We start from the raw sequence: 67,639 nt of genomic DNA, 5'->3' as shown, positions 1-67,639 counted from the left end.
ATCGATTTGCTTGCTGGGAAGGAGGGGGTGAATGAAAGGAATCAGAGCTCCGCTTAGTAGGGAATGGGGGGGGGGCTCTGGCTCTCTCCTCACCATCCTTTTTTTAATGCCCCCTAACTTAAATGACCCATACCTTTCTGTATTACTTCTCCCAAGGAATCCCGGGAACTGTAGTTTGTTCAAGGTGCTGGGAGTTGTAACGACTCGCGTTCATCAGTTTAAATAGATCTACTCTGAGTACCTTAATTAACTTAAATCAACTTCCGTCCGAATACTTTGCCTGAAAGGTTTTAGGCTTTGCATACTCATTGCATGCAGAGAGGGACCCATGTGGCTATGTGAAACTAGAATGAACCACGTACGTGGGGGGCGAGTGGGGATTTGAACGCTGGTCTCCCAGGTCCCAGTACTCATTTAATCCCCAAAACAACTCTGTGAGATAGGCTATAGGCAGAAAGGCAGGGATTTGAACCCTAGCCTCTCCCAGATCCTAGATCAACACTCTAATCGCTATGCCTGAGTTCTTAGGGGTTTGGCTCCAGTAGGAGCCCTACTCAGAGTAGGCCCATTGAAATGAATGGGCGTGACTAACATAGGCCCATTAATTGATTCCTTTTTAAAAAATAAAAATTTGTCCTTATGCGTTTTCAGCAGTAAATACAGATAAACTGTGTAATCCAAAAGAATACCCTATTCTTTCCCTCATTTCATTACACCTGTATACATTATGCTAAACTGCTTCTGACGTTACTTTTCAATGTTGTAACCTGCCCTGAAGCCTCAGGGTGGAAGGATAGGTAAAAAATAATAATCCTTCTATATCCTTGTCTGTCTGTCTGTCTGTCTGTCTGTCTATCTGCATCTATATAATTCTCAAGTTCATTAATTTCACAGCCACATGTGGCTCAGCTACCAACTAGCCACAGAAAGGCCACCCAGTATGATTTGGGGTGGATTTCTTTCAAAATAAAAAAGATGGGGGGGAAGAAGAGGTGTTTGTATACATGGGGTGAAAAGAGGTGTGTGTGGATATGGGGTGACATGGAGGACAAACTCAAGGGAGGGAAACTCAACCCTATTCTTTTCCCCCATTCACAAATTGGTAATTGTAGCCACAGAGAGGCCTTCAAGAGCTATTGAGGACTCTTTCTCTTCCCTCCTCCTTCCCTCCCCCCCTTTTTTTGAGGGAAAATGGAAAATCTGCCTCCCCCCCCCAATAGTTAGTTATCAGCTGCAGAACCAACCCCGTTCTCTCACATCGCCACCCCGAAAAAAGAACCAGGGAGATCAGCGCGCGATAAAAGAATCCGTATCACACATATACACCCCCCCCCCTCGCCAATCAAATTCCCATCAGTCCCTGTAGATGAGCTCCCCGCTCTTCATTCGATCCCCTTTCCTACAAAAGGCCTCCTTCTTTCCATGGGGGGTCCCCCTTTTCTCTTTACTTTCCCCTGCACACTTTAAGAGCAATAAATGTTGACGCTCAAGAACCATAAATCAATCTTGCCTCTTCTCTTTCTCCGCCCCGCACCCCACAACACACATAACATCCCTATTCATGCACTAGGGGGGCTGAAAGAGGCTTGGAAAAGACCCCTCCCAGCTAACCCCACCCCACCCCAAAGCAGCTGTTGGGGGCTAATCTTTTTTTTTTATCGCATTGACATCTCTGCTCATTTTCCTTCTCTCACCCACCCCCTCGAATCACTCCATCCTTGGGCTCTTTCTAGTTTCTCTCCCTCCCAAAATACCCCTCCTTCTTTTGCACGTCTTTCTTCATCACCCCTCCTCTGTTTTTTTAAAAAAAAAAGCTAGCGAAAAGAGACCACGACTCCATGGATGTCAAATTGGTCTCCAAAAGACCATGCAAGATTGATTTGATGCACTGTTCTTGCTCCTGACATTATTTCGGAGGCCTTCTGAATAGGAAACCAGAAAGTCTAAAGCTGGAATAAAGATGTTTCCTTTTCTAAAGGAGAAAAGGACTTGGGGGAGGGAGGGGGGAGGGTCCCATCACAATCTGGAGTGCAGGAAAAAAAATGGAAGAAAGGGAGGGGGAAAGGAGGGGGGCAGAAGAAAGAGAAAAGGGAAACAGTGGCTATTGAGTCCTTTGCAATATGTACACCTCCGAACAATGCCCCAATATACTAGGGGTTCTCTATTAACACCCATGAATATTAAAGTCCTTCTGAATCACTGTGGGAGTACAGAGAAGGAAATACCAGGGCAACAATGAGTCTGGAAGAAAAGGGGTCTGCTCTATTAACAGTCATGAATATTAAACTGGCTTCCTCCAAAATCTTTCTTTTTGGATAGATTGAGAAAGGGGCGGGGGAGGAAAGGTAATAAAATAAAGGCATGATAAGAAGGTGCAGGAGAGCCTGAGGTTTAGAACCTTGCACGGATGTGCAGGGGGCAGTTATTTATTCCAGGGAGGGGGCTCCCCATAGGCACCATTGAGGTTGCTTCAAAGTTAAGAGCCGATCCACATGGCTGTCATTTTCCCAACCCATACTCAGAAAGGGGCCGTCACAATTTGGGAGTTTGTGAGCGCAAACCAAAATTTGGTACATCTGTATTGATAAAGACTGATTGAGGCTGATTTGGATTGTTGCCCACAGATAAAGGCTGATCGAGGCTGATCAACCCTCTGTTGGTGGCAGCAGAAGGGTTCTGGTTTCAAGGCTGTGACATACCCTCCCTCTCCAATAAAGGAAGGAGGGCTGACTGGAAGAGCTGGGGACTGTGATGCTAAAGAGGAGATTTTGAATTATCTCTCCTGAGATGGAAGTTAAAAATGGTTCCAGAAAGCATGCAGACTGGGATAAAGTATTTCATCCGAGGCTCCAATTGAACATAAGAGTCCTGATGGACTGCTCCTGCACCCTGTTGTCACAGTGGCCAACCAGATGCCCCAATGGTAAGCCCAGAAGCAGGACCACAGACTAACCCAGAATCAAAGAATTGTAAAGTTGGAAGGAAACCCCAAGGGTCATCTAGTCCAACCCCCTGCAATGCAGGGACCTCAGCTGATGCACCCATAACAGATGGCCATTAAACTTCTGCTTAAAAACCTCCAAGGAAGGAGACCCCACCACCTTCCAAGGGAGTCTGTTCCACTGCTGAACACTGCTTACATTCAGACCCCCCCATGTTTAGTTGGAATCTCTTTTATTGTGACTTGAAGCCATGGGTTCAAGTCCTACCTTCCAGAGCAGGAGAAAACCAGCTTGCTCCATCTTCCATGTGACAGCCATTTAGATATTGGAAGATTGCTGTCATATCTCCTCTTAGTCTCCTCTTATCCAGCCAAAACATGACCAACTTCATCAACTCTTCTTCTTTCTTTCCCCCCCAATAGATTTTATTAAAGTTTGGGAAATGATATACAATAGCTAATATCAAACACCCAATTTTCTTTTACAAGATCAAAGATAAAATAAACTAATTTTAAAAAACCCACAAACTAAAAATGGGGGGGGGAGAGAGAAATAGAAAGAAGAAAGGGAAGGGGGGGACAAAAAAGAGAAAGGAAAACTTCCCATTCTTCATCTGACAGATATATATAGAAAATTATTCAAAACATTCACTCCAAGGTAATATCCAACTATTCCCCTTTCTAAAATCCAATATTTTATTCAATCCCCAAACCCAGATATCACAATTTTTTTTTCTTTTCTTTTACACAAGAGGAATACCTGATCTTTAGTAAATATCAACAATAGTTCCCCCCCCCCGCCCCAATTAAACATGTCAACTTCACCATCTCAGCTAGGTCCAATAATTTTAGCAACCATTCCTCCATGGTAGGTAATTATGAATCTTTCCAACTTTGTGCATATAAAAAACTCACCACTGAGATCATATATTGAAATAATGTTCCATGGTCCTTTTCTAATTGTATATTCATTATTCCTAGAAGGAAAAGTTCTGACTTCAATTAAATGTTAACCTATAACCACAGCTCCCAATTCTGTTTCTTCAGTTTCATCCACTTGTATTTCTTCCATTTCCAGTTTGGATTTCTCCATAAAGTATGTTGCTAATTTTGCAAAATGTGTATTAATTCTGTATTAATTGAAAATGTGTATTTTTTTTCTTTCTGCCTCCACATTGCCCACATCTTTTTCCAAAATGCATGCCAAGGAATTAATAACTTTATCCCTAATATCATAGGAGCAGATGAGGCTCATCAACCTGAGAAGATAACCCATCTAGGAGATGGAAAACTCTGATCCTAAACCTCCACTGCCTGTGGGACATCTTCAGGAGAAGGAAAGGCCAAGGAGTAAACCCTGCGCAAATCTGGAGTTGAGTCCCTAAGACAGTTGGATGGTGTCTTGTATTCCTCCTTCCGGCAACTTCTGCAGCTAAGATGGTGCAAGATGCATTGCTTTCCTTTCCTTTGAAGCACATCAGTGAGTCTTGTCATCTGGGCAGCCCAGGACCTCCATACCCAAAGCCCAGGAAGGTCACTTTGGTGCTGGTAATGCAGTGGTTTGGCTTCACCCCCAGAGGTGCACTCCATTGTCTCTTGAGGCAGACAGATGCCAACAAAAATATACTCACCCTCCTCTTCTGCAATCACTCTCAATCTTAGGTAGAACTCCTTTCCCCTTAGCTTCATTAGTGCCAAGAGTCGGTCACGACTGGACCTAATGGTCAGGGGTCCCTTTACCTTTTTATCCAACTATCTGCCCATCTCTGTTTAGAACTTCACTTTTACTTTCCAAAGTCTCCACTTTATCAATCAGTTGCCTCATTTCTATAGATGCTTGTGTATAAGATTATTCTATTTTTATTAACTGTTCCTTCTAGTCTTGCCAATTTGTTTTGTCTATTTTTAATCCAAATTGTCCATATCATTTTTAATTTCCTTCATCTCTAATTTAATAAATTTTGTTTTTGTTCTATCGTCATCTGCTGTAAATTGCCAACAGTGAGTGGGGTACAGGAAACTCCCAATTTACACAGGGTGTAAAGTTCCAAGGCACCGTGTGTTTAAATGAAATTTTATATATTTGAAATGCCATTGAAAAAGAACTTAGTCCATTCCAGAAGTCTGTTCTTAAACCAAAACCTTTCTTAAACCGAGGCACACTTTCCCTAATAAGGTCTCCCGCTGCCGGTGCCCTTCAACCGTTCGGATTCCGTTCTTAGGCCAAGGTAAAGTTCGCAAACTGGGACACTATTTTTGGTTTTGCAGAGTTCGTAAACCAAATCGTTCTTAAACCGGACTGTTCTTAAACCTTGGGTTACATATGCTTCAGGTTAGATACGCTTCAGGTTACAGACTCCGCTAACCCAGAAATAGTACCTCGGGTTAAGAACTTTGCTTCAGGATGAGAACAGAAATCGTGCTCCAGCAGCGCAGTGGCAGTGGGAGGCCCCATAGCTAAAGTGGTGCTTCAGGTTAAGAACAGTTTCAGGTTAACGACAGACCTCCGGAATGAATTAAGTACTTAACCCGAGGTACCACTGTACTAGTTGCTGCAAATCATAGGACAGGGGAGTGCTCTTGAGCTTGGATCCTGCTTGTTGCATCTAGTTGGCCACAGTGAGAACGGGTTACTAGACTAGATGGGCCACTGGCCTGATCCAGCAGCTGCAGAGGCAGCCTGTGCATTAGGCTAAGTGGAGCCATTTGCTTCAGGCAGTGGAACCCCCCCCCCTTCTGTTGCACTGCTGCCAGACTCACTGTGACTTCACCCAGGCCACCAACACAGCCCCACTGCTCTCACCAAGGCACCCTAACTGCTGCTGCAGCAGCAGCAGCATCATGCTGGCAGCGTGGGTGCAGCTGCAGCTTAGAATCATAGAATCAGATAATTGTAGAATTGCAAGTGACCCCAGGGGTCATCTAGACCAACCCCTTGCAGTGTTGGTGTGCCAGTGTGGTGCAGTGGTTAAGAGCGGTACTGTAGTCTCGTAATCTGGGGAACCGGGTTCGCGTCCCCGCTCCTCCACATGCAGCTGCTGGGTGACCTTGGGCCAGTCACACTTCTCTGATGTCTCTCAGCCCCACTCACCTCACAGAGTGTTTGTTGTGGGGGAGGAAGGGAAAGGAGAATGTTAGCCGCTTTGAGGCTCCTTCAGGTAGTGATAAAGTGGGATAAAGTGATAAAGCACCATGCTCTAACCATGAAGATACAGTTGTGACGATGGGGCTGAAAGCAGCAGTGGCGCAATGTAATGTGCAAAGAGAGGGAGGGGACCTGGATCTGTTGGGTGGGGCTGGTGGGCATCAGGGCATTTTGCCTACAGTGGCAAAATGTCTTGGGCCGTCTCTGTCTTGCACACTCTTCTGATGTTCAACAGAATTTGGGGCTGAGATTAGCATTCTCCAAAAGGAACTTCAAGCTTTAATATTTTGGTGGTGGAGAAGGACTCAGATGCTGGCCCATGTTCAAGGGGCTTCTTCTAAACTTTTTTTTTACAAAGCCCTGAATCAGATGTTTGCCAACCACAGGTGGCCCATATGGAGGTTGTGGAACCATCAAGAATATCTGTATGTGGCAGCGAACCTGACTTTAATCATGTTTTTCTGAAGATGGAGATCAGGGCTAGATTCTTGAGCAGTCCCTAGGCTATGTCTCATGAATTTCATAATATTACATTACTGCAGCCTGCTCATTTCTCCCTTTAAGAGACGAAATTCAAGGTGCCCTAATCAGTAGCTCATCTTAAGTCCAAATATGGGATGAAAGAAACTAACCCAAATCTGAGGTTCAACATAACCTTGCCTTGGTAATGGACTGGATGAGAGCCAACAAACTGATGCTCAATCCAGATAAAGCAGAGACACTATTTGTGCATTCTGAAGGAATGGGTACACCGTTTGGGGCTCCTTCTGCATCCTTTGCTGTTGCTCGAGGCTCAGGTGGCCTTGATGGTGCAGAGTGCCTTCCATCAGCTTCTGCTGGTGCCCCAGCTGCGCCCCTATTTGGAAAGGGATTGCCAAACTTTGTCCTCTGTGCTCTGTTAACCTGCAAGTTTGATTACCGCAATGGTTTATACGTGGGGCTGCCTCTTAAGACACTTTGAAAACTTAAACTGGTGCAGAATTCAGCAGCCAAGGAGTTCACCAAAGCAAGATGTATTGAGAGTATTATACTGATCCTGGCCTGACTGCATTGGCTGCCAATTAGTTCCCAGGCCCAATTCAAAGTGCTGCTTTTGACCCATAAAGTCTAGTCTAGCATCCTGTTCTTATAGTGGACAATCAGAGACAAGCAGGACCCAAGAACAAGAGTACAGTCATACCTCAGGTTACAGATGCTTCAGGTTGCGCGTTTTCGGGTTACGGACGCGCCAAAACCCAGAAGTACCAGAACGGGTTACTTCCAGGTTTCGGCACTCACGCATGTGCAGCCGAGCTAAATCACACTTTGCGCATGCACAGAAGCACCGAATCGCGACCCACGCATGTGCAGACACAGCACTGCGGGTTGCGAACGTGCCTCCCGCATGGATCACATTCGCAACCTGAGCGTCCACTGTACTCTGCTCTGGTTTTCAGCAACTGACATTTAGAAGTATTACTGCTTCTGACAGTGAAGGCAGAATGTAACCATCACGGCTAGAAGCCATTGTTAGCCTTGGAATCATAGAATTGGAAGGTACCCCAAGGGTCATCTAGTTCAACCCCCTGACATGCAAGAATGTCAACCAAAGCATCCAAGACAGATGGCCATCCAGCCTCTGCTTAAAAACCTCCTAGGAAGGAGAGGGAGTCTGTTCCACTTTTAAACAGCTCTTAACCTCCATTGATCAGTCCATTCCTCTTTTAAAGTCATCTAAGTTGGGGACCATCATTACCTCCTGTGGGAGCGAGTTCCACAGTCTAACTATGCACTGCATCAAGAAAGACTTCCTTTTATCTGCCCTCAATCTTCCAACATCCAGCTTCGTTGGACATCCATGAGTTCTCGTGTTATGAGAGAGGGAGCAAAACTTTTCTGCATCCATTTTCTCTATGCCAAGCTAGTTCCTGAAGTGTCCACAACCAAGTAGCCAAGTGTCCACAACCGGTGCTCTTTGACCTTCTGCGCACACTTTCACAACTCCTGAGCATCACAGCTGCCAAACCATGACTAGGTAAAGGTAAAGGTACCCCTGCCCGTACGGGCCAGTCTTGACAGACTCTGGGGTTATGCGCCTATCTCACTCAAGAGGCCAGGGGCCAGCGCTGTCTGGAGACACTTCCGGGTCACGTGGCCAGCGTGACAAAGCTGCATCTGGCGAGCCAGAGCCGCACACGGAAACGCCGTTTACCTTCCCGCTGGTAAGCGGTCCCTATTTATCTACTTGCACCCGGAGGTGCTTTCGAACTGCTAGGTTGGCAGGCGCTGGGACTGAGCATCGGGAGCGCACCCCGCCGCAGGGATTCGAACCGCCGACCTTTCGATCGGCAAGTCCTAGGCGCTGAGGCTTTAACCCACAGCGCCACCTGCGTCCCATGACTACTTGGCCACAAATGTTCATAGGGATGATGTCACAATGATCCCGTAAACGCTGCAGTGGATACTGATTTTGTTTCTGGCCACAATTCATCAGACTTTTACTGAGTCAGACCTAGGGGTCTATCTGGCTTAGAATTTTCTATATCCCGACTGCAGTTTCAGAGAGGGGGTGTATCCAGCTTGTGGTATCTGTAACATTGTAAAGCTGGGCAGGAGACAGCAGGTTATTATCTTAAAGCCCAGGCAAGTATGTATCTCCATGCTATGATGTGATGATATGATGATGTGATGATATGATGATATGATGATATGATGATATGATGATATGATGATATGATGATATGATGATATGATGATAGGATGATATGATGATATGATGATATGATGATATGATGATATGATACAATATGAGAATAGAGTAGTTCACACTGGATTGCACTGGTTTGGATTGGATTGTGTGTTTCTTTAAAGAGGGGGCACAGAAAAAGCTGAAAGAGGTGGAGCCAATAATTAAATAAGGAATCAGCCCAATCCATATCAACACAAACCCATCCCCCCGCCCCCCAGTACAGTGGTACCTTGGGTTACAGATGCTTCAGGTTACAGACTCCGCTAACCCAGAAACAGTACCTCAGGTTAAGAACTTTGCTTCAGGATGAGAACAGAAATCGTGCGGCGACAGTGGGAGGCACCATTAGCTAAAGTGGTACCTCAGGTTAAGAACAGTTTCAGGTTAAGAACGGACCTCCAGAACGAATTAAGTTCTTAACCTGAGGTACCACTGTATTCAGTACCTCAGATATCACCAGCTGGTCAGACCAGTTTGGTCTGAGTGGTGGGTGCCTACCATAGATCCCTTCCACGATTCAGACCTGGCAGTCAGTTTAGGCTCCGCATTAAGTTGAAGAAATCTATTTGCTGAGTCACTTGGAGATAAAAACATTCTTGGCCCTCTGTCAAATCCACCAGTGCAGCCTCACATCTAAGTACCTCATGCAGTTCAGCTGAAGAAATGGAGGCTGTTTAGGTCAGGCTTTGCCAGTGTGGTGCCTGCAGGTGACAGTGTGCCCTCCAGAACCTCCTAGGGTGTATGCGAAAGCAGTGGCAGACTTTGGGCTCTCGGACTTTAGTGGTGTCCTGTGCAACACTAAAATTTGGCATCCCTCTCCGCCTCTCACACCATTCTAAAGCACTGCTGTGCTGCCCTAAAACTGCCTCCGGTGAAAAGCCTCCCTAAATACCCCTGTGGACTCCCACACTAGCAGAACCTCCAGATCCCACAGTTCCAGCCACAGCACTGAAGGTTCCCATGCTGGCTGCTTCAGCTTCTCGGTGGAACTTGGGCCAGCTGCCCCCCCAATTAATTCCAGGACTAGCAATGGATGGTGTTCATTGGGATTGGTAGGGTGGAAGGCAGGGAGCCCAACAGTAGGTGGCGCCACAGCCAGTGACAGGCAGAACAAACTAATTCTAGGTTTGCCCCAATCATCGTCCCTGCTGAGTTCTACAAGGGCAACCCGAGACTTAAGAAGGAGAAAGCTGGCAGACAGGGCTGCCCCTTGGACTGGTTGCAGGTAAGAAAGGAAAGCAGGTGGGGGCTAATTTGCCCTAATGGAGTGGCCACCAGGGCCAGGGTAATTGAGCCAACTGCACAAGACTGCTCTGGAGGTGAGGGAAGCTTGTGTAGGCATGTGCCAGAGTTGAGCCTTCCTGAGTGCCAGAAAGGGGCAGAGTTTTCACCTGTTATATAGACTTTCAGTCTGAGCCAGGCTAGTGCTGAGACATCAGCTCCTGTAGGGTGTGCTCCAGAACTTGGTAATGGATGCACCTGAATTTATGTGAAGCAAACTTGGAAGTGGTGTCTTCCTGTGAAGGGGCTTATTGAAGAAGGATGAGTTATGAGCTGCTGAATCTGGGTTGTCATCCATCCCCCGTCCCTCATCCTCCGTTCATGTATTTTGGCTGGGGGGGACTTGAAAGCTCTCTTACCTCTAGACATGGCTGTCCTAAAGGCTGTTGCCTAAAGTTTTGAAAAAGTTCCCCCATCCATGATATAAGCCAATGCAGCTTGCAGGTGAGTCTCCATGAGGTCCCACATCCAGGCTACTTTACCAGGGTGGTAGCCTTTGCTAGGCTGACGTAGCCTGGGCCCCCAATTGTCATGAGTGTTTCTGAGTAACAGATTCAGAGGAAATCAAAAGAAGGGTGTGTGCTTTTTCATGGTGGCTGAGTAGGATATTATCAAGAGTTTTGTCCTCCATGATTTTGCCTAATTTTTGGATGCCATCTGAGTTGGTGGCGATTGCTACTTCTTCTGGGTCTAAATTCTAGAGTTTAACTATGTGCTTCTTAAATTGAGAAGACTTTCCCCAGGGATGACTTGGGGGAGTAATAAATGGGAGTAACTGACGGACAGTTGAACTGATTCTGAGAATGATCTTTCTGACGTTGAAGTGGAACTGGTTTGGAAGGTGACCGAAGGTTGGATGCAAATTAGCTGAGGAACTTTCCTGATAGGTGAAGAGATATGACAGTCAAATAACTTACTTTTGATGCTTTGGATGGAACTGACTGGCTTCCTGTGACATTTAAACCCCACATTTGTAGCTGTACTTTCTAACTTTGCAAATGGCCCATAAACAGGTGTCTGTTCTCCTAATATTCTGGGTGCCTAGTAAAGTCCCTGGGCAGCCTTAGTGTTAATATGCTCATGAGTAGCCCTCCGGGTGATTTGCAAACTTTCCCTCTCATACAACCCCTGCCTGAAATGCGCAGCTGATGGGTCCTTGCTGGAAGCCTTTGCTGAACGCGAGCTTCGTCCCTTGCAGTGTGTCCTCCGATCAGGAGAAGCAAAAAGTCTCTACAGAGATAAAGCATATTGGGTTTCACGTCAACAACCCGCACCCCCTACTTTTGTTAACCAGCAACAGCCAAGCAAAAATAATCAGCTGGGAGAGTTTTTTCCCCTAGGATTAGAACCCCACGCGCAGCTTCCCCTCCGAAACGCGAGTGGCGCGTTAAAGGCGCGAGGACAAACCCAGGAAAGAAAGGTGGCAACTCGCAAGCGCGGATGGATGCCTGTTGCGAAAGAGAGTACTCTATTCTCCTCCCGTCCGGAATTTTCATTTAGCAATAAAATTTATGCAATTAAAACACCCTATCCATGATCAGATCCTTTTACTCCGTGTTGATGAATCTGCCACGGGGCCGCGCTGCTTCACAAGTGATTTGTACTCCACCGTTTCAAGCTTCTTTCTTACTAAAGAATTTTTTTAAAAAAACAAACAAACCCGTACGTGCAACAAGCAAAACATGCACAGGCGCAACTTTGCTAGTATGGATGGGAAACCCGTGTGAACCCGGGTCAGCGATCACAAAAGCCTGTCAAAGGAAAGAGGTTTCCAGCTTCCCAACCTCACCTCCCCGCTCCGTTTTCGTCTTCAACCTCAACGTCTTGCGAAATAGATGATCCGTGTAAAGCGGTTGTGAGAATCCGCGTCATACAATACAAAGAGTCAAATGCAAACTCTTTCCCTGCCTCATATCTATTGACCTGAATGGCAAAGCAAATCAGCCTTCCTACGCCTCTACCTAAGAAATCCAGGGAGCTTTAAAGACACAACAGACTTTTTACTCATTTATTTGGAGAATAGCTTTCCCCCTCTAAATCTTTTAATATTATATATTTCTGTACCTAAAACATCTTCTTAGGAGACGGTGAGGCCGGATATATTTTATCCCCCCCCCCGCACCTATCGATTGCGAAGTTGGTCCTCCAACCAGTGGCAAAATTACCTTTTGAGGAGGGGAAGAGTGAGGATCTCAAAGGGGACGACTGAGGAGGTGCTGAGCTGGGAAGACTGCGGGGGGGGGGTGACCGTGTATATCTGTGCATAACTATATATTGCGTGTCTTTCTGTGTGTCTCTCTGTATCTAACTTTCTTCGTCTCTCTCTAAATAACGTGCGCGTACCGATGTGTATTATCTAACTCATCTAATTCGTTCTCTCGCTCGTTCTCTATAGCGTGTGCGTGTATACCTTTGTGCATATCTATCTAACTCTGCGTGTATCTAATTGTGGATGTCTAATTCTCTTTCTGGTGGGTGTGCGTGTCTGTCTGTCAGTCTGTCTATCTTGATGTATGTGCCTCCGTGTTTCTTCTATCTACCTCTCTCGTGCGCTTGTGCGTCTCTCTCTCTCTGTATCAACTGTTCATAAACTTTGCGCCCCTAAATCCGAGTTTAAGGCGTTGCTTTTAGCCTATTTCAGATGTCTGTGGTTCTGTTTAATGACGCCGCCGCCGCCAATAATAATAATAGTAATAATAGAAATAATAAAAATTCTGGGTTCCTTTCCGATTTACATATCGGATCCTCCCTAAGCGAAAGGTGGCCGCTCCGAGGAGCCTGGCAGTGCCCGTTTTCCCCTGGGAAAGAGACTCCCGATTACCTGTTCGGGACTTGCAAACCTGGTTACGGGCTGCGCAGATGGCTGCCTGGGTTTTGTTTTTGTTTTGTTTTTGAACCCTCTATTCTCTCAGGACTGTGTTTATGCCCATGGAGAGAAATAGCGCGTCGCCACTATAATCTGCTTCTGTAACTGACGCTTAGAAAAGTGGGGGATGTTGGGGAGAAAATAAAATAAAAATGTTTCCTACTGGGGGTTTTTCAGCCGTCAATCAAATCTTTCTCGGTCCCGTAGCCTTCAGCCTAAAAGGGCAGATCCTGTATTCCGCCGGAGAGTTTTAGGGATGATGCACTTTGCGAAGCTTTAAGACGACATCCTAGACCTGGACCCCTGTCTCGTAGGCGCCTAAACGGATTTGAAAGCGTTTTCGCTTCTTGATCCGGTTTGAGGCAACTTAATTGGTGGTGAAGGGGAACCGATCCGTATCTAATTATCATTGGTTATAACGATAGCCGTCGACATTATCATTTTTGGTATTAAAGAGGGGAGGGGGAGATTTCTGTTCTGAAATGTAAGAAAAACAAATTGCTTCTCTCTCTCTAATCTAGTTCCACTCCGGATTTAAAAAAGTGGGGCGGCGTTATTTGAAAAAGAAAGAGACTGACAGATTTGGAATATTTGTTTTTATTTAGAATCCTTGATTCTTTTCTTGATCATCCCTCAAAACATCAACTATGAAAAAACATTTTCGTTTTTAAAACGAAAAAGCGCGTACGGTATGCGTGAGACAAATAAAGATTGTTGCTTTTAAAAAATCAACACACGACCAGGACGTTCTGTATTTTCACCCAGGTAATTCTGTAAGGCTAGTTTATTATTATTATTATTCAGACGTTCCCGTTTCTGCCGCTTAAAAGCGGTTCCGAGCAGCGTATCCACAGAGCGGCTTTCGCGTTCTTTCTGCCCCATCCATCCAGCTAGGTAGAGACGTTCTTCGAACAAGCTCCAGAGCTTCAGAAAATTCCTCTTGACTTATCTGCTTAATACAATTTCTTGTATAGTCTCTTATTCTCAATCTCTCTCACACCTAATCCTACACTGAAATTCTATCTGACTTGCCCTTCCTGAACAACCCTCAATCTTTGCGTGAGAGAGAGCGCCCCCGAGTTTCCTATGGGGACTCAGCTCCCCCTTTTCCTTCGCCCGACGTCCCCGTCTCTTCCCAAAACGACCTGTGTCCATAATATCTGGCGATCGGATTGGGAGAGAAAGCGCTTGGGTGGAAACGAGCGTCCAAAGAAGCGCGCGGATCCCCGTCTCCACTAGCTCAGAAACTCTTAGGAAGGAATCGAACATCTTAAGGCGCGCGTGCTGTGGATTTTGCTAAGGGAAGCAGGATTCGAAATTTTGAGGAGGTCTGCGTAATATTTGGGAGCTGGGGCAGGTGGGAGAAGTATCTATCTATATTTATTCATACTGTTTCGAAAACGTAAGAGGACCCCTCCGATCTGCGCTGTCTCTCAGTTTCCAACCCAAGCGCAGCGCGCCTCGTCCATTTCCCGGGTCAGTTTCACGTCTAAGATTCCCGGTTCTCGTTTTCTCGTCGTTTTCTCTTTCTCGGCTGGAACGCCAGCCGATCGCTCGCTCCTTACACCTCTGGGCAGGTGTATGGAGGCTCTCCACTTGCCCCATTAATGAAGACCCACTTCATCCTAGCCTCAGTATTCCCTTCTTTGCGCTTTAATAAAAGACCCCTCTTTCCAATCGAGGGAGGGGGGCGGGATAGATCCCCGGACCTTGCAGGTGCGATGAGATCTCTGCGTGTGCCAGAATCCCTTCCTAGATTATTATCAACATTATTATTTTAATTTTTAAACTCTCTTCTCCTCTCTAGTCTTCCCGGGAGTTGTTTAAAGAGGCTGGCAAGGCTTTTTGTGCGTGCCAGGAACCTTTGGAAATAGCAGGTGTCGAAAGATGTGATTCTCTCTCTCCCCCCCCCCCCCTCCTACACATCGTCCTGCCTCTCTCTGTCTCTGCCTCCATTGGTGGGCTCAGGGTGGGCTAGGAAAGGCAGACTCTCCGCCTCTCCCTCTCCCCCCACCTCTGCCTAGATCAGCTGCCCCCACCCCCTCTAAAGGAGGAGGGCCCCCCTCCCTCCTTCCCACTCTCTCCCTTTTCTCAAGCGCTGGCTCCTTCTGGTAGAACAAGTCTATCTTGCGACGTCAGGGTGGTAGAGGAGGGGGGGTTATTAATAACCAATTAGAGGGGTCATCGGAGCGCATATATAGTACCAGCCCTCAGGATCTGGGCCCAGAAGACTCTGTTGCCACTTGCAAAGCAGGCAGTGGCTTGGGGGTCTCCACTTGCTCCTGGGACAGCCCACCTCCCTCTCATTCTCTCTCTCTCTCTCTCTCTCTCTCTCTCTCTCTCTCTCTCTCTCTCTCTCTCTCTTTCCCCGAACAGATCAGAGCCAGCTGCCCAGGATCTCTGACCCCCACGCAGACCCCAGCTCCAAGCTTGCCCCCCACTTCCACACACACTCCCCCACACCCCAAAACCTACCATCTCCCTTGAAGCCTCGCCCCACCTTGTCCTTATGATGGGCTCCGTGCTCCCCGCGGAAGCCCTGGTCCTCAAGGGGGGGCTGAAGGGGCCCGGGCTCTCGCTGGCCGAGGTGATCACGTCGGACATCCTGCACAGCTTCCTCTACGGCCGGTGGAGGAACGTCCTGGGCGAGCAGCTCTTCGAGGAGAAGGCCGCCGGGGGCTGTGGCGGTGGAGGCGGAGGAGGCGGAGGAGGGGCGCACAGCAACCCCAAAACGGCCTTCACGGCGGAGGTCCTGGCTCAGTCCTTCTCTGGAGGTGAGTCTATAACCCTCAGAGACCTCCTGGAGGGTCGATGTGTGTGTGTGAATAGAGGTCTAGAAGGGTGTGTGAGAATAATTTCCAAGCTCAAACCTAACCGTGTCTACTCAGGAGTAAGTCCTGTTGCATTTAACTGGTCTTGCTCCCAGGTAAGTGGGGTCAGGATGGCAGCTGAGAAGTTTAATCCCAGTCGTGTTTGCTTGGGAGTAAGTTCTATTGCTTCCTTTGGAGCTTACTCCCAGGTAAGTGGGTTAGGGTTACAGCCTTAGGAAGTTTGTCTGGTTAAAAAAAAAACCCCGAAGAGGGCTATAAACTGAGTGTTGCATTCCTGGGCAATATTCAGCGGGACTCCAAGACGTACTTTTTGGGAGGAGGGGGGAGGTTGCCTTCCAGGAGGAAAACTGAGGTGCGCTTTCGAAATCTCTCCCACTGAAACCGGACGCGATGAAGCCCCGAGGTAGCTCTCCTCTCGACAGTATTAGCTCCGCCTAAACAGAAATGTGCCTTTATTAAGAAATGCCCTAAAGGCATCCCATTCCGCCTGTGGATTCATCAGGGATCTCCTTTCCCCAAATCTGCGAGACACAAAGTTCTTTTAGAACCCCTGGCTCACAAGAAAAACGTGCTGGGTAATTTCCAGCACCCCCTCTTCCGCCTCTCATCTCACATCCTCCCCCCAAAGCATGGGTTTTCGAAAATAATTTCCCCTCTCTAACCAGCTACGCGTAAAAGTCTTGCTAAAAATCATCAGTTTCCCTCCTTGCGCTCTCTGCAACCCCAGAAATAAAGGGAAGTGCGGTAAAGCTGGAAAGTCCCAGGTTCAATCCACAGTGGCATTTCCTGGTAGTTGGGAGAGACCTCATGGAGAGCTGCTGCCAGTCAGTGTAGGCAATATTGAACTAGATGGACCACTGGTCTGGCTCAGTAGAAGGCAGCTCCCCATGTCCCTACTTAAATCAAACTCGAATTCAGAACCACGAGGACTGGCATCTTAGTTATTTTTAAGGGGAAGACCAGTAGCTCAGCGGTAGAGCAGCTGCTTTGCATGCAGAAGGTCTCACTGGCATTTCCAGGTTGGGGGAAAACCATGCCTGAAATCCTGGGAAAGCCACTGCTAATCCGTGTAGCCAATATTGAGCAGATGGAGCCAGTGGTCTGAGTCAGTATGGAGGCAGCTTCCACAGCAGGCGCTGTAACTCTCCAACAGTTTCATTTTACCCCACCGTAGCATTCTCTTCCATTGTCCCTCGAGATAGAAGGATGCCGGCAGCAACAGCAAAAGTATGTGTTCCTAGAGGGGGACGGATGGGAAGTAACTTACTTGTCCTCAAAAGGAAATCTAAAAAGCTTGATCAGGTTGGGATCTCCACCCCACCCACCCCTGGAAAAGGATGAAGAAACAGGAGACCTTGATTCGCTCCCCCAGGAGAAAATAAAAATTAAAACCCCAAAATAAAACCAATCAATCAGCCAACACATCCAGCTTCTGTAAAAGCCTAATAGACCAATTCTGAAAGCACTCTGATACTGGGATTTTCCCATCAGTGTTCTCTGAATGGTCTCCAAAAACCTCTCCCCTCCTTCTCCTCACCCGCCCTTACAGAAGAACTAAACACATACTTTTCTGTCCCTCAACATAACCAGAGTGTAAATTTGTGCCATATTCTGACCTCCTTCCCAAATATGTTTTTAAATCTATTATTCATATATATATATATATATATATATATATATATATATATATATATATATGCTTTCGTAGATTTTCACGGGTACAGGAATGCAGGTTTTGGTGTCCTCGGGTGTCTTCCCGTGTAAAAGTTGGGGTGTCTAGGCGACGTTTCGACGAGGTCTCACTCGTCATCTTCAGGCTGGTGCTTTCGGCTTCTTGTTACTGGAACAGAGCTGTTCCAGTAACAAGAAGCCGAAAGCACCAGCCTGAAGATGACGAGTGAGACCTCGTCGAAACGTCGCCTAGACACCCCAACTTTTACACGGGAAGACACCCGAGGACACCAAAACCTGCATATATATATATATATATATATATATATATATATATATATATATATATTTCTGCCTTTCTCACTCCCTGTCTTCCCCTTGAATTTAGCTCTTCACCCCCCAAAAAGTATGAGCCTCATTCTCTTTCTCTTTGAAAAGCCTTTGGCATTTAAATTCTTATTAGGCGTGTAATAGCAGCTGACTGATAAAGGAAATTTTAAATTCATTTAGTTAACTTGGGCCTGACCTGAGGGCCGGGGTGGGGGGGGGGGAGAAATTCCCACTTAAACCAAGAACTTTAAAAGGGCAATTTGGGAGGGGGGTGGAGAGAATAAGAAGAAAGGGTTGATGGGGGGGGTCACATTTTTCTTTTTCTTCAAAATGTCTCAAGTGCTTTCCCCTCATTCATCAATCCTAGGACAGTCTATTTTCCCTGCTGGCATCTCCGTGACTCCCTGCTTCTACACTCCCCCCACCCTCCCTGGAAGATTACTGTTCCTTTCTTAATTTGCCATGAAAACTCCATTCTGTGGCCTTTCAGGGGATGTCAACCAGCTAATCTCTCCCATTTTGTCCAGAGAAATTCCTGGGCCTTTTAGAACAAGTTTCTGAGGGCATTCAGGGCCGACCATGGACGGGCAAACAGCGATCTCCAAAGGCTAATGAATTTAGAATTAGTGATTTTCTATCCAAGGGACTTAAATGAATGCAGATCACTTTAAACAGTGTGACAAATTGCTTTATGGAGTGCAATGGACACTATTTAACCCTCTCCACCCTCCCCCACCCTCCAGCCCAGGAACCCCCTTGTTCCACATCCCACTTTTTCCCAGGTTGGCTTAGAAAGGGAGGCTTGTAAAAGATTATGCACCAGCTCTCCTCCACCCCGTTCCATGGGGTATATGCACCCCACAGGGCCTCAGTCAAGGGGCGTTGTGCTGCACATCCCATCAATGAAGATCTGTGAGTGAAAAGGCTCTGTGTGTGAGGTTAGCAGGGGCGCAGTTTAGAATCCCCAAAAGATCTCTGCTTGGATCAGGCCAGGGGTTCTGTCTAGTCTGGCGGTCATGTTCTCACAGTGGCCAACCAAATGCCTGTGGGAAACCAGCAAGCACACAATTTTCAACTCTGGACTTGATGATCATTTGCCTCTGTGTGTGTTGTTTTGTGTTCCTGCAAAATAAATATGTTTATTTCCCCAGAACCACAAGGACTAGAAACTTAATTTGCTTTTAGGGGAAGGGTCATAGCTCAGCGGTAGAGCACCTGATTTGCACGCAAAAGTTCCCAGTTTTGACCCTAGATGGCATCTCCAGGTAGGGTTGGGAGGGAAACCCGGTCTGAAATTCTGGAGAGCTGCTGCCAGTCAGTGTAAACAAAATGGAGCTACAGTATGTGGAGCTCCCTGTGTTCCTCAGCTCAGCTGGTAATGTGCATTAACTTCACTTAGCTCCAACTGTGGCAGTTATACATTTGAGGGGTGGGGGCTCCAGCTTATTCTGCTGAGAGGATCCCCAGACAAGTCTTGCCCTGATGGCGCCACTGATGAGGGGGAGGGTTTGCAAGCCCACTGGAAAGGGGTGGGCCAACAGAGCTGCTTTGAAACAAAAAAAAGGGCCCCATGAATGTGGACGAAAGAGAGCTGTTTTTCTCACTGCCCATGCAAGGAATAGGACAAGACTTGTGCACAGCAGATGTCTAGACCCCACTCAGCAAAATGAGCAGGAATTTGAATCAATGCACAACTGGAACACAAACATTGCTTGTATACCAGTCCAGATTTTAGGACTATCTAGCTCAGTATTGTCTACACTGACTGGCAGCAGCTTCCCAGGGTTTCAGATTGGGTGCCTTCCCAGTTCTACCTGGAGATGCCGTTGGTGACTGAACCTGGGATCTTCTGCACTCAGAGTGGATGCTCTGCTGCTGAGCTGCAGCCTTTCCCTATAACTAAGGACCTAGTCCCCATGGTTCTGAATAAGTAACTGATTAAAACAAAAAGTGATGTCTTACACTGAGTCAGACCCTGGGTCCAGCTAGCTCAGTATTGTCTACACTAACCACCATCAGCTCTCCAAACTTTCAGGTGGGGCATCTTCCCTGCCTTCCCTGGAGATGCCATTGTGGTGGTGGTGGGTTCAGCCTGGGCCTTCTGCACTCATAGCAGATGCTCTTCCACTTATCCACGGACGTTCCCTCTTCCCCTGAAGTGGAACTTAAAGTTTCAGTGGGGACATCTTAAACAAGTGGTTAACCAATGCATACTTTTCCTTGAGAAAGCCACACCCAGGAGCCCCCAATACTCTTGCTTATATCCAACAGTGAGTGTACTCTGAGTAAAACTCAGTGGGCTATAATCCTCTGCCAACATATTCCATGATGACCCCAATTCACAGCTACCCCAAACATCCGCACACCTCTCTAAGTTGACGACTGAGGGCCAAGTGATTGTGCTTTTGGGGTCTGTGGTTGGGTGGTGTGGCAAGGGGGACCTATGTATTCCACGTACCCTCACATGGGCATTGTGTTCAGCGTGATTTGTAGATGTGTGTCTGTGTGGATTATCATGAAAGCGTGTGCATTCCTAGTATGTATGGTTGGTTCCTGGCAGGGGTCTGTGGGGTCATCAAGATAAGACTTTGAGTTCACTCATCAGGGTTCCACTCAACAGAGAAGGGTCCCCCACACACTACAGTGATGGTTTGTGACAATTGTGTGTCTCTGTGTGTTTGTAGGGTGTGTGTGTGTGCGTACGTGTGATAGGCAAATTGGTAACTGGCCCATTTCCTGAATGTGGAGGCTACATTTCCAGAGCGTAAGTGATTTTAAGAGCATATAGGGAGAGCCTTGATGGATCAGACAAAATGGTTGATCTGCTTTAAGATCCTGTTTCCAGTGGAGGACAGCCAAATGCCGGGTTTAAAGGGACAGCCCACCCCATTCTTTCTTCTTGGCGCCTGATATTCAGAGGTAAGCATTTTTTTAAAAAAATGATTGCTGTAACCTTATGGCTAAAGAACAACGCAAATCTCTTCAAGAGAACATAGCTTGGAAGCACACTGTTCCTCCACGCGTTATGCTGATGTGGCTCACACTATCACCTGCTTTTGTGGTGTGCTGAGGTGCTCTACGGGTGCTCAGTGTTTATTTATTTTATTTTACTAATTAAATTTGCATACCACCTGTAGATCTCAGGGCGGTTCGCAACATAAAATACAAAATAAAAACACGACATGCATAATAAAAACAAGAACAAAAACCACAAACCCGTAACATTTAAAACATTTTAAAAGTGCATAAGATGTTAATCAGCCCAAGGCCTGGTTGAAGAGGAACATTTTTGCTTGGCGCCTAAAGGTGTATAATGAAGGTGCCAAGCAAGCCTCTCTGGGGAGAGCATTCTGTTATGTGTATATGATGTACTTTGTTACAGAGACAAGGCTTGAGCTGTGGAATCCAAAATATGTTCAAACATTACATACAAGTGAGGCTTGTGATAAAATGTTTGCACCCACCCGTGCCCTTCACCATAATACTCCATTCCTTTCCTATTTTTCTTTCCATTAGCTTTATTTCCCATGGTTCTCATTTGTACACAAGAGGGACGTGCCTCTTTTAGTTTTCTTAAAATGGTTTTCATACTTCTGCAAACTTCGTATTGGCTCCACTTCTGGATCAGCAGTCCTCTCTTGTCTCCATTGCTGTGTTGGCGTCTTAGCTGGAGAAGTCCAATCGCCTCTTTAAAAGGGACGTGTGTTTGCAATGGGGACTGCCATGTAGGTTTAACAGAGTGTGTTTTATAGATAGTACAACTGCTCCTGTGCCGTCTTGCACTCCTGGCTTTTGATCATCTACGCACTGGAATGAATAGGCTGCGTTGAACTAAGTTCTCACTCAGGGGATAGATCTAACATAGTCAATCTCTCCCAATTTAAAAGGGCTTACACACGTGCACACACCAATAATAATAATAATAATAATAATAATAATTCTCCACAATTGCACCATACTTTTAACGCACATTTAGTGCATATTTCAAGCACGTGGCTCCCCCAAAGAAACATGGGAACTGTAGTTTAACCAGAACCCTCCACAAACTGCAGCTCCCAGGATACTGGGTGGGTGGGAGAAGCCACATGATATAAAGGTGCATTAAATAGGCTTTAAATATACATGGTGGGCATGGCCTGTTTAATCCAAGTGGAGTGATACTTCCATAATAATGTAACCTGGACTAGTCTCTGCCACAGGGTGCTTCTAAATTTAGACAGAGAAGGAGATGACAGAGGAAAGGTTTGAGAATAATGGTGGTGGTGGGGTTTTGAGCATGAGTCAGTGCACCCAGTTCTGTGATGCATTATGCATATGGATGGGGCAATGAGTGAATTCTCCCAGAGGTATTTATATACTTTGGGTTAGGCTGTGTACACACTGTACATGCAAAGCACACTAATAATAATAATAATAATACTACCAGAAAATGTAGCTTCTGAAGGGAACTGTGATGGGAACTGTAGTTCTGTGAGGGGAAAACTAGAGTTCCCAACATTCTTCTGTGTAGGCAAAGGGGCATCTGTTCACAATTCCTTCAGGGGTGTTCCCTTTGTATGAATGTGCACCATCATTACGTGTCTTGTGACCCCTTTAAGAACTAAAATCCTGTCTAGAAATCTTTTTATAAACCAACAAATCAAGAATGGATTGGGTTTTACACTGGTCTTTCATTTGGGACCCAGTGTACCTCAATCCTACTTCTTCTATTGCGGCACCCATAACTTTGGAACTCCCTGCCCATTGAACTCAGGCAGCCATTTTTGCTGTAATCTATTTTCAGCGCCTGCTAAAAATATTTTTATTTAGGCAAGCCTCCCCAGAGAGACATATAATGTGTCTTTCAATCTGGTTTTTAGCTTCTCCTTGATTTTAATTAATTTTAAAGGTTTCAAATAGTTGCTTTGAACTGCTTTTTAAAAAACCTGATCATTTCATAATTTTATAAACTGCTTTGTTCTTCTTTACAATCAAGTGTCATATGCATTTATGAACTGGAATGAAAAATGCATAATTATTCTTCCAGTCTGCTCCTATGGCCCTTAATGCAAAATAGTAATGAGGCCATAACCCCCTGGTATTCTCCAGGGACTCTGGCTGTATATACTCTTTATCTTACTCTGCATCTAGAGCACTCCCTTCACTTGTTTGGGAAGTGGTATACACAGTGCTTTTTTTCTTAAAAAAATATGTTTAGGGGTACTCTCATTTTCCTACTCATATTGAAATACTGCCCCTCAATGAGGCCAAACTTAGATTCACAAAATGTTTAGGGGTATGCATACCCCTGCGTCCCCCCAGAAAAAAAGCACTGGGTACACACATGACATTAACCCCCATCCATATCTATCCTGTCCTTTCTTAGGAAATGCTGCATTTTGATGCATCACCCTCTAAAAAATCCCAGATTCAATCCAAATTGTGAAAAAGAATGGTCTCAGTGCATTTTAAGCCAGTAATGTGTGCACACAGCACCAGTCTACTTTAGCACCAAACACTCTCACCTAAATCAGCCCCTAGATCGGGTTGCGTTTCCAGCTTGGGTACCACCAGCACAATTATGCAATTTGCTAGATTTCTGCCTGCACCAGAGAGGTGAGCGCCTCTTTTTAACCCACCTCACCTTTAAAAAAGCATCTCTTCGAAGAGATGACAATGGAAGCAAAGTGGCAATGAACTGGGAGAGAGCTCTCGGTTTCACTGTCAGCAGCTCATATTACTGGTACACGTGCCTGTTGCCTTCCTCCCACTATGGAGACAGTGAGATGTGGGATCCATTTTTCCCGGGCTCTTTTCCTGACCCATCCCAAGTGTTCTGTGTTTTTCCCCCTTGCATCCTCTGGACAGGGAGAATTGTGAATGGGAAGGCAATTGCTGTTAAACCTGATAGCTATGCTCTTCCACCCCTATCGGAGGCAGCAATGCTTTTGAATGCTGGTTGCTGGAAACCACAGGACGGGACAGTGCTCTTGAACTCAGGTCCTGCTTGTGGGCTTCCCACAATGAGCATCTGCTCAGCCCCTGTGAGAACAGGATGCTGGACTAGATGGGCCTTTGCAGAGCTGTAGCTACAGGGGGTGGGGGTGGTGTGAAGCATTCAGAGGGGCACCATTGAGGCTCTCCGCCTGTGTGTGAAATAAAGCCTAGTTTCGCCTCTGGATCTTGGCCTGATCCAGCAGCCGGGCTCTTATACTTTGGAAGATACAAGCAACCCATTGCATGATAATGACACGACACTGAATGGCTGGTCCTATCATTAGGCAAAGTGGGGTGTCTGCCTTAAGTGGCTGATGCAAACAGTGGCAGTAGCAGAACCTCAAATCATGATTTTGAGCCCCCCCCCCCCCCCGCCTTTCAAATGCCCAATGTACAAAAACAGGTGTTGTTTTTGGGACTCTGGATGACAACTCTGTTATGGTAGTTCTGTTGTTATTCCCATATTGCAAATTGGGGACAGCTGGGTTTGAGAAAAGGTATGGGGGGGACCCACTGATGTTAGTGGATTTTTTAACCAGGAGCAAGAACTGAGGATTGTTGAAAATTCATGACAAATCTCTCAGCTTTGCTAGCTAACCATACCCTCAATTTACAGAGGCAGTATAGCCGAGATGTTCAGAGATGACAGACTTGCCTTTGCAACCTGCTTAATAAGGGCTCAGAGACATCTGCTGGCCACTGGCGGAAATGGGATACTGGGCTGCTTTGATCCAAAGATGAGGCAATTCCCATTGCTCTGTTCCTGCTTGCTCCGAATGCTGGGTTACCCAAAGGGCAGCCTAAGCACGTTGCGTGTTGCGTTTCCATTTTTGTAGATTGTTACATTTTGCAACACAGGGATTTGTGCTTGTTTAGAGCTCTAGTGAAGCAGGGGCACCAATAAAAAAGGAGAAAATCATTAAATTATTTGATATTTCCAAAAAACAACAATTGAAGTACAGTAGTCATCATGGGGGAAATCAGAAATTTGTGGACTTCCTTACACACCATTCCACTGAATTGTTTCAACTGGATTTTGAATAAATTTGCAACTAATTATTGCTGTTCTGAATTTTATTGTGTTGTTAGCTTCCTTAGTGGGTTGTGCAAACTGCTATTGTGAATAATGCTTTTTATAGTGTAGGGTGGGGAGCAATTTGGGCCCCCCCCAAAAAGTTTGGGAACCACTGGTGTAGCTTAACTTCTTTCTCTCCCTTTTCTCTTTCTCTCTGATGCCCAGAGGTCCAGAAGTTATCCAGCTTGGTGCTGCCTTCAGAGGTCATTATTGCCCAGAGTTCCATCCCTGGAGAAGGACTGGGCATCTTTTCTAAGACCTGGATCAAAGCGGGCACAGAGATGGGACCTTTCACTGGCCGAATCATCTCCCCAGAGCACGTGGACCTTTGCAAAAACAACAATCTGATGTGGGAGGTAAAGAAGCAAGGATGTGTGCATGTGTGTGTCCACATGAGAGAGGAGGGTGGCTCTTCTTGGAACAGGGTGGGGAAGCCATAGCTCTCCAGATATTGTAGGACTCCAACTCCCATGAACCCCTGCAGCCAGCATGGTCAATGGTCCAGGAATGATGGGAGTTGAAGTCCAACAACATCTGAAAGGCCACAGGTCTTCTATCCCTGAACAAAGAGATGGGATGCAAGAGATGGAAGAATGCCTCTTTTTTCAATAGGCATTCCCCCATTAGGAAGGGAAAAGAAGGGATGCCAGGGACTGAACCATGGACATTCTGCATGCAAAGTGGATGCTCCAGCTCTGAGCTACGTCCCTTTACTTAGGGTTGCGGAACAGCCCATAATATGTATACTTGGCCTTGTATTTCCTTTTATCCTCCCATTCCTGATGACAGAGATTGAGGCCATTTGGAGCAGCAAACACTCTTAACAATGGACTAGTCTACAGCCCACAATTTCCACAAATTGATGCTAGTCCAGCGTATAAAAACAGGCTTACCTGTCATATTAGAATGGCAAGATCACAATGCTTCAAGTGTGAGTGATATGTGCTTTGATTTCCAGAACAAATAAAAGTTTATTCAGAAGTCTGCTGAGAGACATCCTGCATTGCAGGGGGTTGGACTAGATCATGGGTAGGGAAACTAAGGCCCAGGGGCCGGATCCGGCCCAATCGCCTTCTAAATCCAGCCTGTGGAGGGTCCGGGAATTAGAGTGTTTTTACATGAGTAGAATGTGTCCTTTTATTTAAAATGCATCTGGGTAATTTTGGGGCATAGAAATTCATTCATTTCCCCCAAAAATATAGTCTGGCCCCCCACAAGGTCTGAGGGACAGTGGACGAGCCCCCTGCTGAAAAAGTTTGCTGACCCCTGGACTAGATGAACCTCAGGGTCCCTTCCAACTCTCCAGTTCTATGATCCCCACTCTGAGTGATTTCTGAGTGGTCTGCAGTGTGTATGTTTGAGAACTGCCATCTTAGATTGCTTGAAAAGAGGATTAGAAGTATATCAATGGTTATGAGCAGGGCTAACTAAATAAAACCTACCCATTTATTATTTTATTAATTAGTTTTTTTATACCACCTTTCATCCGAGTATCATAGGGCAGTTTACAATACAAAAACACAAAAATACGTGAGATAGTAACAGACAAAAACAATAACACCCCCCCCCCTTTAAAAGGCCATAGAACATTTAATTAGCCAAAGGCCTGGGAAAAGAGGGATGTTTTTGCCTGACACAAAATGTGCCAGGGGAGCTTCCCTGGGGAGAGCCTTCCACCGCTGAAAATATACATTCTTGTGTTTCCACCCCCAAGGCCTCTTGTAGATGAGGCAACAAAGAATGGCTTCAGGTGAAGCTTGCAGGGTCTAGAGCGGTTCATATGGGGAGAGGCAGTCCTTGAGGTATTTAGAGACATTGTACCTGAGAATATCACTTGCGGGGGTGGGCAAACTTCCAGAGGCATTGTTGCCTTCAGCATCCATTTATGGGCCTTCTCAGAAGACTCTATGATTACGAACTAATGCAGCTATTAGGAACGCAGGGAATGCCTGTGGGAAAGAATGAGTCAGAAGGAGGCGGTGGAATGGATGGCTCTGTCACACAAGCAGACTAGGTTGCCATAATAGACGTGTATAAATTTATGCCTGGCATGGACAAAGTGGATAGAGAAAAGCTTTCCTTCCTCTCTCGTGATGCTAGAACACATGGGCATCCAGTGAAGCTGAATGTTGGAGGATTCAGGACAGATCAAAGAAAGGACTTCTTCATGCAGCTCTTGGTTCAACTATGGAACAAGGCTATCCATGGCTACCAGCCACAGTGGCTAAATGCTCTGCATTCATGGCCAGAGGCAGTAATGCCTTCATTAGCTGGAAGCCACAGGAAGAGAGGGTTGCTGTTGCACTCGGGTTCTGTTTTGTAGGCTTTCTGTTGGAACATCTGGCTGACCACTGTGAGAAAAGTAAGTTTTTTGTAGGTTGCAGAAAGATTTAAAAGCCCTTTTTTTTTTTTAAGCCTTGATGCTCCTGATAATTTTCTACAACTTTTCCAACACACTGATGATACCTTTTCTGGGGTGGGATAACGTGGATGCATCTATTCAGATGCGGTAGGTGGGTGTGATTCATGGACTGAAACCCTCTTGCCCTTCTTTCCAGGTCTTCAATGAAGATGGAACTGTCCGTTATTTCATTGACGCCAGCCAAGAGGACCATCGCAGCTGGATGACATACATCAAGTGTGCCAGAAATGAGCAGGAGCAGAACCTGGAGGTGGTCCAAATTGGGAACAGCATCTTTTACAAGGCCATTGAGGTAAGGGTGTTATGGACAAAGGAATGGGTGAGAGCAAAAATACTTGCCTTCAACCTAAGTTGCTGATGCTTCTTCAGACTTTTTATTCTTCTTCTGGTGCTGGGGAGTTCAATGTAGAAACATAGGACTGAATCCAATGTAGTGCCAAGGGAAAGCAATTTACTGGTATACTTGTTCTGCTGCTGAAATCCAAAGGCACTTTGTCATTAAACTAGGATGACTTTAGAAGGGGATTGGGCACATTTGTGGCATGTAGAGCTATTCATGGCTACTAGCCACGATGGCTATGCTCTGTCTCCACAACCAGAGGCGTAATGCTTCTGAATTTCAGTTGCTGGAAAACAAAAAAGGAGAGTGATCTTGGGCTTGGATCCTATTTGCAGGTTTCCCAAAAGCATCTGCTTGGCTACTGTGAGAACAGGATACTGGAGTGGTTAGGCCACTGTCCTGATCCAGCAGGCTCTTCTTTGAAATCTCAGAAGCCAGAGGGGGCGGCTCTTTGGAATTCTTATTGGAAATTCTATTTTGTTGTGGACTTTTAGGTGTTTGACACAATATGCTTTTCCCTGTACAAGTTTTTCTGCTGCCTTTGATTGGTCAGTTAGCTAAGTATTTTTATTTATTTACTTGATTGGTGGGGGGAGCTACCCCCTGCCCCCCTGGCTACACCCATGTTAAGAGGCTATCCACTTTTTAGCTTTGCCTCTTATATAAGGTGCAGCTGAGAACATCTCTGCATAATTTCTATAGGAGAATGGACCGTTAGCGCAAACAGGGAGGTGCCCCATCAACTTCAGTCTGCCCTCAGCCAGCCCTTACCTCCCTTCTTTCTTAAATTTAGTCCATGGAACGGAACTGGCTACCAGCTTCTTCCTCCTGAGTGTCAGAATTGCCTTTGTAGAACTCCGCAGGGAGGAGGAAGATGGGGAGAAAACTGGAATCCATCAGCTCTGCCCCTCATTGGCTCTGGCGCCACCTATCGTTGCGCTTCCTGCCTTACACCATACCAGTTCCAATGGGTGGCAGCCACAACTGCCCACTTCTTTCTCATCTGTGCATGTGTCCATCAGAGATTGCAACTGAGGACTTTAGTTTAGGGGGTGGGGAGCTTTTTGCCTTCCTGATGTAGCCAAGCTACGTTGTCCACCAACCACTGAAGCCGAACAGTCAAGGCTGAGGAGAGCTAGAGTCCAACAACATCTGGAGGGCTGGGGGTCACTCTACTGCTGGCTTTAGGTGATCTATCTGTTTCACTTTAGTGGACAAGTGAAGCTTTTCAAATGTGGGGAAATGCTGGAACCTGAAGACCACACACACTGAGCATCTACCCCTGCAGCATATTCTGAAATGCAACACACACACACACAGATGCAAACACAGCCTACTCACACCCAAGTGCTAAGAACAGTTATTACGCGCCATCTTTCATGTCTGGGGTTTTGTCTCCTAATGTGAAAATGATAGTTAAGATTTTAGCAACACTTGTAGGTTTATTTTTGGGGAAGGGGGAGGTTCTTTTCTCCTGCAGAAGATCTCTCTGATGCCTTTTGCCATTTTGCTACTTAGCTTTCGTAAAAGAAAATAACTGCTCTCTGTGTGATGTAGTGGAATGTGAGGGTGTTTTTGCAGAGAAATTGCACCACCTTTCTCTGCAAAAGGCTGGTGTAACCTTTTCATCCAAGCCTGGGAAATGTTTCTTTATTTTCTCTTTTGTTTGGCACCAAAATTGATATTACAGTTAGCACTTGGCAAGCCTCGGTGAGGAGGCTGTTCCCAGAAAGGTGGGGAGGCAGTGCTAAGGAGGCCCCCTCTCTGGTCACCTGATTTCAGATAACCTCTTGTATGTGATGGATATTTCAGAGTGGAGAGGATGCCTGTTTTAAAATGATGCTTTCCATCTACGGTTTATATATATATATTAAACTGCTGCTGTTTGCCTGGCAGAAGAGGCTAGCTCCTTTTCTATTTCAAAAAGGCTATCCTCTTCTTCTAGGAGCAACCAAAAGATTAAACATATAAATAAGAAATAAATATCTCCTGCAGGAACGATTATGGCATGTCTTAGATTATCCTTTTTTCTCCAACTGATTAATCTAATTCAAGGGTGGGGAAATAGCCCTCCAGGTCTCACTTTCACGCCCTTGAGCTCTTCTTATAAGGGCCATATCCCTCAATGGCCTTGCTTGAGGGAATTTGAGGTCTGATAATGCCTCTTCTGGTTTCCTGGATGGAGGACAGAGAAACTAGCCAACAAAACAAAGGGGCATTTTTACATGCATTGCTCCATTCACTTTTCCCTCTGGACCCACCTACCACTGTCATGTGGCCCTTGGAAGGTCACCCAAAATAGAATGCAGCCCTTGGGCTGAAAAGTGTTCCCCACTCCTAATCTAATTGGTTAAACATTGCAGCCCTTAAGCACAGGGACTGACACTTTGGACATATCATAATATAGAATAATGGTTAGAAGGGTATCAGCACAATCCTCGCAATAGCTGACCAGACGCACCGGCAAACAGGACCTGAGAACAAAAGCTCTCCCCCCTCCTGTGGTTTCCAGCTACTGGCACACAGAAGCATTGCTGCCTCGAGCCATGGAGGCACAATCTAGCCATCATGGCTAGTAGCCATGGAGAGCCTCCTCTTCCTCCATAAATTTTTCTAAGCCTCATTTAAAGCCGTTCCCCCTCTTCTCTCTCTATAGATGATTCCTCCGGATCAAGAATTGCTCGTTTGGTATGGGAACTCCCACAATACCTTCCTGGGGATCCCTGGAGTGCTGGGACTTGAGGAAGAGCAGAAGAAGAGTAAGCACGGTGAGGAGATGGTTGAATTCTGCTCAGGGTTGGCATTGTATAAAACTTGCCTTTCTTAAGATTTCCCTCTGCCAGTTTGAGGGATTTGCGGGGTGGAATGGGGAGGAAGTGGGAATCAGTCCCTCCTGTTTCTCTCTCTCTCTCTCTCTCTCTCTCTCTCTCTCTCTCTCTCTCTCTCTCTCTCTCTCTCTCTCTCTCTTTTTTAAAAAAGTAATTTGAAGAAATCAATACAAAACAAATACAAAAAGCAGTGCAGTATATCTGAGAAGAGACTTAATAATAGGTTGGTAAAGTACTTAAGACCACCAGGAAAGTCAAATTCCACGCTGTACAGAGGAAAGGGAGTCTCACGTGTCTAATGAACATAAGATGCACCAAACCACACAGAATTTTTCAGGGTCCTTTGAGCATTTTGACATGCTATTTATGAGTTATTCTTTTCCCAGCTGATGCTGAGTGCCACATATTTTTAATACCATCTGTTGTAAATGTTTTAGGTATCCCTGGGGGGAAAGAAAGGTGTAACCATTTTTATCCTGCAATGCAGACATGCACTTTAATTCTTGTTGTTCGTCAGTTGCAGCATCACAACTTGTGTGTATGGGGGGGGGGGTAATCTCCTGATGGAGGCCCGCCACTTTGTATCTTTTCAGGGGAAGCCTTTAAAAAAAATTGACAAAGCTCTTAACGTTTAATCTTGCTGCTGTGTTTCAAACGAATGCATCAACTGGGCCGCTGCCATTTTTAATGCTTTTATCTTACTTTGCTGGGGCTTGCTGGAATGCAATCCCCCCTCAAAATATTTTCTTATTTTCACTTATTTATACAAGAAGCGACAATCAATATGCAGCAATTCCTGCCTCCTGCACAGAAGCACCAAATATCTAGTTAATTACATTCAACTTTCAATTTATAAACAAAGATATCACTCTGCAAATTGCCATATGTCCTTGGAGGCCTGTAACCATGTCCCATTAACGTTGCATATGTAATAAAACTATACCAGGTTTCTTGCCTGTTCGACTCTCGCACATATGGGTTGCCAGTTTATCCATCAGCATTAAGTTCCAGAGTTGTGAGATCCAGATCTCAAACAGGTCTGCACTGATAGAGTCTTCCAATAAAAATCCAGGGCATAATTGTGCCCACAGTAGGTCTTTGAAGCTCTCAAGGAGAAGTATTTATACAGGGGAAAGCAGAGAAGTGGTTTCTAATTTTGGGCATCTGAGGGCATGCAATGAATTTTTAAAAGATATTATTTCATTCGGGCTGTGTCTTTTTAAAGTTTTCGTTCCTGTTGTATATAGAGTGGTACTGATGTTGCTGCACGACCCTCCATGATAAATATTAATTGCATTGTTTATTTCATTAATGACATACATATAGAATATGGGCTTGATCCGTCCCCATCTGTGGGCTCACCTGCTCCGGGCATGAGTAACTTCCAAGGTAGGGTGCTCCTTGGGAGATGAGGGATGGCTGGAGGGGGTGAACCGGAGGGTGACAGTGACCTCCCGTGTGCAAAATGGCAGCCCCTGCACTGCACATGAGCTACTGAGGCCAGGCAGGGTGAGGGAAGAGGGCTCCTTTGTGGGGATGGATCAGGCCCTATAGGATTATATATTTTTTTATTAAAATCAGGGGCTCAATATCTCATTATTTCAGGAGTGGATTAATGCAATGCGCTCTAAGTGGGCCATCCCTCACACTTGTCCCAGAAGTTGCAATTGGTGCAATAAGGCCATATCAGCATATAAAACTTGCACTCAGAGATCACTGGTTGCTGATTTGCTACCAGGCCAAGTTCAAGGTGTTACTATTAGTATGTAAAGCCCTTAGCAGCTTGCACCCAGCTTACCTGCAAGGTCACAAGTAGGCCCACTCAACTGCTTCAATCTGCAGAACAGGCCCTGTTACAGGAGCCGCATAATACTCATTCCAGATTTGTAAGAAATCAGAGCTTTTAGTGTGGCAGCACCCACACTTTGGAACTCCCTGCTTAGTGAGAACAAGCAGGTGCTTTCACTGTATTCTTTTCAGCACCTGTTAAAACCATTTGTGTTTAGGGAAGCCTACCCAGACACAAAGAAGTGGCTTTTAGCTTATTTATGGTTTTTTAAAAAGTTTTAAATAATTGATTTTAACTATTTTTTTTACTGATTATTTCATTATTTTATTCTTTATGTAAACAATTTTGGGGATTTTTTTTTTTACAGTCAAGTGGTGTGTAACTTGTAATAATAATAATTAAAATTAATTGTTCACTCTCACCAGCCTTCTGAGTACATAACATGTAGGACTGCACTGTAAAACCTTTTCATCCCCTGAAAAGGCATTCTTATTCACCAGATTTTATCTAGAAAGTCACAACCCGAATGAAATAATATCTACTCCCCTCACAGAGCTGCAGCTATCACAGTGGTTTAAACCAGGCATAGGCAAACTCGGCCCTCCAGATGTTTTGGGACTACAACTCCCATCATCCCTAGCTAACAGGACCAGTGGTGAATTGTAGTCTCAAATGTGATGTGAATTGTAGTCTCAAAACATCTGGAGGGCCGAGTTTGCCTATGCCTGGTTTAAACAATTCCTCTGGGAACTGTAGCTCTGGGAGGGAAATAACAGCGCCCTGAACAAACTACAGCTCCCAGGATTCTTTTGGGGAAGTGTTTAAAAAGCGGTATGAAACTATTTTAAATATATAGTTACAGATGAAGCCTAAGTGTATAAAATGATGTTTTGTTTGGGAGTGGGGTTTGTTACTGGAAATAACCTAAACTTCTCCCTCTTGTCCATTGCCCCTGCAGAGGACTTCCATGCAGCTGAAGCAGGTGCCAGTTCCACCGGCCGCATGCGCTGTGTCATCTGCCACCGTGGATTCAACTCCCGCAGCAACTTGCGCTCCCACATGCGCATCCACACCCTGGACAAGCCCTTTGTCTGCCGCTTCTGCAACCGCCGCTTCAGCCAGTCCTCCACCCTCCGCAACCACGTCCGGCTCCACACCGGCGAGCGCCCTTACAAGTGCCAGGTCTGCCAAAGTGCCTATTCCCAGCTGGCTGGCCTGCGGGCCCACCAGAAGAGTGCCAGGCACCGGCCCCCCAACGGCTCCCTGCAGTCGCATTCGCCGGCCCTGCCTGTGCCGCACCCCACCTCCCTTGCTCACCACATCCCCACCATGGTGCTGTGAGGTCGGGAGGAAGCCCCCTGGCACTGCCGTGAACTGGTGGGCACCAAGCCATTGGTGAGCGCGCAGGGGAAAGGGGCAGGGGGATTTTTGTGGTGGACCCATCCAGCAGCGGCTTGGCAAATGGAACTTCCATCTTCAGGCACACGTCTACCGTCTGAACAAGAGAAGGGGGGCAGGGCGGGGCCTCTGGGCCCTGCTTTCAAGATTCCCAGCAGCCTTTGGCTGCCCACTGTCAGAAACAGAGCACTGGGGAGGGATTAATGGACCTTATGGTCTGGTCGGGAATGATGAGGGGATTCTGCTCTGGCACAGTCTCGTTATTCCTAAGTGTGAGAACTAGGTGGGGGACTCTCTTAATTTTTTATTTTAGTATTTCAATATTTCCATCCAAGTTCCTTGGGTGATTTCCACCATCTTGGTTTCTTGTTCATGATGTGAGGCCTGTATGGTCCTCCCTATTTTGCCCATTGACTCAGGCATCCAAGTTAGATATATTTCTGGGGACGAGATAAGAGGCTGAGTGTAAGATGAAGCCATGGCAAAAATGGAGAGAAAAGTAAATGGTAGAGGAATAAGCACTTCTTCACATCATTCTTAAGTTTAAAGCAGGAATAGCGAACGACATGTTGCTGGACTCCATTATCCTTAACCGTTGGTCATCCTCCAGAGCTAGGCAAGGTGAGATCTCTTCCTATGGCAGCAGGATCCATCAGAGCAGCAGATCTAGACTTGCCATACGTCAGGAAAATTCCTGGCATGTCCTGGTTTGCAAGTGTAAAAATGGCGTCGGGGGGGAATTTTGCCAAATCGTTAAAATGTCAGAGAAAACCAGGGTGTAGGGCAACACAATGGAAAAATCAGCGGAAACAGCTCAAAAAGCTTAAAATCACTATTATTGGGTTAGGTTTCCTGAAAAAGGCTCAACAATTTTGGGGTCTTCCTAAAGAAAGCTCACAACTTTGCGGGTGTCAGGAATTTTAAGCAGATCCCAATATCAATATCCCCCCCCCCTTGTTCCTGAAGTAGATCTTCCCTCCCTCCTTCTTCCTTGGCAGGGAGGGGTGCCATTTTGGAGTCAGCTTCAGGTGTCACCACATCTTGGGCTAGTAGCCCTGCCATCCTTGCTGCAGAGGCTGATGGGAGATGGAGTCCAGAAGTATCCCGAGGCCACCACATACCACACATGGCTATTCTAGAGGTTTGGTGGTAGTTATCAAGTGATCCCACTTCTCTTCTGGATCCGACAATACCTGCCCACACACTCACAGGCACCTGCACTCCATTATCGTCCCCTGTGGTAGAATTCAATCCCAGGTTTCTGAATTGAGCTCTGGAGTTCTTAACAGGTAGTTGGTTGGGATGGGGGACTTCATGGTTGGTGGATGATCCAGCCAAACTGGACAGGGTTCTGGGCTCTTGGACTCTTCACACCTCCAGCTCTGAATTCCGGTTGACCCCTGTTGCTTTCTGCCGTAGATGTGAATTGTTATCTCCACTGAAAAGCTTCATACTCTCTTTGACCTCTGGTGAAATTCTTATGGATCAGCTATTGACAAGAGTTTCAGCACCACTATAATCCCAGGCTAACTGCTCCCATCACAGATGGACTGTGAAGTAGGAACATAACTTTAGAACAAATCAAACTATTTGTCCATCAGTATTGTCTACTCTGACCGAACCTCTCTCCATCTCAGTCCTCTTTCTCTCTCCATGGCAATCAAGATTGTTTGTAAACTCTGCATCCAATAAAGGAGGCATTTGTTTCTGTTCTGTTTTTGTAAAATATACATTTTTTGTAATAGTACCTATTGATGATGATATCTATTCCTATTGTAAGGAGATGATATATAGAGTTGTCTCACAAATGGTGTTCGACTTCCATGAAATGCTGGTCACTTTAACATTGTAAATATAAATCTGTGTAAAACGCTATTTGATATTATATATAATTTGATTGTATTATGTATACAGTTGTATATACATCTTTGTACCTCTCTCATTCTCTCTTGTATTATAAATAATAATAATAATAATAATAATAAAAACAACCCACCACAAATTACTGGCGATGGAAGATATGTAGATACTTCAGAGTTAACATTATTTAATTTTTTTAGAATTGGTGTGATTCGAAGGACCAAATTAAAACCGCTTCCCTGCATGAATAACGGCAGGTAATTAATACCGGCGTACTTTACAGGAGCATTGTACAGATTTGTTCCTTTGTCCAAAGCATTTATACACGAGTTGCAGTTGCTTACTGGAAATAAGAGTAGCGGGCGAGATGGCAATGTGGTGCAAATACATTGGTGCAACCTATCTGGCACTCCTGATGGTGAGTTTGCACTACACTGACCTCCCCACTGCCTTGCTTCACTATAACTTAACTATAGCTTAAATAGTGCTATTCTTATAGAAAAAGAGATGCCAGAACTTACCATTAACACCCCCCTCATTCTCATAGAATGGCCATACATCCTTGGTTTAAAAACTTCCAAGGAAAGAGGTGCCGCCAGACACAAATCGTTCAGGGTTGTGTGTGTTTTTGTGTGTGTGGTGTTTGTATATTAAGGGACATGTAGTAAAATGTTGTGTAGAGAAACATTTGTGGGATATAAGGTAAAGTGAGAGCAGTGGGTGGACTGTGAGAGGAGGATGGAACCTTGGGGTGTGCTGCGTGCTGATTGGCTGAGGATGGAGTGTGACAGGCAGAAGACAGTTGGGACAGTGTGTGTGTGACAGTTAAAGGCAGTTGGGCTTGGGAGGGGGAGGGAGGAGGGAGAATCCAAGAAATGTTTGTGGCTTAGACAAGCTGATTTGTCTCAGGAGGGCAGTTTGGTCCCAGGGACGCCAGTTGCCAAACCCAATCTCCGCAGGGCCTTGACAGTCTCATCTTTGGGAAGGAGTGAGGAATCTGCTCTGCTGAGGTCTTCCAAAATTTGGCAGTTGTGGTCTCAGCCAGTGTCAACAGATACAAAATCAGTTCCTTGTTATTAAGGTCTTGATCCAAACATACACATTGAAAAGAGCTAGACAAGGGTGAAATGTTGGCCCGGTTATCAAAAAGATCTCAGAAAATACTTTGGTCCAGGACCCTTTGTTTGGCGCCATCCTGCCAGATATGCCTGTGGGTCTCAGGATCCTGGCATGGTGGGGAGGCACCCCTATGTGTACAAAATAAATTCATTGTGATGTCAAATAGCAACCACGTGCCATTTGCAGGGAGAGGTCCCTGGTGTGAGCCGAAAGAGAAGAGCTTTCTCCAATCTTATTCTTGTATCTGAACTTGCCTGGGAAGTCTAATGCCCCTGGGGGGGGTGCAGGGAGGGGAAGCTGCCCCCCATCAATAAAAATCAATAAAAATACATAGCAAACTGAGGTTCTGCTCCCAAAATGAAAGGCCCCCCCAACCAAAATCCTGGCTAAAACACATGGTTGTCACTCTTCGTGGCCGGACTTAACTTGACAAGATCTCCCTCCCCCATGTCTCAAGGTCTTTATGATGACTCCATCTGGGTGGAAGGGAAAGGGAAAGAAACCCAAACTGCCCCTATTCTGTTGGCTACCAAAAGATGTTTATTTCAAGCCTGATTTCGGTGGGGGTGAGAGGTGAACCTATGGACGCCAGAAGCGGACTCTCCAGCCCCCAGGGTGCCCTTGGGGGACATGTTGGCATGTCCTATCCAAGGACTGCCCCCCCACTGCCTCCCAGAGCTCGGTTTTAAATGCCAAAGATGCTAGAGGCTGAGGTACCCTTCCCAAATTCGCCCGGCCACATGAAGATCATCTTCCCAAGGGGCTCCACCGTGAACCTCCTCAAAGAGTGGAGCTCCAACAGTGGGCCCTGGGCTGGCAACTCTGCAGGTGAAACAAAGGGGGAAACGTCAGAAATAAAGTAAAATACAAACTAACCAACTCTGCCTTCCTCCAAGTCTCCTCAAATCAGAGGTCAGTCTCCTCCGGACTCCATTATCGTCAGAGTCTTACAGATCTCGCAATCGTCTTCCTCTCAGCAACAGAACAATTGCTCACCTGAAGGCTTAAAGAGTGGATGGTTTTTTAAAATGCAAATATATTAGACATCAAAGTCTGAGACAATAGGTTCGGCTGGCACAGTGATCTGGAATATAATAAAGTTAAAATTCATAGATGATTCCTCAATCACATAAGAAGGAAATCTCTATTTACTGTATGGGAAAGAAATAAAAAATTACTGGACTTCCGGGATAGCGCGAACGGGTAATGGCGGATTCCCTCCGAGCACCGGAGGGAATCGGCTCCGCTAAGGACGGGTCTTGCCGTGCCGGCGACACGGGGACCCTTAGAAACCGCAGGCGCGGAAGCCTGCGGACATGGTGACTCGGTGGGCACCTTAAGCGCCCTCCCTGACCCGCGAAGAGCCTTTTTAAAGGCTACGGAGTGGACCGGAGAGTGGTGTGGTGCTGAGAGTCGATCGCTGCCTTGGCGGAGCGGAGCCGCGAGCCATGACCGGAGAGCGCTATCTTTTTTCCTGAAATTCGGACTGAAACAAAGAACCCGTGAGTAGAAGGAAATTTCGGCACTAAAAGTTTTATACCTAAAATTGAGTACGATCGGGGGGGTGTTAAAAGGAAGTCCGCACTCCCCCCCCCCCACAGAAAGATTTAAAGTAAGGAGAGGAGCACTAAGGCGGAAAAGACTTTGGTGCTTAAATAAATAGCTCTCATGAATTGGATTATAAAGTTATCGCGCTGGAGTGGAAAAGAGTAGAATCTCGGAAAATTTTCTTTTTCTTGGCAATCCCCCCCCCTGGACCCGGGAGTGCCCTGTATATGAGCTCGAGGAAAAAGAATCAAGAGTTTGACAGCTGTCAAAAGAGCTGTCAAACGAGCGGTAAAGCGGAACTGTGTTGCCAGTATTTCTTTGGATTAAAAGAGCTACATTAAAATTGAACTATTAGAAACAAAGTGATTGGGAATAACAAAGTGGCTGGAAACAACAGTAACGAATTGTTGGAATAGGACTATGATGGAAATCCCCCTGGAGGGAATTAAAGATATTGCAATGGCTGCAGAAGAGAAACTATGGGCAGAGATTGAAAGGATGTTTTTTCTCGTGGGAACTTTACAAAAGCAAAGTACCACAATGAGTAAACAATTGGAGACTTTCGGTTTGGAACTGAGCAACTCTGCTAATGATACAAAGTTGATGGAAAAAAACTCTGCAGCTGCAGAGGATGAGATAACTTTGAAATTGGGGGAAAAGGAAGAGGAAGAAGGAGAGGAATCTCTGATGGAAAAAACCAATCAAAAGCCGACAACCTCTGGGAACAAAGGAAACAAAGAAAATGACAAGGGGACCACAAATCTGCAAAAGGAGGGAAAGAGAAAAGAAGAAGTCCCTGGAATAACTGGAATATGGGACTATATAAGAGCAAACAAATATGATAGGGACTTCTTCATTTGGCTGGAGCATGGGAGAATGAGTGGTCCCGAACAGAAACTGATATTGATTGACTCAGAAGGAGAAAAACATGAGGGGCTGATGACAAAACCTCCCCAAGAAGAGAGGGCCAACAAAATGGACTATCAACAAAAATGGTGGAGAAAGACTAACTGGGGCTTAAGAGCCTCTGACATAAGAAACCCGGGCTAAAGCAGCCAATCTATTGGGACATCGGTTTGGGAAGGGACAGAAACCGGGGCAGGGGGGGAGGGGAGAGTAGAATAGTTAATATCTGAGATTTTAGAATTGCTATAATATGATTTTTGGTGTAATATGGGAAGGGAGGAATTCATGGGAGAAAACCTAGGCCGCCCTTAGGGAAATGATTTATTGTGCAAAATTGGATAGGTTAAACTGGGTTAAGTAAAGGAGACAAATATTAAGAAAAGATAAGAAATATTTAAGGGATGAGAGGAAATAACTTGCTGAGATAACTTATGAAATTGGAATGTGGGAGGGAGGGTGCGGGGAAGTCAATGAAAGAAGGTAATGAAAGTAAGGCTATGAAATCATGCATGTTTTGTTTTGTTTTTATATGTTTGTCTGTCTGTTAAAAAAGTTAAAAACCCAATAAAAATTTTATTAAAAAAAAAAAGAAATAAAAAATTACTGGAACCCAAAACCCCTTGGTGGTTGTCACCGGTAGAGGCAACAGCAGTGAAAAAGAAAAACATGGTTATCAACTGGCTAACATACAAGGAAATATTAGAAGAAAAAAACAACCAATTTAAAATTAAAAAATACGAAGAACTTAAGCAGGCATGTGTGAACTTACTACAATATTACCAGGTAAACAAAATTTTTAAATCTGACAAAAAAATTAATGGATTTGACACAAAGATATTGGAGGATAATAATAAATAAATAAATAAATAAATAAATAAATAAATAAATAAAATTTTATTTATACCCCGCCCTTCTCAGTTTAAAAACCGGGCTCAGGGTGGCTAACAAGAAATATAAAGCATTGATTAAAATATGACTTAAAAACAGCATAAAACAGCATAGAATACAACATAAAATGCAGCATCAATGTCAATAAATTCAAAAACTCAGAGGTCATGGGGGGGGGGGACCCAGTCAAAAGACATCAAATGATCACCAGGGCTAACTGGCCAAGTTAGTCCTACTAGGGCCAGCAAGGAGACCAGGGAAGAATTTAAATGTGGGGTCCCAGAAAGGGTTTCTTCAAGGGTTTCAAGAGGTAAGGGAAAAGGGAATAGAGGATCAGGCTAATTCAAATTGAAGGCCAGGCAGAATAGCTCTGTCTTACAGGCCCTGTCGAAGGAAATCAAGTCCTGCAGGGCCCTAGTCTCGTGGGACAGAGCATTCCACCAGGCTGGAGCCGTCACTGAAAAGGGTGAAAAGAACTATTATTAAATAATAAAAATATATTATCAAAAACATACAGCTTATTATTGGATTAAAACTGTTGAATAGTGGAAAAGATGGATGAAGGACACAGCTCTGTTGGATTCACAGGAGCGACAGTTTTTTCAATCCTTCTGGTGGCCCTGAGTGAGAACTGCAACTAATCTTAATACATAACACCCCTCCCCACCTAGATGAGGTGTTACAACCATATACCATATACGCTAGCCACGGATTTGATTAGAATTACAGGTACTTCATACTGCGTAATCTTTCAGGTTGGCTGCACGTATATGGGTCTAGGTAGAACGCCGAGGTATCCCTGGAGAGGCAGCCAAGCTGCTAGGGCCCAATGGCACGTCCCCCCCCCCCCGGGACGCAGGTGTATGGCTCGGTCGGAGGCTTCTATGTCGGCTTCTGCGGCGGAGGCTCTGCACTCCGGCAAGGTTTCTGGTACAGACGGGCTGTACGCTGGAGTTTCCTCCCCAGCCTCACTTGTTTGAACTTCAGCGGTACTGCCCGGACTGCCGGAGGCACTGTCCCCCCATCCCAATCCCCAGCCTGGGGGTGCAGTTGGTCAATGTTCTGGCGCCATATCCATCCACAGTCCAAACCCACCTGATATGACTTCGGCCCTGTAACCCCAACCACCACAACCGGCACCCAGAGAACCTCCCCCGCATAGTTCTGGGCAAATACTTTCTCTTCCGGAATGAAGACACTTGGCGTGCTAGCACAGCCTGGGGAATCTGTCACTGTGAAATCTGGGTGCAGTCGGTCGAGAGGAGATCGCAGGCGGCTGCCCATCGGCTGGGCTCCGGCCTGTTGTTGTGCACAGTATGATGTGTTGTACAAACACGTACTAGGCTACCCATTCATGCCAGTCCTCCTGTGCCATACGTGCCAACGCTTCTTTAGCCGAGTGAACCATTCTCTCTGCCTGACTGTTGCTGGCTGGATGAAACGGGCTGTCAGAGCGTGGCAGATGCCCCGGCCAAGGAGGTAGTGCTCAAACGTGCCCGACGTGAATTGGGCTCCATTGTCCGATACGAGAACGTCTGGCAACCCATGTGTGGCAAAAAGCCTCTGCAGCACTGGGATAACAGCTTCTGAGGTGGTTGAGGACATTAAAACCACCTCCAACCATTTAGAATATGCATACACTACCACCATAAAAGTGTGCCCGTGAAAAGGCCCCACTAAATCGATATGCACCCTTGACCAGGGTGCCTTATGGAAAAAATACTTGAAATTCACAGCGTGCTGATAAAAAAAAACCTTATGAAAATGATTTACAGGTGGTACCTGACCCCATCCAAATCAGCAAAAATAAAGAAAAATAACAGCAATATGTGTTGGAGATGTAAATAAAATGAAGGAACCTTATTTCACATGTGGTGGACATGTCCCAGAAAAAAAAAATTGGGACATAATCTATGAGGAACTAAAAAGAATGCTAAAACACACTTTTTTAAAGAAACCGGAAGCTTTCCTATTAGGCATTCTAACGATAATCATTCCAAATGAAAATAAAAGTGTTTCTTTATGCGACAACAGCAGCTAGGATGCTAATAGCAAAATACTGGAAAAGTGAGTTAATACCAACAAAAGACGAGTGGCAATTAAAGTTGTGAGAGTACCTCAAACTAGCCAAAATGACAGAACTCATAAGAGATCACTCAGTCGACAAGGTAAAAAAGGAATGGGATTGCTTCAAAAACTACCTGACAAAGTATGGTTTCAAAAACAATACTTGGTTGTGCTTAGATTAATCTCACAGATATAATGGAAAAAAACCGATTTTAATAAATGAATACAGAATATTTGTCACTTAAGTATTGAAGCTGCAAAGAAATAGAGGGACGTCAACTAATATAGCAGGGTTTAAAACTAGTTTTCTGAAACAGAAAGAAAATGAGTGTAAAGAAAGAAAGAAGGATAACAAATGTATTTGTTTCTGAGAACCTGGCGTATAGAATAGTTAAATTACTGTTTGTACCCTTTGAACAATTTTGTGTACTTGATTAATTTTTTTCTGTTTTTTATTCCCCCCCCCTTTTTGTATTTTTTCTTCTTGAATATCTGGATGTAATGTTTAATCCATGCTTTCTCTGTAATTTTTAAAAATGCAATAAAGATATTTTTTTAAAAAAGATCAATTGCTCACCTGGACTCCCAGACTTGCCTGTTTCCACCTCCTGGCGACCCATAAGGATCTTTCTTGGAGACCATGGGGTAGACCTTGTTCCTCTTGCAGCAACTCTCACAGCCTCTTGAAGCTAGGAGAGAATGGGGAGAAGTTGAGAAACTGGAGCCCTGGGTTCAAGACATCCCTCCGCCACCACGCTCAAAGGGTGACCTTGGACCAGCCCCTCCCTCTGCCCAGCTCACCTCTGGGAAGTCCGGATGAGGCAGAGGAGGACCGCAGCAATGGACCTGATCATTGCCTTAGGGGCCAGGGCTTCAAACTCACTGCTAACTCTTTCACTCTGCTTCTCACTGCCAACTGCTGATCAGTTGCAGTTGGTGCCTTTGAAACCAGCAATGAGTGATGTCACATAGGCTGGGCTGGGTGAGTCATGGTTGCCTTGACAACAGCCTCCCCACTAAAGCTGGACCACTCTGGCTCCTCCTTCAGAATGGGGAAGCAAGACCCTCCAAATGCTCCTACTTTCCAGGGACAGTCCTGGATTTTCAGAAGCCATCCTGGTTTCTGATTTGATCCCACAATGTCCTGTTTGTGCTTAGTTAGGACATCCCTATTTTCAGTGGGGAAATGTTGGAGGGTATGCAAGAGGCACAGGAGGTAGATTGTCTGGATGATAATCACCTCAGAAGAAAATGAGATTGGGGCTGAGGTTGGGAGATGGAACAACTGGTGCCGCCTCTGCCATCTTATTCATGCCCACTACCAACTGCTTTTAACTTCTCCCAAATTTTGTGTGTGAGTGTGCAGCCCTCAAACTGCCTACTTCCTGGGGGACCCAACTAGGTTCCTGCCTAGTGTGGTGTTATAAAAAAAAAACCCTGTTCCTTTTCCCTTATGTGGTATCCTAGAGTCCTTAAGTGGGCTCCCTATCTGTAGGAGAAAATAACAGAGGCCAACCAGAGAATATTGAGAAGCAAAGCAGCTAGTAAGCATGATCTTTATTAAACTGTTGCAACAGGGTCCTCACTCACCATACGCAGGAGGGAGAAGGAACCCTGAACAATGGTGCGCAAGCCCTTATAAAGACTTTTGAAATTGCCCACACTGTAGCTCAATACTACCCAAAAAAACATCATACATACATCACAGAAGGAGGCGATCTACAGCAGAAATCCTGTCTGCCAGGATACCTGGCAATGGTCACTGATTGCTTTACCTGGGAAGCCCGCCATTCTTTTGTGATGGTAAATACTTTAATTCCTGAATCCAGGTCACAGGCTCACCATATTCATACACAAATACACCCTTAATACAGGTAAGCAAAAGACAATGGAGAGGCTTTCCCATTTCCTTGCCCCTTGCAGAGGTCAATTTGGGAGAGTCAAAATGGTTTGGGGGAGTCAAAACGACTTCAGGATTGCTTTCCTGTACTATTTCAGACAAGTGGCTTATATACTTACGTATGTGTTTACCTTGTACATTTATGAAAGTTTATTTTATATTTGGGACCTTAGGATTCTTGTAACAGCAGTAAAGTCTTTTTTTTTTTTTGAAGGGGGGCACACGGGACGCGGGTGACGCTGTGGGTTAAACCACAGAGCCTTGGGCTTGCCGATCAAAAAGTGGGTGGTTTGAATCGCCATGACGGGATGAGCTCCTGTTGCTCGGTCCCAGCTCCTGCCAACGTAGCAGTTTGAAAGCACGCCAAAAAGTGCCAGTAGATTAATAGGTACCGCTCCGGCGGGAAGGTAAACGGCATTTCCGTGCGCTGCTCTGGTTCTCCAGAAGCGGCTTAGTCATGCTGGCCACATGACCTGGAAGCTGTCTGCGGACAAACGCTGGCTCCCTCGGCCAATAGAGCGAGATGAGCGCGCGACCCCAGAGTCGTCTGCGACTGGACTTAACTGTCAGGGGTCCCTTTACCTTTACAGATACAGCTCCTTGTGAAGGGCGCAAGGGACCCTAGGTATGCCTTTGCTCACAGCACTGGCACTAACTCCAAGGGGCCCTGGGTGCCTGGGAACCCACAAAAAATCGGGGGGGGGGGGCTTGGAAGCGGCATCACAGGGCCTCTGACACCACTTCCATTCCTTGCAAGGAACCGGAAGTGACACTAGAGGCCCCATTGGTCCTAGGATGCCACTTTCAAGACCCTGCAAAGCCTCAGATGGGACCTCCAGTTTCTCATGAGGTCTCGGAGTTTGTGTGTCTGAGACCTTGCAGGGCCTTAGAAGTATTGGGGCCTTGAAAGTGGTGTTGTAGGCCTCACACTCCTCCGCTTCCGGGAGGGGGACATAATGTGATGTTATGATGTCACAGCACACGTGATGTCAGGATGTCATAATACGGCCTTGCTGGGCACCCATATCTGGGGTCCAAGTCAGAGCCCCTGGCTCACAGTGGCCACTCAGATGCCCATTATGATAAAACCCTGAAGCAGGACCTGAGCACAATATCATCATCATCATCATCATCATCATCATGGCATCCACACTTTCACCAAGAAGCTCAAAGTGGCACACAAGGTTCTCCTCTTCCCTACAGTAATACCTTGGGTTAAAGTAGCTTCGGGATGAATATTTTCAGGTTGTGCTCCGCGGAGACCTGGAAGTAACGGAGTGCGTTACTTCTGGGTTTCGTCGCTTGTGCATGCGCAGACGCTCAAAATGATGTCACGCGCATGCACAGAAGCGGTGAAATACGACCTGCGCACACGCAGTCACGTCTTACATTTACTTCAGGATGCGAATGGGGCTCTGGAACGGATCACGTTTGTATCCAGAGGTACCACTGTATTTTATCCTCACAACAATCCCCTGAAGTAGGTTAGGAGAAGAGACAGCGATATTTGAATGTGATATTTAGGGGCTGTTGCTTTTTAAAGATAACACACGTGGACAGAAGAGGGCGCCAGAGAAGCATATTTCAAAGGCACACAAAACCTGCTCGGACCCTTTTCCTCTCGTATGACCAAACGTGAAAGCGCTTTCGCCCGATGTCGCCAGAATCCATCATGGCTGCTCAGCCACGCTTCTGTGGGCAAAGTGCTTTGAATGCCTCTACCGCCAAAGGGGACACAGTCTCCTGGTCCATGAAAGCAGATGAGACTTCCGGATCCCAAACCTAGCATACAAATACAGTACTGTATTTTAACTGTTTTTCAAATCTATTTACTGTATATTGCTAATTTTAAACTTCTCTACACTCAAAGGAGGCCCACTGAAATAAATGAAGTTCAGCTAGCTATGCCTATTCACTTCAACGGGACTTAGCTGAATATAAGTCCATGATGGCGGAATGGACCTAAGTTTGGTCCATTTGAACGCATTACCCCCGTGGACATATTCAGAGCGAAACCTGGTTGGATACATACAACCCATTCACACGTGTGTGCAGCATCGGGGGAACTGGTCAAACATGGGATTAAAGGTCCAGTTACGTACTGTAAATTCAAATGAGGGGGTGTGAGAGAGAGAGAGAGAGAGAGAGAGATGTTGTCGAATGACTACCGGAAGTGATCAATGTTGACTCGCCAACCTCCACCCCTCTTCCTCCACGCATGTCGCTCCCGCTTCACGCGGGCGTGCCAGGAGCTAAAACGGCGGAACCGGAGGCAGCATTTCGGGAAATCGCGCGACCACGTGCCAGCAGTCAAGATGGCGGAAGCTGCAGCAGCAGCACCGGCCCCGGCGACATCCGTGGAAGTGCGGCTCCCGGTTCCCCGCCCTCGCCTGGCTCAGAGCTTCTCCCGCGAGGCGGGCGAGCGGGACAAGGACCTGGTGGCCCCGGGGGACACCATCACCACCGACCCAGGATACATGAGGTGAAGGGAAGGCGGGCAGGCAGGCTCCTTCTCATGGAAGCACCCACGTGGGTAGCTGGTTGCTCCGTAAAATACCTGCCGTGTTTGTGCGCGTGTTATGGGGCAAGCGAGGGGGACACAGCTATCGCGCTCCTGCCACCAGCCCTAATCTTGGGACTTAATCGGCTCCCCTGAACCTGAGCAGCCAAGAGTACCCCTGAGCATGTGCAGAACGATGCTCCCAGTGCAAGGGGCGGCATTGCATCTTGCTGGCTTCGGTGCCTGCTTAGATATTAAACCACGTGCTCTCAGAGGCACTGTTGGTTGACAGATTAGTTGGTTGCAAGTCACTTAGGGCTGCCCTGGGCTGGATAAAGTGGCTAGCAGGTTTAGTAAATAATAATAATACTAACAGTAAAATAATAGGGGAGAAGAGCTTGGCGGCGGTGATGGAGCAATCACTTTTATTTATTTATTTTATTTATTGCACATTATATATACCCTGCTTGACTGTGAAAAAAGAAGCCTCAAGGCAATCTACAAAAGATAAACCAGGAAATCAGGATCGTTGCTGATATACTCCTCCTCCATTAATTTTGTCTGAACCCCCTTTTTAAAGTCATTGAAGCCAGCGGGGCCTCAGCTTGTGACAATGAATTTCAGACATCAGTTACATTTGTGAAAAAAGTGTATCTCTATGACAATCACAGGAAACTACCCTAAACCTAGCCAGAGCAATGATCCATCTCGTTCAATATCATCTACAATGACTACAGGGTTTCAGGCAGGGGGTATCTTCTCAGTCCTACCTGGAGATGCCATCAGAGATTGAACTTGGGACCTTCTGCATGCAAAGCATGTGCTCTACTCACTAAGCTGCAGCAGTTCCCCAGAATCTAGTTCAGTTCATTGGATGGCCCTAGATTCTAGAATTCTGAGAGGTGAAGGCAGTGGCGGCAGCAGCAGCTGCTGCAGGGGAACTACCAGCTTCCTTCACACCATATGCTATTCTATAAATTTCTTCAAACACTCTCCTGGTAGTTGCCATAGGAGAGACAACATTGTGGACAGATGAGTGACCAGGGCATTCTATATATCGAAGCAGAGTAAGGACAGTATAATGCACAGATGAGCAATGATCATATTCTGATGTTTTTAAAATAATCTACAGAGTTGTGTGCCAGACCATTTATTTTTCCTATTCTCTGGTAGAGGCCATGGGACATACCTGGGAGGCGAGAAGCTCATTGCCTCTGTGGCTGGTGTTGTGGACAGGGTGAACAAGCTGATCTGTGTGAAAGCTTTGAAAACAAGGTGAGAGGTTCCAGAAGAGTAGCTGTCTTACACCTCATTTGCACGATGCATTTAAAGCAGTATTGCACCCCTTTAAACAGTTGTAGCTTCCCCCAAAGGGTCCTGGGAACTGCAGTTTGTTCAGGGTGCTGAGAGTTGTTAGGGGACTCCTCTATTCCCTTCAGGGAGCTGCGATTCCTAGAGTGGTTTAACACTGGGAATTGTAGCTTGTATACCACCCTTCATCTGTAGCCCTCAGGACAGTTCACAACATAAAAATACAAGATGAAGAAAACTTGTTGGCTAGTTTGTCTGTCATGCGGATGACACAGTCAGTAGTTGGCTCTTTTGGATGCCCTGCTTGCCAGAAGAATATGTAGTTCTTCTCTCAGAGGCAGCCATTCAAAGTGAGTCTGGTTTCCTGTAGAGTGGCAACATGAGCGTTGAGTGTTTTCAGCTCACAGTCAGTGATGGCCGTCTTCTGTGAGTCATTGACCTGCAGCAGGTTGGTGGACAAGACAGGGCACATGATCCTAGCGTTTTGGCTTGCTAGGCACAAGTGGCGATTTAGGATCAGAGTTTTCTTTTCCTAGATGGGCTACCTTCCCAAGTTGATGAGCCTCATCTGCCCCTCATATCCCTCTACAGCACGTGCAGAAACTTCCTTCTTGACTGTTGGACCCACGATTGGTCTACTCAATCCGCTGCAGCCTGTCTTCACATGCAGGGGGGAGTCTCTAATTCACCAAGGGTTTGAAATTCATCGGCTACCCACTCCTGGTTTAGCTGGCCAGTTGAAGCTGCTCCTGGTGTGTGGCCGCTGTCTCATGCTGATAGCTTCTTGAGCCGCAGATGAGAGCTGAGGTCAGGGTGGCGAACTACCCAGAAGGAGCAAGAAAACACATGCAATGTGGGTGCAGCATTACGTTTTTGATGTTGACGTGGGCTTACGCAGCAATTGGTGACCCTTTTAAAAAGCAATATACATTTACGCTCCCAGTGAATATTTGGTTTCAGATGCTTTCCTTGATTCTAAAAATGATTTCATTTGCTTCCCCAACTTGCACCATCTATCCTGACCACTGGTCTTGCTGCCTTTAGGTGGACTGTTGAGAATAACAGTTGGAGGCAAGGGAATTGTGTAGGTTCCTAGCCTTTTAGTCAAGAGAATTCAGGTTACCAAAGAACCATCTTTTTGAGAGTTGTCTTTGTTTTATTTTCCTTGCAGATACAATGGCGAAGTTGGTGATATTGTGGTTGGACGAATCACAGAGGTACTGAGACTATCACTTTTTTTTTTAAGCTGAAGGTGGAGAACTTGCACCTCTCTGGACATTGCTGGACTTCAACTCTGGTCCATTGGCATTCTGGCTGTAGGGACTGATGGAAGCTGGAGTCCAACAGCATCTTGGGGGCAGACCACACAGCATCCTTACCCCAGATTTGAAACATACACAACATACCAACTTTTGTATTACAAAAGTATTTAATGAGAGAGAACATGTCGAGAGGAAAATGCTCAAATGGTCATCAAGGTAGTTTATGGTTTGTCATGGGGAATCTCATGCGGCCCTCTAGGTCTCTCTGTCAGGCCCTTGGGGCTCTCACCAGGCTGCACACTCTACCAAGTCTTCCTCAAGTGCTCTTGCCTAGCTGGATCATGTCCTTAAGTTGTGACTACATCTCTCCCTTGGTTGGACAGAGAAAGCTTTCTGTGTGGGCTTTTGCCTCTGGCCCCACCCTCCACTAGCTTGCGGCCCTGAGGAATCTCTCCCTGAGATAGCGCGGCCCTTGAGCTGAAAAAGGTGCCCGTCCTCTGTAAAAACATTACATGGTAATAGCATACCTGCACACAATCGAGGCACTTTTGGTTCTTGGGTCAGTGGATAGGGCCAGGCTGATATTCCTCTTACCATGCTCCATTGAAGAGAAATCTCTTGATTTTAACAAGTACTTAAGAAAATGTTTTTTTTCCTTTTTAGGTTCAGCAGAAACGGTGGAAAGTCGAGACCAATTCCAGGCTGGATTCTGTCTTGCTACTTTCATCCATGAATCTTCCAGGAGGGGAGCTGGTGAGTGCAGTGGCGTAGCGTGGGTTGTCAGCACCCGGGGCAAGGCAAGTAATTTGTGCCCCCTAACCCGTGGATTTGTGCCCCCTAACCCTAACCCCCAGATGTTGTGCCCGGTGCGGCTGGCCCCCCCTGCACCCCCCACGCTACACCACTGGGTGAGTGCCCTCCCAAAGCTGCATCAGCTAGGAAGCCTTGGGTGTTTTATCTAAAGACACCCTAGCAGGCTTATTGGGCCCTCACATAAGCAAGGGCTCCATTGCCAACTCCTGAGCACACAGAGAATAACACTCCCAGTAATGGTTAGTGTGTATGTTGTGATTTTGCTGCCTGTTTGATATCAAGCATATGCCCAGAGGCACTCTTACTTCATTTAGGGGAAATAACTTTTGGCTCAGTGGTAGAGCGCATGCTTTTCAAGCAGAAGGTTCCCAGGTGGCATCTCCACACAGGGCTGGGAGATACTCCCTGTGTGAAACCCTGGAGAACCACTGCCAGTCAGTGTCTGACTTTGGTATAAGGCAGCTTCCTATATTCGTATTTAAATCAGAATCATGAGGACTGGAATTTTTACTTGTACGAGAAATGGTCACAACTCAGTGGTAGAGTGCCTGCTTTGCATGCCGAAGATCCCAGGTTCAATCCCCCGACAGCATCCCCACATAAGGAAGGGAGAGATCCCTGCTGCCTCAAACCCCTGGAGAGCCACTGCCAGTCAGTGTAGGCAATACTGAGAGAGATGGACCTCGTGTCTGACTCAGTATTAAGTTCAACTGACTTAAGAGCTATTTAAATGAATGAATGCCCTCCTAATTGTGCTTCCTTTAATGGGTGCGCCTGCATGTTTTTCAGAGGCGGAGATCAGCAGAGGATGAACTGGCAATGCGAGATTACCTGCAGGAAGGGGACCTTATCAGTGTATCCATACTCTAGTACTTGGCCAGGGGGAAGCCAAGGGCAGTGAAAAATCTGATAACCGCTCTCTGTTGTTGGATGCCTCTGGACCATAGGCCGTACTGGCTGCGGTTGATGGGAGTTGGGGAAATCCAACACTATCTGCCATAGGTTCTCTTTCCCTAAGCTAAGAAGAGGCACTCCCTACTCCCTACTCCCCATCAGCAAATGCCTGTACAAAATTGGCTGATTTCCTTAAGCGATCCTGACAGGCAGAAGTCCAAGCGGTGTTCTCTGATGGGGCTGTATCGCTGCACACACGGAGTCTGAAATACGGAAAGGTGGGTCAGCTTTACTTGCTTGCTGCTCTCTGTGTGGTGAAGTCACTCTGCATGTCGTGTGCCACAGAAAAATCTGGACGTGTCCCGGAACATGTGCCAGGCTTTAAAAGAGGATTAAACAAAGCTATGGTGGAGAGGACTATCAAAGGCTGCTAGCCATAATGCTCTGCCTCTACAGTCAGGCACAGTAATTCTTCTGAGTGCCAGTTTCTGGAAACAACAGGAGAGGAGAGTTGCTTTTGTACTCGAATCCTGCTTGCAGGTTTCCTTCCCACCAGCATCTGGTTGGCCACTGTGAGAAGAAGATGCTGGACTAAATGGGCCATTGGCCAGATCTAGCAGGCTCTTCTTATGCTCTTACATTCTTAGAAGGCTCAGCTGGGCTGCAGAGATACCGTACTGGCATATGCTTTGTATATGGCACCTGAAGTCAGTGGGGTCCTTCGTTCAATGCTTGCTCTTGGGATCAGATGATTGCTCCCCTGGCTTTTGCTCCTAGGACAGGGCATGTCTTTGCCAGGTGCTTTTAATTCCCTGCAGAAGGCAGCCTGAGGAGATGAAGAGATCAAGTTCCCCAATTAGAATATTGTGAGAATCTACTCCTCAGTTTTTGGGCTCTGAACTTTGATCTTCCTGGGGCTGTGATTCTGAGACCATAAAGCCCTCCTACCTTTCTTTTTTTGGGGGGGCAGGGGCGGGAAATTGCAACACCTGCTCAGCGTAAGTGATTATTACATTTACAGGAAAACTTTCTCTTTTTTCTTTCTTTCTGAGTCCTGGGGCTCAGATTTAGGGTTTTAGGAGGTTGGGAATTTCTTACAGTCTTTGCTTTCCCCATCTTGGGATAAAAGCGAAGGGAGGGTCCCTGCCAGGGAGTAGGTTGCAATTGAGGATTATCCTGCCCACCCACCCACTTTGGGGGATTAGCATTTACTTAAAAGATGAAAGGAAAAGTGTTATTATGGAATAAAGGGTGAAAGGACAGCAAACTGGATTAAAAAATGTGGTGAGGAATAACTGCTAAAATGGGCTGACTTGATTAAGCCTTTGCTATTACTCTAGGGATGGATTTTTAAATCTTTTTGGTAGCCCCATGATCAAGGTATGTTTAACTTTCTCAGTAAGCAATGTAGGGTCCTGTACCTACATATCACCTGCATTCTCTGCTTCTATTAACAGAGTTCTTTCTCTGTTAGGCTCTGTTCCAGAGCTTGTGCTCACATTAATTGCTTCCTGGGATCTTAAATAATTAGTTAGTATTCCAATAGCACTTTGAAAGCAATCTATGTTCTCTGTAACCCTTAACAACCACTCTGTAAGGTATTTCCTTATACATTTCCTTCCTTCCTTAACAAACTTTAGTGAAAATTTTAAAAATAATTACCAGAGAAATTACCGCAGTGCTTTAGATTGTATATTCTGTGGATGTGAGCTGAATATGTAATGTAAAAGATTTTCCAGGTTTGTTTTGATGCCATTTGGATGACTGCATTCAAGACTTAATGTCTGTACATGTATATCCCACCTTTTTCTCCAAGGAGCTCAAAGTGGCATACATGATTCTCTCCCTCCTCATTTAGTTGCCACGGCCCTGTGAGGTAGGCTATAGGCTGAGAGGGAAGACTGGCCCAAGGTCACCCAAAGAGCTTCACAGCCCAGTGGGAATTTAAACCCTGGTCTCTCGAAGGCCCTAGTACTCATTTAATCCTCACAACAACCCTGTGAGGTAGGTAAAGGTGAGAAACAGTGATTGGGCCCAATAATATAAGATGACCCCTGCCGGATCAGACCAGTAGCCCATGTCGTCCAGCATCTTGTTCGTAACACCCTCTCCTCCTGCGGCTGCCAGTAACTGGTTACTATCTCTGGCCATGCAGGTGGAGCATAGCCATCGTGGCTAGTAGCCATTGATAGCCCTCACCTCCATGAATCTGTCCAATCCTTTTCAAAGCCATCCATGTTGGTGGCCATCACTGACTCCTGTGGGAGGGAGTTCCATATTTAACCTATGCACTTGGTGAAGAAGGACTTCCTTTTATCTGTCCTGAATCAAGGTGAGCCAGGGAGCTTCATGTGGCCTCCAAGGTCCTAGTGTGACATGCTAACCACTACAACACACTTTGCCATCTTCCAGCACATTGGAGCTTTCCTCCTGCATCCTTGGTGCATTAACCACCACCTTCCCATCCTGACCACTCTATGCTGACTTCAGGTCTGCATCTTTGTCTCTCCAGCTTGGCCAAGGTGTGCTCGTCCAGGTGTCCCCTTCCCTCGTGAAGCGGCAGAAGACCCATTTCCATGACTTGACTTGTGGGGCTTCCATTATCCTTGGCAACAATGGGTTCATCTGGATCTACCCAACGCCCAAACAGAAGAATGAGGAGGCTGGGGGATTCATCACCAACCTGGAGGTGAGCCAACTGGCCTTGGGAACGCAGCAGAGAAAAGCCCTTGGCTGGAGTTGAATGAATAAGCTATTTACTAGGTGTTTGCAACTGGCAGCCTGCAGCCAAGTCTTGGCATTCTCTTCCACTTGAAACCACCCCTCAAGGTAAGGGATGAGCAGTGGTGCTGGATGCGTTTTGAGGTTCAGCCTCCTACCTAGTTAAGAACATGAGAAGAGCCTGCTGGGTCAAGCCAATCGCTCATCTGGTCCAGCATTCTTTTCTCACAGTGATTGAGTAGATGCCTTGGGAAGCAGGACCTGAGTGCAGCATTCTCCCCTTCCTGTCGTTTCCAGTAAGTGGTATTCAGAAGCATTGCTGCTTCCAACTGTGGAGGAAGAGCATAGCTTGTAGCCATTGTGGCTAATACCCATTGATAGCCTTCTCCATTAATTTGTCTTATCCTCTTTTAAAATCATCCAAGTTGATGGCCATCACCTTCTCCTGTGGGAACGGGTTTGACAGTTTAACCATGCACTGAGTGAAGAAGAACTTTCTTTTATCTGTCCTGAATCTTTCAACATTTAGCTTCATCCACAATATGTCCACAATTTCCATCATTACAGTTTTAGATTTTAGAAATGGGAAGTTCTGTGTGAGATCCTGGGAAGATTGGCTGGAGAGAGAGAGCTCTCTGTGTTAGCCTGTAGCAGCAAAACTAACAGTCTTCTGGTGTCTTATAGACTTCTGTTGTACCTGAACTGACAGTTCGCCAGAACTAATGTTCATCACTTGAGGCTGTCTTTTGCTTTCTCCTGTTAACATTAGGTCTAAAGTCTTTCACATCGACACGTATCCCTAAACCATAGCTTGTTACACCACAAATTAGCACAGTGGTTCCCCAACTTTTTCAGACCCCTGTCACATTGATTCTATAAACGCCCCCCCCCCCCGCTTACTACCCTGTGAAAAGCATTATTTAGAATAGCAGTTTGCATGACAGACTAAAGAAGATGGTAACAAAGTTCAAAACAGTAACAGTTAATTGCACATTTATTCAAAATTTCAAAAACTAATTAAAACCATTTAATTTAATTAATTCAACAAAATTGGTGAATATGATTCAGTGACACCAGCTTTTCAAAGTCTGATAGATCTGTATGCCTTCAGTACCTCTTCTGCCTTTTAGTTACTGTACCTTCCCACCCCAGGTAACTCCACTGCCCACTTCCGGATTGACTGACTTAGTGTTGTGTGTGAACTCTGACTGGCGCCTTAGCTATGGCTTGTTGTTGCCAGCAAACCACAGTTTGCAACCATTCTTTGGGTTACAAACCTTGGTTTGTTTTAACTGCGGCTTGGTGTTGTGTGTGTGAACTTGGGGTTCTTCCTTCACCACCCTCCATTCTTGCTCCTGAGACAATGGCCACTGACTTCATGTGGGTTCCTTACTTCCCCCTTTTAGCCAGTGCCCTTGTCTGACCGTGAAGTGATTTCCCGACTCCGGAACTGCGTTGTGGCTCTGGCAGAGCAGAAACAGATGCTCTATGACACCAGTATCCTTTACTGCTACGAGGCCTCCCTTTCTCATGAGGTGATGTATCCAATTGCTGCTCTTTGTTCTGGGCTGTGGAAGGGTGGCAGGCTGGCTTGGCTATGCATCCACACGTGCACACACTTCCACGGGCCATTTTTTCCTGTAATGAAATGGGTTGTCCATTTCTCCCCACCAATGAGTTGGCCCCTTGTATATCTATAGGACACCACTTCCTCTTCAGTTATTAATGCAAGCCATAAAGGTGTGACTTCCAAAACTCATGCAGTCTCTCTTCCCCACCCCCCTTTCTTACACAATCTTAGTGTGAATATAATGTTAGAATGGGGTGTGGCTCTCAGTATCTGGAAGGGATCCTGCACTACTCAATTTGCGTTTCACTGCTGTTCATGAACGATGACAGTCTGAAGACAAACACAATCTCTTTAACAACGGATGTGAGAATATTTTTTGCCAGTGATGTGAGCCCAGCTTCTACTGAGCAGTTTTCAGGTGTACACCAGTAAGCCATCAGACGGGCTATTTGCTTTTATGAAGATTTTGATTGAAGCACATGTTGTCTTATCCATTTATCCTTTTCCTTGAAAGTTCTGGTGGTGAGAAATATCCCCAAACCTACAAGTACTTTTAAAACAATTGCAAAGCTGCTGGGGGGGGGGGGGTGAGAGAGAGAGAGTTGGAGACATTACAGATCAGTGCTGTACATTACAGATCAGCCAGCTTCTTCCTGCTCAAACAAAAGCATTCTAAAAAGCTGTAGGGCGGGTTTAGATTGACTACAAATTGTTCCTGAACCGTCTGTGCTGTGTGTTTTGATCTTCTTTGCATGCTAATTCAACTTTTTTTTTTATAAAAAAAATAGCAAATCAAGGACCTTCTCAAGCCAGAGGTGATGGAGAAGATTGTGCTGGAGACGCGTCAGAGACTGCTGGAACTGGAGGGGTGACTGGAGAGAGAAAGTGGGGAGGCAGTGATGGTCCTTTCTTTTCGGGGATCTAGCCTCCCCGATGTGTTGGTTTTTTCCCAGTGTGAGATTCCATTACAAATTCCATACCAAATAGAAAAAGGGGGACTGTAGAAACGATGATAACTTTTGCTTAAGAATCTTGGTATCATTTGTTATCCTGTGGCCCTCCCAATGAGGCTGGACTACAGTTCACGCCACCACCCCCAACCACCAGCTGTACTGCCTGCAGGGGCTGATAAGTTGGGCTCCAGCAGGATAGGAGTCCAACAGTTTCTCAATGGCTACTGCTTCCTCAGTCCCTGACCTAGCCGAAATGCAGCATCACATTCCTCTACATGTAGCCAGCATTGTAAAAAAAGCATCTGTAATACTGTGGATGCTTCAAGCTATGTGTGTGTGTGTGCGGGGTGGGGTGGGGTGGGGGAATTATTTCTTTATTTTTACTGGAGATATTTCAATAAACTTTAGTTGTTTTAAAAAAACGAGTGCATATGTGTTTGAGAGAGTATTCACATGGAAGGTACTTCTTTAAGCAGTGCAGAGTTAAACTATGGAACTCACTCGCATAGGAGGCAGAGATGGTCACCAACTTGGATGACTTTGAAAGAGAATTGAACAAATTAATGGAGAATGAGGCTACTGATGGCTATTAATGTGTCTGGCCAAACAAACCATAGTTAAGGATGGGTGCCAGGTTCACCCATAATGCCAAGCCACAATTAAAGCAAGGTAAGGTTTGTAAGTGGGTGGCGCTGTGGGTTAAACCACAGAGCCTAGGACTTGCTGATCAGAAGGTCGGCAGTTTGAATCCCTGCGACGGGGTGAGCTCCTGTTGCTCAGTCCCTGCTCCTGCCAACCTAGCAGTTTGAAAGCACTTCAAAGTGCAAGTAGATAAATAGGTACCGCTCCAGCGGGAAGGTAAACGGCGTTTCCCTGCGCTGCTCTGGTTCGCCAGAAGTGGCTTAGTCATGCTGGCCATATGACCCGGAAGCTGCACGCCGGCTCCCTCGGCCAATAAAGCAAGATGAGTGCCGCAACCCCAGAGTTGGTCACGACTGGACCTAATGGTCAGGGGTCCCTTTACCTTTACCTAAGGTTTGTGAGCGATCAACAAATTGTGGTTTGTTGACAGTAAGCAAACCATAGTTTAGGTAATATGCAGGTGATCAAACAAACCATGGTTTAAGAAAGCATTAAAAAATAATTCTATACCACCCTTCATCTGAGGATCACCAGGTGCTTTACAATATAAAAAGACAAAAATGCATAGCATAGTAACAAACAAAACAATTACTCCACAAACTCCTAGTGTTTACCTGCTAACTCGTTTTTATATGCCACACAACAACAAAGCTTTCTAAGGGAGCTTACAAGAACATTAAAAATAATACAAGACTAAACATTAATCCTACCCAAGAGGAGATCCATTTAAATGAATAGGCATGTCTAGCTGAAGCCCATTCATTTCAATAGGTCTACACTGAGTATAACTTCGATACAACCTAACATAACCAATACATTTACTTTTAAAATCTGAATTTATTTAATTATTGCTTTTATATTCCACCTTCTCCAAGGAGCTCAAGGTGATGTGCATAGTTCTTTCCCCATTTTATCCTCACAACAGCCCTGTGAGGTAGGTTAGGCTGAGAGTATGTGACTGGCTTACGGTCCCCCAGTGGGTTTCATGGTTGAGGGAATTTGAACCCTGGCTTTCCAGGTCCTAATCTGATACTAATAAGTGAGCCTTTCTGGAGAGAGCATTCCACAGAGGGTCATTCTGGAAAAGGCCCTTTCTCCAGCAACGATCCATTTTACCTTGTTTGACAAGGGCACCTGGAGCATATCAGGGTTCCAGGTAGGTACATGTGTGAGGAGCTGATCCTAGTTAAAAATAGTGATGCATTGCATTCTTTTGGGAGGCTGAGGCAGCCTCACTAACAACCAACGGCTCTGGTAGTCCAAATAGTCCTTTGTGTTTTGTTTAAGCTCATTGCACAACCATTTCCAGGAAGGATGGAGACGTATATTCTTTGAATCATCCAGTTTCTTCATGAGGGGAAATCCCAGTGTGCTGGCAGGAGCTAAGCGCTAGGTGGCAGACGTCTCCTTGAGAAAATCATGTCAGAGTTCTCTAAGACCGTGAAACCTATTTCCTTGATGCAGGAACAAACTGTCAAAGCTTCAAGGTGCTTAGATGTTTTCAGTGACCAGAACAGCTAAGGTAGGTTGACCCTTTACTGTTGTATTTATTAAATGTCATGTTGGCACATACAAAGTTTTTATACATAGATTCTAGCAGCAAGGTCAAAGAAGAAGAAAACCACTCATTCTTCCATAACTCACACAAAACTCAAAGAAGGGAGGAAAGAATAGCATTAAGAAATAAAAGAGTGAGTAATACATATATTCAAGCTTCCCCATCTGCTCATCTTACTTTGCTTAATGGAAAGAGTGAAACCACATAAAAAATAAAATTCATAGCAGGGCAAAATAGATCAATCAATCAAATAGACTTGGTCTTCCTAGATTTATGCCCTTATATTAAGTTGTTTGAACCCACTCAGACTGGAGATTGTGGAAAATATATCTATACTTATTATTTGAAATTGTGATTACAAAACAATAATAATAATTGCAATGGGACCCAAGGGTAGTTAAGGAAGGGATGTAGGTCAGTGGTGCAGAAGGTCCCAGGTTCAGTCCCTGGTATCTCCAGCTGGGAAGTACCCTGCCTGAAACCCTGGAGAGCTGCTACCAGTCAGTGTAGACAATACTGAGCTCAGTAGACCCAGTGTAAGGAAGCTTCCTGTGTTCCTATAATCTCTGAATCCAACCCAAGATATTTTATCTTGCCTTGCTTAAAGCCAAAAGGTTGAGGGAGCTGGAGCCAGGACCTTCGATTTCATTTGGGGCATGTGAGGAGGAACATATGGAAGAAGGCGTCCCTTAAGGCAGTGTTTCCCAACCTTGGGTCTCCAGCTGCTGTTGGACTACAATTCCCATCATCCCTGACCATTGGTCTTGCTAGCAAGGGATGATGGGAGTTGTAGTCCAAAAACAGCTGGAGACCCAAGGTTGGGAAACGCTGCTAAGGTATCCAAGTTGCAAGGGATTTAGTGCTTTAAAGGGTAACATCAGCACCTTGAACTGAACTTGAGAAAACATCAGTTTGTGCGAAATGGAAACAAAGGGCCTGGCATCCATCAGCCACTTGACCTATGAATTAGTTTACAAAGACTTCAAAGGCAGACCCACATAGAGTGCATTACAGAGGACTTGCTCAGTGGCTGCTCCCACACTTTGGAACACCCTAGGGAAGCTAGGTGAGGTAATAATAATTGCTCAACATAGAGGACACCAGGGCATGGCTGACCTGGGGAATCTCTGATTTCAGCACTTGGGTTTGGGTATTGCTGTTCTGGACTGGACTATGGCAGAGCCATAGTTCCAAAGCAGATTTTTCTTGGGGGGAAAAAAAGAAAATATGAAAGTGGGACCTTTCTAAGTTCTAAGTTCCCCATGACTCTTTGCTTTCCCCTGCTAATTATCTCATACCAGGAATGCTTTTCATTGCTATCTTTCACCAACCTAGACATCTCCCTGTGTTTTTGTTTAGCCATAAAGAAGGGAGGGGACTGAAGGAAACTGTCCCCAAAGCAATATGGATGTCAGGCAAAACAAATTTATGACGTGGCAGTTCAGAGAAGGCCCAAGCTTACCAGCTTGTTTACAGCACAGTTCAAACATGCACCTGAGAGCTTTTTCAAGTCTTCCAGAATGCCACGGTAGCTGCCTTGCAAAGTCAGTTTTCTGCTTTTGGCACATGGCAACGTGAGTTCTATAAATCGAGAAATGTGCATTTTAGTGTCACGTTTATTAAGCTCCGGGGCTGCTTTAGTGTCAGATTAGGCATGCTGCCTGCTTGCTGTAATAAAGATAGAGGAAATACGTTGACGCTACTGAAATGTCTTCTTCTGAGTCTCTCTAGTTTTTGAAAGATATTGTCTCTGTGCAGATGACAAATGGCTGGATTAATTATTGTACTCAGAAAGCAGAGGCAAATTGGGGTCCCCGCAGTGGCATTATTAGCGATGAGGCCGTTAATGAAGCAGAGGATATCTCCAACATGCTGTGTTCACAATTCCCTGTAGTTCAGGAGATAGTACGTACTTCCCTCAATGAAACATCATGCCGTCATTAGGAAAGGAATAGAAAATAAAATGACTAATATCAGAATCACATTATACAAATCTACGGCGCGACCACATTTAGAATACTGTGTGCAGTTCTGGTCACCTCACCCCAAGTAGGATGCTGTGGAGTTGGGATAAGTTCAGAAAAGGGCAGCTGAAACGATCCATGGGATGGAGCAATTCCCCTTTGGAACTTTTAAGAGAAAAGGCAGAAAGATAGAAGCATATAATCTCAGGCATGGCATGAAGAAAGTGAATAGAGCAAACTTTTTATGCCTCTCTTATCACATTAGAACACTAGAAGCTGGATGCCGGAAGATTCGTGACTTCCCTTATTTATTGTCAAAAGTGCACACTTACTGCAGCTCCCAAGGTACTCCAGCTGCACACACACACACAGCATCTAGAGTCTAGACAGCTGTTTGCAGGTCTGTGTCGTATGGAGCAGTTGCAGCAGCAGTGGGACCATGCACCCCCCACTTCAGCTTATGTACCCTCATCTAATGAGATGACCACATGCAACCTTAGGCTTCTGAATGGAAGCCATCACTGCTATTCCCTCGTTTCTAGGATACAGTGGAATGATGATAATGATGATGATTTTATTATTTATATGGCGCCCTTTTGACTGGGCTGCCCCAGCCATTCTGGGCAGCTTTTAGCAAAATGTTGAAAACACAGTAAAACCTCAAACATTAAAAATAGAGAATGGTAGGGATTCAACTGGCTACATGCACTCATCAGAGCCCCTGTCAGCCCCTGACACACACAGTAGGTAGCAATAGCTACCAAGGCTATTGATGGCTACTACACATGATGGCTGTATTCTGCCCCCGTGGTCAGAGACAGTAACACTTTTTGAATACCAGTTGCTGGAAACTGCAGGAGGGAAGAGTGCTTGTGCTTGGATCCTGCATGCAGGTTCCTCACTGGCATCTGGCTAGTCACTGTGAGAAGAGGATGTTGGGTGGGATGGGCCATTCATCTGATCCAGCATGCTCTTCTTATGGTCTTACCAGCTGGTGGGAATCACAAGTGTGGAGATTGCTATCATGCCCTGGTCCTACTTTCAGGCTTTCCAGAGGCATCCAGTTGCCTACTGTGGGAACAGAATGCTAGGCTAGGTGGGCCATTGGCCTGGGCCAGCCAGCTCTTCTTACATTCTACCTCCACTTCCAGAGGTAGTATGCCTGTACTGCCAGTTGCTGGGATGTGCAAATGGGGCAAGTGCTGTGATGCTCAGGTCCTGCTTGTGGGTTTCCTGGAGTTGGCATCTGGTTGGCCACTGTGTTACAGGATCCTAGACTAGATGGGCCATTGGCCAGATCCAGCAGCTAGGCTCTTATGTTCAAACGTACAGCTGAATGAGTAGGCACACAAGTCTCCTGATCACATCTCCACTATAGTGAGACATACTGCATTTCTACTTAGATTATAGCAGTAAGTTTACACCTACGTACATAAATTACAATACACAACCTTTATGCCAATTTGTGCCCTCCTCTTCTCCACGGTGGTGGAATGCTCTCCCAACAGAAATTAAGTCAGGCTCCCTCTTTTATGTGACTTTCTGCAGAAAATGAAGACAGACAGTTTCATTTTGGCAGGCTTTTAATGTGCAATACCTAGTTTTATTGCCATTATGTTCCTTTGCTGCCATTTAGGTGTTTTTAAGTGCTGGTTGTATATCATATTCTTCATTACCAATTTTGGAAACCACTGCACTTTTATTCACTTATATGATATGGTTTTATTTATGCTGGATACCTTCAGAAGAGCAGGATATAGCATTGTTATTAATAATAGGGATTTACAGCAGCCTTCGTCAACATGATGCCCTCCAGGTGTTTTGAATGACAGCTCCCACCAGCTTCAGCCAGACTGCTGTAGCTCCAAACATCTGGAGACCTACTACGGGGTCTCTAAATCCTTTTGGCCAGACCTAGGTGAAATTTTATTCTGTATGAACAGAGAGTTTTTCAGCATTACATTGCTTTTGTAAGAACATAAAAAGGGACTGCTGGATTAGGCTAATGGCTCATCATCTTGTTCTCACAGTGGCCAACCTGTGACACACATCCAGCCTGGGCTCAAAATAATAGAGGATCTCCAGTGACACAACTGTTCTTTTAAAAATTTATATTTTATGGACAATATATAAATTAAATGGAAGAAATAAAAAAGGAAACAGAAAGTACATAAAAATACAAAAAGGAAAAAAAAGATAAAGAATAATAAAAAAACTGCAATTTTGTACATGCTTGTTGTTGTTTAGTCATTTAGTTGTGTCCGACTCTTCGTGAGCCCATGGACCAGAACATGCCAGGCACTCCTGTCTTCCACTGCCTCCCACAGTTTGGTCAAACTCAAGCTGGTAGCTTCAAGAACACTGTCCAACCATCTTGTCCTCTGTCGTCCCCTTCTCCTTGTGCCCTCAATCTTTCCCAACATCAGGGTCTTTTCCAGGGAGTCTTCTCTTCGATATTTTTTCTTGCCATCTCATTTTTGACCGCATCCAACTTACCAAGGTTCGTGGTTCTTACATTCCAGGTTCCTATGCAATATTTTTCTTTACAGCATTGGACTTTCCTTTCGCTTCCAGGCATATCCGCAACTGAGCAACCTTTCGGCTTTGGCCCAGCTGCTTCATCAGCTCTGAATCTACTTGTACTTGTCCTCCACTCTTCCTCAGTAGCATGTTGGACGCCATCCAACCTGAGGGGCTCATCTTCCAGCGTCATAACTTTTATATGCCTGTTGTCTTTGTCCATTAAGTTTTCTTGGCAGGGATACTGGAGTGGCTTGCCGGTTCCTGCTCCAGGTGGATCACATTTGGTCAAAACTCTCCACTATGACCTGTCCATCTTGGGTGGTCCTGCATGGCATAGCTCATAGCTTCTCTGAGTTATTCAAGCCCCTTCGCCACGGCAAGGCAGTGATCCATGAAGGGGTGTACATGCTTGCCTAATATAAATGAAATTATTATTCCAATACATCTGGCAACCTAGCCAGATGGGTAGAGGATAAGTAATAAAATTATTATTTATTTATAACCTACTATATTTTTTTTTACAAATGCATTCTAAATGTCATTATATTTGTCCATAAACAATTTGTCCATAAACAATCTACCTCTATAAACAATCAGTTTGTATATTGCAAGAGTTGTCATATCTTCTTTTCATTGATTAAAGGTTGATTTATCTGTCTTTGGATTAATCAGTCTTTTAGCCATAGTGAGGGCACGAAGAATCCATTTATGTTGACCAGTTGTCAAATTCAATATAGTGGGTAGATAATTTTAAATAATAATATTCTCTGATAGTATTAAGTTTCCCCCCAAAGTAATATGTATACAACCTAGTATTTTCTCCCAGAACTTTGTGTGGGACACTGCATAAAAATATGTTTCAAAGAAGCATTATCCTTAATACTTCTCCAGCAGTATGTTTTCGTAGATAGTCCCTTTCTATGGAGTCCAATAAATTTTTGTTATAAGACATAATTTAAAATCCAACACCTTTGCTACAAAAGCTAAAACACTTTCCCACTATTAGAAGATAACATAGGAACCTCCATTTTTTATTCCATTCATTTCTCAGAATCTGCGTATCAGACAGATTTATTGATACCAAATATTTATAAAAAGTGACTACCAGCTTTTTAGTCTCAAAGGGTTTAATCAATTGTTCTAATAGATAGATGTTGTAAAAGCTGCTTGGCCAAACAGGGTTATTAACAAATTCTGCAACTGCAAATATTGCAATTGGGCCATCTCCAATAAGTGGTATTTATCTTTTAACACAGCATACATATATAATTCATCTTCCTCATCTACTAATTGGTCCAGAGTCAACTCATCCAATCCAACCTTACTACCCCCCCATTTTTAAAGTAGGGTTTTTGTTTTTGTTTCATCAAACAATGTTAGAACACCACCTCTTCTTAACTAGCACAAACTACAACCTGGTGCAAAAATAAAGGTGTTTCAAATCTAGGCAAACATAGTAAGATTGCAGCTTTTTGAGTTTTTTATTTTAGAGAAAAAGAGAGTAGGAGGCAGCAAGATACAAATTTATAAAATTATGCTCAGCATAGAGAAAGTGGATAAGGAAGAACCTTTCTCCCTCTCTCCAAACAGAAGAGCTCATGGACATCAAAGGAAGCTGAATGTTGGAAGCTTCAGGACAGGCAAAAGGAAGGGATTGGTCACACAGCACATAGTCAAAAAAAATAAAAATCCTTCCAGTAGCACCTTAAAGACCAACTAAGTTAGTTCTTGGTATGAGCTTTCGTGTGCATGCACACTTCTTCAGATACACTCTGTGTATCTACCTATCTGTAACTGGAACACAGCACATAGTTAAACTATGGAACTTGCTCCTGCTGGAAGCAGTGATGGTCACCAACTTAGATGGCTTTTAGGGTGCATTGGACAAATTCATGGAGGAAAATAAGACTATCAGTGGCTACTAGCTATGATGACGATGCTATGCCTCTACAGTTGGAGGCAGTAGATGCTTCTGAGTAGCAATTGCTGGAAACCACAGGAGAGGAGAGTCCTCTTGTGCTTGGGTCCTGCTTGCAGGTTTCCCATTGGGGCATCCGGTTGGCCATTGTGAGAACAGGATGCTGGACCAGATGGTCAACTGGCCTGATCAAGCAGGCACTTCTTATGTTCTTATGGAGACGAGCTGGATATAAATAATAATAATATTGGGCCTAATGAATCAGATTATTGGTCTATCTAATTCAATACTGCCTATGCTGACAATGTGTTTGGGGGGTTTCAGGCAGGAATCTTTCCCAGGCCTATTTGGAGATGCTGGGGGATCAAACCTGGGACCTTCTGCATGCAAAGCATAAGGACTGAGAAAGATTCCAGCCTGAGACCCCAGAAAGTCACTGCCAGTTAGCATTAAAGATTCCAAAGACAGACCCTGGAATCTTCTGCCATGTGATTGTGGAGGCTTTTGTTCCTCTCATAACACTGACCGCAAAGCCAAGCCACTCTGGCTGGGGCAGACTCCCTATCTTAAATCACTGGCAGTTGGCATCAGCCACATAGATGCATGGGTGCCACTGTTCTGAAGCCAAAAGCATTTCTGACAGTAAAAGCTGAGAAAGACCAGCGATTCTGGAGAATGACCACCAGTCACTGCTATGACAGATAGTACTGACTGGTAGCTTTGTATGTTTCCATAGCTGGGTGTGAGGGGGAATTCAGGATGGAGAATGGCAAGCTATCAGCAGTGGCATGGAGTCTGTCCCCCACCTACCAAAACGTAGAATAGGTAGAGCATGAACCTCTTAATCTCAGGGTCATAGGTTAATCCCTCTTAATCCCAGGGTCATAGGTTCAAGTCCCACATTGCATTACAGGGACTTGGAATAGATGACCCTTGTGGTTCCTTCCAACTCTACAATTCTATGGTACAGTCGTACCTTAGTTCTTGAATGGAATCTGTTCCAGAAGTCCATTCGACTTCCAAAAAATGTTCGAAAACCAAGGCACGGCTTCCGATTGGCTGCAGGAGCTTCCTGCACTCAGTCGGAAGCTGTGGAAGCCGCATTGGACGTTTGGGTTCCAAAGAACGTTCACAAACCAGAACACTCACTTCTGGGTTTGCGGTGTTTGGGAGCCAAAACGTACGAGTACCAAGGCGTTCAACAACCAAGGTACAACTGTACTATGTTTTTTAATCAGGCCCATTTGCATTGGAAAATCTTCCGATACCCCTAGAGAGTGATTTAGGCATATTTATTTGGTAGGTGTTTAGTAAACAAAGTCTCAAGCTTTGGAAACGCTAAGCTTGCCTAATACTGTATTCACAATAACAAGTCACGCCTTGACTTAAGTCATGCCTTGCTAAATTTTCCAGAGTTCTTTGAGAATGTCAACAAGCCTCCAGCGGGGGTTTGTGTATTTGATCCATAGATTTTGTGTACTTTTGACTTTGAAAAACAGCTTGGACCCTCAAGTCTGATATCTGTTATACAGTACTCACATACATGCTGGGACTAAGCCCCACCCCCTTGATCTCATCCATAGGGCTCAGCAGGGATTTTTCCAGGGGGGTTCCCCAAAGTAAACTATGAAGGGGGAAGAAGCAGGCTAGTTTCTTTAAAAACCAACCACCACCACCATAATAGTGCCCCTATATTTTGCCTTAAAATATAAAAAAGCTTCTAAAAATGCTTACACATACTTTTTAAAAATGGAAGCTGGAAATTTGGCGATTGTGTGTGGGATGCCCCCCTTGCAGATGCCCTAAGGTTGCTCACACGTATACATGCCCAGGCTTTGAACGCTCCACCAAGATATCTAATATCAATTTACCTGGGAGTAAATGGTTGAACACAATGAGTGCCCATAGGAAAGTTCTTTGGGGGACGGACGGACGATGTAAAACACTAAAGAAGAGAGAGCAGGCTAATTTCTCTCACAAAAATGTAAATAATTTCCTTTTAGTGAGGTAGGCTCAGACCTGCTATAATTTTATCCATGTGTAATTCTTTTTATCAGTGTCTAATTGCTTTTCCCTCCTGTTTTTATCTGTTCTTATTTTTAGCTGTAAGCCACTTTGAGTCCTTCTCAGAGAAACAGGCAAGGTGTGTGTGTGTGATATGTATATATATACACACACACAGAGACACACAGTATACTTGGGTTTAATGCTTGTATGATTGTTCTCGTAAAAAAAAAAAGCAATCAGTAAGTGCAATTAATAATTATGGGTTGTATCCAATGCTAGTCCTACTTTAGAGTGGACCCGCTGAAATGAAACCTGTTAGTTAATGGCATGGGCGTCATTAACCAGACCCACTTGAATCAACCTGCTCTAAGTAGGACTTGCCTGGCTGCAAACATACCTTTCAATAGGTCTACTCTGAGTAAAAATGACATCTACATCTTTTGCCTCATAGCTCAGCTTCTACAAATGCTAGAGACTTGCTTTTTTTTTTTTTTAAAGGAAACCCTGAGATCTCTCTACCTCGCCCTCTTGAGTAAGAGGCCCCCCTGCACCCTCCCCAGCCTCCCCTCCCCTTCTCCCTGGTCGGGCCGCTGTCCCTGCGAGCTCCTCCCCTCGCGCCGCTGCTGAGAAGGCGGCAACAATGAGCCTCCTCTGCAGACCGGTTCCCTTCCCATCATGGCCGCTACCGGGTGGCCGCCGCCGCCGCCGCCCAAGTGCTGGCTGGCTGACACTGACTGACTGGACCCAGCAGCCCCAGGACGAAGCAACCCCCAGCCTCCGGGGCTGGAGGGCCGGGAGGGCGTGGTGTGTGGGCGCGCGTGTGTGGAGAAGCAGGGAGAGCGAGGGGAAAGCGGGGGTAGTGGGGCTGCCCAGGCGAGGAGAAGCGGTGGGAAGCCGCGCTGCGCCCCGTCAACGTCGCTTCGGGCCTGCTCTGAGCCACCCCCTTCCACCCCGCTCAATTCCTCCCCTTCGTTCACTTAACGCAAGCTGAGACCCCCTTTCTCCCCCTCAGTTCGAGACCTTCCCTTCTCTCCCCTCCCCATTGGAGACCCCTTTTCTCTCGGTCGAATCTGAGATTCCCCCACGCTTGCCCC

At 45.6% G+C, this 67,639-nt stretch overlaps 3 protein-coding genes and 3 long non-coding RNA genes across 14 annotated transcripts in view; 4 read left to right on the top strand and 2 right to left on the bottom strand.

Moving 5' to 3' along the window:
* Positions 1–8,551: 8,551 nt before the first annotated feature.
* PRDM12 (PR/SET domain 12) lies at positions 8,552–35,334 on the top strand. 7 transcript variants are annotated; one of them, XR_014164559.1, is made up of 9 exons: positions 8,552–8,712; positions 13,567–13,726; positions 15,338–15,735; positions 25,010–25,200; positions 27,403–27,558; positions 30,263–30,374; positions 31,761–31,823; positions 33,182–33,618; positions 35,041–35,334. XR_014164559.1 is itself a non-coding variant. In XM_081896677.1 (9 exons), the coding sequence occupies exons 3-9, from the start codon at positions 15,471–15,473 to the stop codon at positions 35,044–35,046; spliced, it is 1,017 nt and encodes a 338-aa protein (XP_081752803.1). In that variant the 5' UTR covers positions 8,552–8,712; positions 13,567–13,726; positions 15,338–15,470; the 3' UTR covers positions 35,047–35,334. The 7 variants fall into 7 exon arrangements, 5 of the variants coding, with proteins under 5 accessions (XP_081752803.1, XP_081752799.1, XP_081752800.1 ...); XR_014164560.1 differs by having other exon boundaries at positions 33,182–34,910; XM_081896677.1 differs by having other exon boundaries at positions 33,182–33,405.
* LOC309361614 lies at positions 26,874–43,431 on the bottom strand. Of its 2 annotated transcripts, none has more exons than XR_014164561.1 (5): positions 42,811–43,431; positions 42,587–42,698; positions 27,606–27,740; positions 27,311–27,510; positions 26,874–27,195 (listed from the first exon to the last, which is right to left on the bottom strand). It is a non-coding gene; the product is annotated as an uncharacterized lncRNA (long non-coding RNA). The 2 variants fall into 2 exon arrangements; XR_014164562.1 differs by having other exon boundaries at positions 27,606–27,737.
* Positions 31,111–36,352, bottom strand: LOC309361617. The gene is made up of 3 exons (XR_014164564.1): positions 36,003–36,352; positions 32,640–32,730; positions 31,111–31,234 (listed from the first exon to the last, which is right to left on the bottom strand). It is a non-coding gene; the product is annotated as an uncharacterized lncRNA (long non-coding RNA).
* On the top strand, positions 36,357–37,776 carry LOC309361615. Its single transcript, XR_014164563.1, has 3 exons — positions 36,357–36,546; positions 36,592–37,538; positions 37,603–37,776. It is a non-coding gene; the product is annotated as an uncharacterized lncRNA (long non-coding RNA).
* Positions 43,432–46,074: 2,643 nt separating the features above from the next.
* On the top strand, positions 46,075–56,355 carry EXOSC2 (exosome component 2). 2 transcript variants are annotated; one of them, XM_081896679.1, is made up of 9 exons: positions 46,075–46,391; positions 47,583–47,684; positions 48,892–48,937; positions 49,646–49,735; positions 50,585–50,650; positions 50,899–50,967; positions 53,202–53,378; positions 54,817–54,945; positions 55,769–56,355. In XM_081896679.1, the coding sequence occupies exons 1-9, from the start codon at positions 46,090–46,092 to the stop codon at positions 55,850–55,852; spliced, it is 1,065 nt and encodes a 354-aa protein (XP_081752805.1). In that variant the 5' UTR covers positions 46,075–46,089; the 3' UTR covers positions 55,853–56,355. The 2 variants fall into 2 exon arrangements, with proteins under 2 accessions (XP_081752805.1, XP_081752804.1); XM_081896678.1 differs by having other exon boundaries at positions 46,113–46,438.
* Positions 56,356–67,118: 10,763 nt separating this feature from the next.
* ABL1 (ABL proto-oncogene 1, non-receptor tyrosine kinase) overlaps positions 67,119–67,639 on the top strand; it is a 118,241-nt gene continuing 117,720 nt past the window's right edge. The window contains exon 1 of the mRNA XM_081896799.1: positions 67,119–67,639. This exon is cut by the window's right edge and continues 2,008 nt beyond it. The gene's annotated coding sequence lies outside the window, so the exon portion shown is untranslated.

This window comes from Podarcis melisellensis (assembly GCF_964234715.1).
Source record: "Podarcis melisellensis genome assembly, chromosome: Z".
In the NCBI taxonomy this organism is placed as follows: domain Eukaryota; kingdom Metazoa; phylum Chordata; class Lepidosauria; order Squamata; family Lacertidae; genus Podarcis; species Podarcis melisellensis.
This window is presented reverse-complemented; position numbering and strand designations above follow the sequence as displayed.

Excerpts from the sequence above, each read along its gene's own strand:
- PRDM12 (XM_081896674.1), top strand. The coding sequence starts at position 15,471 with ATGATGGGCTCCGTGCTCCCCGCGGAAGCCCTGGTCCTCAAGGGGGGG. Across the intron at positions 27,559-30,262 it reads TCTTTTACAAGGCCATTGAG|ATGATTCCTCCGGATCAAGA; the intron begins GTAAGGGTGTTA and ends CTCTCTCTATAG. Across the intron at positions 30,375-31,760 it reads GCAGAAGAAGAGTAAGCACG|AATATGGGCTTGATCCGTCC; the intron begins GTGAGGAGATGG and ends ACATACATATAG.
- EXOSC2 (XM_081896678.1), top strand. The coding sequence starts at position 46,128 with ATGTCGCTCCCGCTTCACGCGGGCGTGCCAGGAGCTAAAACGGCGGAA. Across the intron at positions 49,736-50,584 it reads ATCTTCCAGGAGGGGAGCTG|AGGCGGAGATCAGCAGAGGA; the intron begins GTGAGTGCAGTG and ends CATGTTTTTCAG. Across the intron at positions 50,651-50,898 it reads AGGAAGGGGACCTTATCAGT|GCAGAAGTCCAAGCGGTGTT; the intron begins GTATCCATACTC and ends CGATCCTGACAG.